General features: G+C 40.0%; 3 protein-coding genes and 1 long non-coding RNA gene across 4 annotated transcripts; 2 read left to right on the forward strand and 2 right to left on the reverse strand.

Moving 5' to 3' along the window:
• Positions 1-9,291: 9,291 nt before the first annotated feature.
• Positions 9,292-14,643, reverse strand: LOC116037466 (macrophage mannose receptor 1-like). The gene is made up of 5 exons (XM_031281366.2): positions 14,449-14,643; positions 13,200-13,416; positions 12,295-12,630; positions 11,902-11,993; positions 9,292-9,567 (listed from the first exon to the last, which is right to left on the reverse strand). Exons 1-5 carry the CDS (start codon positions 14,515-14,517, stop codon positions 9,433-9,435), a joined length of 849 nt encoding a protein of 282 aa, XP_031137226.2. The 5' UTR covers positions 14,518-14,643; the 3' UTR covers positions 9,292-9,432.
• An 18,458-nt stretch (positions 14,644-33,101) lies between these two features.
• LOC116035372 (CMRF35-like molecule 9) lies at positions 33,102-38,504 on the forward strand. The gene is made up of 7 exons (XM_031278411.2): positions 33,102-33,251; positions 34,642-34,992; positions 35,358-35,639; positions 36,146-36,183; positions 36,273-36,431; positions 37,084-37,583; positions 37,807-38,504. Exons 1-6 carry the CDS (start codon positions 33,212-33,214, stop codon positions 37,282-37,284), a joined length of 1,071 nt encoding a protein of 356 aa, XP_031134271.2. The 5' UTR covers positions 33,102-33,211; the 3' UTR covers positions 37,285-37,583; positions 37,807-38,504.
• A 218-nt stretch (positions 38,505-38,722) lies between these two features.
• LOC116035371 (CMRF35-like molecule 1) lies at positions 38,723-45,916 on the forward strand. Its single transcript, XM_031278410.2, has 6 exons — positions 38,723-38,840; positions 43,907-44,260; positions 44,626-44,784; positions 45,133-45,231; positions 45,363-45,400; positions 45,492-45,916. The coding sequence occupies exons 1-6, from the start codon at positions 38,801-38,803 to the stop codon at positions 45,576-45,578; spliced, it is 777 nt and encodes a 258-aa protein (XP_031134270.1). The 5' UTR covers positions 38,723-38,800; the 3' UTR covers positions 45,579-45,916.
• Positions 45,917-48,119: 2,203 nt separating this feature from the next.
• LOC116035374 lies at positions 48,120-57,095 on the reverse strand. Its single transcript, XR_004101342.2, has 3 exons — positions 56,796-57,095; positions 55,290-55,292; positions 48,120-48,133 (listed from the first exon to the last, which is right to left on the reverse strand). It is a non-coding gene; the product is annotated as an uncharacterized LOC116035374 (long non-coding RNA).
• Positions 57,096-72,089: the final 14,994 nt, after the last annotated feature.

Below are 72,089 nucleotides of genomic sequence, written 5' to 3' on the forward strand. Positions count from 1 at the left end.
GATGAAACAGCCTCCGTATACCAACTAGTCCCAGTTCCTCTGACATTACATCTATAGCGGCACAAGATGGATCATTAAATTGCCTAGGCCTGGAGGAGTTATCTAAGTAAAGGTCCCTAACTTGGTTAAAGTCCCCACCAATGATGATGTTATAATTTCCTATGCTCCTTATAACATCACAAACTTCATGGAAAAATTGTGGTTGTGAGGTGTTAGGAGCATATAAATTAACAAAAGTCAACCTCTGACCCTCCAATATTACCCATCTACCTTTCTGATGTGCATGTTGTTTAAGCACCTGAAAGTTTATGTTCTTCCTAATCAATATGACCACGCCCCTTTTCCTGCTGGAATATGTACTATAATAAAGTTGCCCCACGCAATCTCTTTTAAGTTTAAGTGATTCCTCCTCATTCAGATGGGTCTCTTGAATAAAAGCAACGTCCAGTCCAGACATCCCTCCCAGTTTGAGAGTCTGAGAGGGTCTGAGAGAGTCTGAGAGGGAGTCCACTCATCCCTCTCCCAGTCTGAGTCTGAGAGGGAGTCCAGACGACCCTCCCAGTTTGAGAGAGTCTAAGAGGGAGTCCAAACGTCTCTCTCCCCAACAACAGCAGACAGACAGCTCTTTGTGTTCCACATACTCGGCTTACAGTACTTCAGAATTATTTTTAACTTCATGGAAATGTGTCAGAAGCCACAATAATTTACATATCAGGCGAAGCGCAAAGGTTCTGCTTATTCAAAAACATGTTTGATGCCATGTTGTTGGACTGACACCAAAAACAAAGTGACCACAACCTTTAGAGAATGGTCCTGAGTAGTTTCAACACAGTGACAACACTGGGTCCAAACCTAGTATGTGGCTGGACTGTGTATAGAGACGGAGCATCATACTCTATGGGGGGGGGGGGGTTCTTGTATAGCCTGAAGGTTTCCTCCTCTTCTATTCTGTCTGCTAGCAAACAACAGAAACATGTCTAAAAGCTGCTGTGTGCTGATATTCACTACCATCAGGGTCAATTCAATTCAATTCAATTTCAATTCAATTTTATTTATAGTATCAAATCATAACAAGAGATATCTCGAGACACTTTACAGATAGAGTAGGTCTAGACCACACTCTGTACTTTACGAAGCCCCAACTATTACAGTGGTTGCCTCAAGAGCAAGCATTAGCAGTAGCTATTGCGACAGTGGCAAGGAAAAACTCCCTTTTTTTGTTAGGAAGAAACCTCGGACAGACCCAGACTCTTGGTAGGCGGTGTCTGACGGCACCAGTTGGGGGAGTGGTGAATGGTGGCAATAATAGTCAAGAACCCAGAAAAGTTTTTATAAGCTGCTGAATCAAAAAACTGAACTTTTATGAAGACCAAAGTTGAAACATGAACATGAAGAATCAGCAGAGAGAATGGAGAGACTGTGGGATCCTGACACGTAACGACATAACGTCAGCTTAGTGTGAGGATCCCACAGTCTTCCCTTCCTCCCTCCTGATTCCTGTCAATGACGTCATCATCGACTGGTCGACAGCGACTTGACTTTCATCACATCAGAGTCGACTTTAAAAGATCTGAAGTCATGTAACCCTACTGCTCATAGAGCAGGCACAGCCCGCCCAGTGGCTGGTTTTAATTTGCTTGACCAATCACAACAGAGTGGGCCAGCTGACCAATCAGAGCAGACTGGGCTTTTCAGGAAGGCGGGCCAAGTGCTCAGAGTGTTTCAGGTGAAGGAGCTGCAGCAACGGGCAGAATGAGAAATATTATAAGTTGTTTAAACATCAAAGCATGTAAACATATTCTAGTAGACCCCAACACAACAAATATGATGCTGAAATATAGTATAATAGGGGCTCTTTAAGGTTTAAGTTGAGTAGGAATCCGTAAAATAAGACTTGAATATACATGACTCAGCAAATTCTAAACAATATGGTGAATGCTGCTGAATCACAAAAAAATAAAAATAAATAAATATATATATATATAAATATAAGAAGCTTAATAAATACATAAAACTAATATATATACTATATATATATATATATAGTAGAAGAACAATAAAAAGACCAAACAGCTGTAAGATGAATAAAGTTATAATTGCAAAAGTTCACCAGCAACATACACTGTATAAAAACTACTTGTAAATATAGATATTATTGATATTATCGTATTATTATTGCACCTGAGATCTTTCACATTGTTATGGCACATAACTTTGGAATATTGGAAACATACGTTGTCATCATCGTACATCATGTCAGTTGTTTAGTATTACATTTGGTATTGCTGCTTGTTATGTAACGTTTCTCATTGGCTGCCCTCTCCCCTCCCTGGAGGATCTTTATGGTTCCTGCTGCCTCTAAAACAGCCTAAAACCTCCTCAAAGATCATCTCACCCCGACACCCTCCTCAAAGATCATCTCACCCCGACACCCTCCTCAAAGATCATCTCACCCCAACACCCTCCTCAAAGATCATCTCACCCCGACACCCTCCTCTGTTACGTATGAACCTAGTCACAGTTCAGTCCAGGGGGGTTCACGGTATGAGTCTAACTTTCATCGTCTCTTTTAAAGTTAACTGGGCCGAGCCCTCTGCTGTGTTTTGACAAGAAGTATTTCACAAGAAGGAGCTCATAACGTAACTAATGATTATCTAAGCTGTACAACATTTGTTTTGTGGATTTGATTTACAAATAAATTAATAAAAATGTGCTGTAATAAAAGACTATAAACATTTATAAAACCTAATAAACTCTCACCTGTTGCAGCCATGATGAGCAGAAGAAGTTTGTCCATCTTGTTTGCTCTCCGTCCTCCTCACTGTGTGACTTCAGACAGACCGCTGATCATATAACTCATTGTTCCACATGAACAGTCAACAACACCTCCCTATTGTTTGGCTGCAGGCAACAACTATTTACATGTTAGTCAAATAATGAGCATAACAGAGAAAAGAAAAGGTTCCTCTTTTTGTTGGCCTACAGCCATAAACAAATATGTTTTTATTTTAATTTAACCTTACTTGAGCCAGGCAAGTCATTAAGGGAGGGGGGGGGGGGCTGAAAGAGAAATGTCAAAGGTTAAAAAGACAGCAGAACATTTCCAACAAGCATTGCATTAATGATAACAGAGTGTAAATTGTAATTTCCCCATTGGGGATCAATAAAGAGTATACATTATTTAGTTATTAATTATTATTATATTAATGACATCCAGTCGAGAACACAAGCTTCAGCAGGTCTCTACCTCTGGAAGTAGCTTCAGTTTTGAGCTTTTTTAAAAACATGTGGCCTCCACCATGACCATGACATAGTTTAACCCTTAGATGCATGACCTACCAATACCTACCCTCTTCCATGAGGGGGTCAAACATGACCCCAATTAGAAAGAATGCGTTTTATGCAGTAAACTTAAGAAATTTCTTTCTAAAGTCAAAAAAACGACTTGCTACTTAACAATACAATATCACACACACACACACACACACACACACACACACACAGACACACACCTCATGATTGTGCTCAGGAGTATATTTACAGTGTGCATGTCTAAGGGCAACACGGTCTCACAGCAGTTCGTGAAATGGTCACGTTATTTTTAATCTATTGATACGTGTTCACAGGCATGTTTTTCTCGTTTTTTATGTGTAAATGTCACGTTATTTTTACGTGTTCACGGGCACGTTCTTTTACCGGGAGACGGCCGAAAAGGATGTGCCAAAGGCGGCCACTGGGGACGCATGCCGGAGACGACCGCAAAGGATGACCCACATGCTGGGAGGTGGCCGCAAGGCGGCCGCTGGGGACGCACCACAATAACGGGAAGGCGGAGGTTGGGTTTATGAAAAACACTACAGGGAAAGGGCGCCTCACACACCGGGAGACGGCCGCTGGGGCGTGTGACATTAACGGGACGGTTGGGGTTAGGAAGACTACGGGAAACAAAATGCCACACACGGGACGTGATCCCCTGTTGTTTGACCCATCCACCACCCCGACCAGCCTCCCTACGTAGATTTTCGGCTCTTTATACTACTCCCTACCATTTTCGTGCTGTGGCCACGAAATATGCTTCCCATTGAAATACATTACTTCACATTTTCGTGCCGGCCACCACGTAAAAAACGAGAAAAACGTGCCTGTGAACACGTATCAATAGATTAAAAATGACGTGACATTTACACGACCTGCCGTGAGACCGGGCTGGATCCCCGGTCTCTGGGACGCCGACGCGCCAGAACAACGGGACAGTTGGGGTTTACACCGGGACTCGAACTCCGGTCTCCGGGGTGAAAGTCCTGTGTTGTTTGACCCATCCACCCCCCCAACCAACCTTCCTACGTGGATTTTCGGCATTTCATACTACTAGCTACTGTAATCGTGCTGTGATCATGAAATATGCTTCCCATTAAAATTGGGTGAAAGTGCTGTAAATGCTAGCAGGTTGTGAGCCACTACTAAAAATAATAAATCATATTGAAATAATTTTTGCTCTACTGAAAGCGCATGAAATCTTGCAAAACGTGCTTGTTGTTGATAGGTTATAACTATTGTTACATTCCATAGACTAAACATTTAATTGATTAAAAATAACCATAAGTTGCAGCCATAATATTTACAGTCTGTGGTTCCACCCCAGCTACTGACAGGAAATGTAAACACGCCAATATTTAGTTTCATCAATGCTGGCTGTCATCGTGACACATTGTAATTGACTGACATAATGTTGAGCACTGAAATTAATTTTCAACTGGAAATGTCAAAGTGCCATCAGACCTTTCTGACATGTTGGTGGTTACCAGTTAGAAATTATATAACTAACCACATCACTGCCTCTTGAAAAAACTACCTACTACAATACTTCCAACTTAAACTTCAAAGTATTTGTATAACTTAACTCATGGTAAGGGAATTAAGGTAAAGTAAAGTAAAGTAAAGGGATTTTGGTAAGCACTGTTTAGAATAAGAATACACTAATGCACTGTTAGTAGCAGTGATCAGATCAGTGATTGGTGAGTATTATAAATAATGTTAACATTTAGTAAAAATAACCTTCAGGGTGGTGAGACTGCTGGCATTAGATGTGTAGATCAACAGTAAATGTATACCTGACAGTCACAGTTGATAAAAATCAAAGGCTCCTAGGGTAAACCTTTGAAATTCCATAAAAAATGGAAAATGTTTTGAGCCCATGTATGGAAAAGTGTGGTACTGATACAAGATATGAAATTACTTAAAAAATATAACAATTAGATACAAATCCAAATGGCCTCATGTCAAAGACAACCTATTTGAGGAACACATGGAAGATTAAACAATACAAATTTAAAATTACAAAGATATTGCAAAAAAACAACTGCTGGGGTAATGTTTGACCCACTTATGCATCTAAGGGTTAAAGAAAAGAAGAAGAAAGACAGGGCTTAATTGTCAAATGCAGTATGAAAATACTAGGGCTGGGTATCACCAATGATTCCTAAATGTATTCAGATTCTCAAGGTTCTGATTGGATCACATTTCTGAAATATCAGTTCCAACACCAGTTTATTTAGTTTGGATATAAAAGAGATTCAAGAAGAAGATTTAATGTGATCATATTTCCATACCGTGGTGAAGTTGGTTTCATACTGGACGTTGGCTGTTGGACTCATTAGAACAATCTATTGTGCAGCTTGACCTGTTGACCTGCCCATGTCAGAACCATCTGGTGAACTCAGCTAACTGACCCACACATAACACACAGCTGCTTCTCTCAACAACACACACTTTGTAAATTGGTATTTATAATTATCTATTGTAATTTATTTTCTTCTAATTTAAAAGTAGTTAAATTATTTAATTTGCAACTTCATGTCTTGTTCAAGGTTTCACAGGCGTATTTAATAAAAGACAAAGAAATTCCTGAACCTGTCCTCCAGTTGGTGTATACTAGTATTTTTAAGACCTAAGCCATAAGTATGTCTTTAGAATGTGTATCAAAACTGTTTATGCACTGAATAATGTTCTGGTTTAATAAAGACAAGTATACCACCTAATTAAGATGAATGAGGGGGATCATTAAAAATCATTTTAGTTATTTCAAAACAGCTGTATTGCTGTGAACTAAAGTATTTAAGAGGAATCAATTACTATATCTAAGTTTTTTAATAAAATAGCAAGAAAGCACAAGGACAATTTGCCTCTGACACAAGACCTATTCAGCAGTTTGGTTAACCACTGCTACTTACCTACTTCCCACTGTTACTTGAGATTTAATGGTATTAAAATGAACATATTCTGACAACAAGCTGCCTCTTTGTGTAACAGACTCAAAAATAAATCATTTTGATTTATTCAGTTAACTAAATGTATGAAACAATGAGTGGTTTCTGTGTCAAAAGAGGCCTTGTGCCATATGAAGGATATCTTTCTGTTAATCATAGTTTGTTTTTTATTTAAAGGTCTAAGATCCATGTGGCTGCGTAAAGGAATTGTATTTTTTATATTTTGAATCAAGCTATATTATATATTTATTAACATGATAAAAATTCTCTAAAATCAAAAGGTGGGTGTTTGGAGAAAAGAAGTTTGTGTCATGTGTAGGGCACCAACTTTACCACGATATTTAAACTGTATTCACTACTTCTCATGTAGACGTCTTCCCTTTTCTCATGAACCAATCAGCTGGCCCTTCATCCAGCCCATAATAACCTACCTGTAATGTTTCTCTGTCTCCTCTTCTGTTTGGAAGCAGCTCCACATCATCTGTCCTCTGATATGAAAACAGCTGAGTTATGATCATATTGAGTGGAACATTAAACTAGCAGCCAGAGAGTCTGTTTATCAGACATTGCTGACAGAAAACGCTGCGGTTTAAAGTCAACTCGTTTTCATAACACACACAATGTTCTCCATTAAATATTCAGCTGACGCTCTGAAGTTACCTAGCAACAGTGGATGTTACTGTCAGCTCAGTCAGCGTTAGCCTGACATCAACAGGTGTAGACAGAAAATATGATTATGAGCTCATTTACTGAATCAACCAACTCAGGTCTCCTTTCTTTTCTTTCTTTTCATCCACAACATTAAAGTCTTCTGCTGCTGCTGCTGGCGTTGTGCTGCAGACCGAGATACCTGCTCACTGGAACTTTCTATCCTTCTGTCAACTATTTTAGAGTGCACGCCATGTTCCTGGTCCACACAGGCACGCTCTCTGCTGCTCCTCCGTGGTGGTCAAACAATAATAACAAACCACTTTGAAAGTAGTGAAAGACGGGATTTACATGTACATGTACAAAAACTATTGAACTTTGACCAAAACAATGATAACTTGCTTTTATCTTGAGCACAAGTGACTCGAGAAATGTACCAAAGCGACTGAGAACAACTGTTAATGAGTTGAGCTGCTCTACAATCTGTCCCTATCTTCCCCTGGTTGGGAATCACTGCCCCGGTATAATGCAGAGAGGGAGAGAGCCCTCTGCTGGCAAGATCTGTGCTAACATCCTAGAGACACACCTGATAACAGAATACAGGTAAGAGACAGGAATACCACCATCACACATCCTAGAGACACACCTGATAACAGAATACAGGTAAGAGACAGGAATACCACCATCACACATCCTAGAGACACACCTGATAACAGAATACAGGTAAGAGACTAAGTCATCATGTGTTTGACCCTTTATGTTTCTCTGAATTAAAGAATGTTTCTGTCTCTTCTTGTTCAATGCAAGAACTCAACTAATAGAAACAGAAAATGCTGAGTCATGCTGTTAACCACCAACTCATGTTTTAAATAGTTAAAGAAAAGATTGAAACTCTTTTTGTTAGTTCATCATTTTCACAACTTTATTAAATTTATAAGAACAAAACAATTTGTATTCAAATTCACTCTTAAAAAACTCTTTTATTTCTTACTAAAATATATGAAGTTTATGACCAAATGTGACAAATAAAAATCCTCAAATCTTGATATTGAAGAAGCTGGAAGCTGTAAATATTTAGTATTTTAGTTTAGAAGATGTTACAGACACATAACAAGTCTCATGACTAACTTTAGGTAAATGTTTAAAGTTTGCATCTCTAATAAGGTGACAGAACAACAATCATACATATAATTACTTTATAATATTACTCTCACATGAAGAAAGATAGTTAGTCTGATGAAAATAGATTTTAAACATTCAACACTAAAGATAATTTATATTTTAAACAAATTAAATAATGTTAATGTTAAAACATCTCCACCACAACCTGAAAAACATCAACATCAAATATCAGAAATCAGTAAAACATGTCGGTTATATTTCCCCACAGACAATAAATCAGATAAATACTAAAGTCTTGTTTTATTCTAACAACAGTCTGAAGCCCAAATATATGAAGTTTATGATCAAATATAACAAAGAAAAGCATCAAATCTTCATGTTTGAGAAGCTGTGAATATATTTAGTGTTTCTGTCTGGAAGATGTTACAGTCACATCAAGTTTTAGGTAAATGTTTAAAGTTTGCATCTCTAATAACCAGAGCCACACAGAATCTTATTTTTAGATATATTTTCAGATTTTAAACAAATTAAAATAAAACTCTGAATGTTAAAACATCTCCACCTCCAACCTGATGAACAATCAGATCAATTCTGTTGCAGTTTGAGAAAAGATGAATTGATTATCAAAATAGTTGCGACTAATTGATCAAAAGGGTAATTTCAGTATTTTTCAACCTGGACCCTATTTAGTTAAAGAGTAAGATCCTTTTAGTTTAAAACAGCCCCGAAATCACCATCACCAAACTCACCAGACTCCATGTAAATAATCAGTACTTTTATCATCGTAAAACACACTTCATTCAAAGTGGACAGAAACTAAATAAAACTATCAAAAGCCGTCTTGGTTCATCTTTCCACTGTTCCAACAATCACCACTCTGGTTTGGTTGAAATCAACCCTTAATTCACCCATTTACATGTGGAGATATGCTGGCTCTATACACGCTAAAAGTCCTGATTATTTACATGGAGTCTGGTGGAAATATGCTGGCTCTGTACATGCTAAAAGTCCTGATTATTTACATGGAGTCTGGTGTAGTTTGGTGATGGTGATTTCCGGGCTGTTTCAGATTAAACTAAAAGGATCTTACTCTTTAACTAAAAGGTCTATCTCTGTAGGGATCCATCCCATAATGTAGTCAGAGAATAATAATCTGAGTCTGTCAGCCACTGATTATTATTATAATATTATTATTATAAACTGGACCAAATTCAAAGACTTTAGTTCATATTAATCACTTAGACACCAACGCATGGGAAAATAGGGTTCAGGTTGAAAAAGAAAATACAGAAATGTCTCTGAATCAGCTGATTGTTGCAGCTCTATTCTGCTCCGTCACATCTTTGAGGAAAGAAACAGACTTTTCTCTGATGAAAACAGACGCAGCAACTCAACATTACAGCTCATCCCTCTTCCTCCTCCTCTTGTTTGTCTTCTTGTCTTCCTTGTGGAAGACTTTTCCATCGGCCTGCTTCCTCCAGCTCAGTTTGATGTTGTCGTCCAGCCCCTGGTCCCTCAGCTTCTGTTTCAGCTGAGACACAAAACTCCTCCACATCATCACTCACAGAGAGACACATCACATTCTGCACTGGTAGTTAGATTGTACTCATCTGGAAGCTCTCTATATTTACTATATTTACTGGTGGCAAGTGTCTTTCTTGCCGAGGGCCCGGGTCGGGCCAGTCCTAGACTGATGGCAGCATTAAGGTTGGGCCCTGTAGTTTCTGTGATTACAGAATCATGGACAGAATCGAGAAATTGAGAACTTAAAAAAGCTAAACACAGATTCCATAGGGTCAGAATCCAGATCAGAAAGGATTTATTACCAGGTATGTAAGTAGCATTTACAAGGAATTTGCTTTGGTTTGGTGTATACTAGTCTCGCTTTGCCAGACCCTCCTCCACAGCTCTGTGGAGGAGGGTCTGACTAGTCCACACAGCATTCCTGGGTGGGAGAACAACCTGCTCTGGTTTATTGGTATTTCTTTAAACCAATCACAATCATCGCGGGCGGGGCTAAGCTCCGGACGGAGCCACGGTGCCTCTGCTAAATAGTCTCAGGAAGGAACTTGTTTTGGTGGAACATGTGGACGTTCAAAAGTAGTTTTAGTCGTGCGACTGGAAGTGGAACATCATGGATGTAGACATAGGTGCATACATATAAAGGTATTTAAAAATGTATATTAAATAAACAAACAAATGCAAAAGTGATGATGCAAGATGTGCAAAGTTCAGGATATATAGTTTGTTCAGAGGACAGGATGTAGGATTACAGTAGATTCAATAATTAAATGTCAGTGGGGGTCTGGGGCCTTGTAGATTAGGCTGATGGACCGAGATCCTTTACTGCAGTAAAAACTAATACTAATACCACACTGTAAAAATACTCTGTTACAGTAAAAGTCCTGCTTTGAAAATGTTACTTAAAGGTATGTAAATATCATCAGGAAAATGTACTTTAAGTATTAAAAGTAAAAGTACTCAATGCAAAACTAGTAACTAAAGCTGTAACAGATGAATGTAGTGGAGTAACTAAAGTAACTAGTAACTAAAGCTGTAACAGATGAATGTAGTGGAGTAACTAAAGTAACTAGTAACTAAAGCTGTAACAGGTGAATGTAGCGGAGTAACTAAAGTAACTAGTAACTAAAGCTGTAACAGATGAATGTAGTGGAGTAACTAAAGTAACTAGTAACTAAAGCTGTAACAGGTGAATGTAGTGGAGTAACTAAAGTAACTAGTAACTAAAGCTGTAACAGATGAATGTAGTGGAGTAACTAAAGTAACTAGTAACTAAAGCTGTAACAGATGAATGTAGTGGAGTAAAAAGTACAATATTTCTCTCTGAAATGTAGCGGAGTAAAAGTAGAAAGTGGCATGAAAAGAAAAGACTCAAGTAAAGTACAAGTACCTCAACATTTGGACTGAAGTACAGTACTGGAGTACATGTACTTAGTTACATTCCACCACTGGTGTTAAGTTTGTACAAATGTAAATAATTCTTTGTCTGAATGACGTAGAGCCCAAATTCTTTTTTCCCTGTATTGTATATACATGTGTGCCCTTAGGGAAATGTTGAATTACTTGATTCAACTGTTTTTCTATTTAAAAAAAAATAATTATCAAATAAATCTAACTTTTTCTCTTTTTGAAGTTTTATCATACCATAATAACTTTGTTATACAGCTCAAAAGACATTTAGGAGCTATTCCTCCTTCTGGCCATGGTTGTGATGTTAGTTTGAGACGCAAGACTTGCAGATAGAGTAAAAAATGAGCTCACAGTGAGTAAAAATGGAGATGGACTGTATTTATATAGTACTTTTCTAGTCTTTAAGACTACTCAAAGTGCTTTAACAGAGTACAGGAACCATTCACAGACATTCATACACTGGTGGCCGAGGCTGCCGTACACGGTGCCACCTGCTCATCAGATAAACATTCATACATTAAAAATGATTCCCAAGAGACTGAGGCCCGGTGGCCACCAGGCTCGCAATGCACTGGTGTCAGATAGAAGTTTCTGCTGAGTGGTGATTCAGAAAATCAAGTACAATTACTTTGCTACTATACTTACAGTAAGTAGAGTTTTCAACAATATGCGCAAAACTCATGTCATGTATGCGGCCAAGTATTGTAATTTGGATAACGTGTATATATATATATATATATATATATATATATGTTCTTATTTAGCTGTATTTATTATTTTAAATATCTCTATCTGTTTCCTCCTCACACGGTTTCTTAACTGCTGGAATGTGAATTTCCTCTCTGAGGGTCAATAAAGTTTATTTTATTTTAATTTGCTTTTAAGAGTCATTTGGTTGTTCTGTTTTAGCATAAAAGTATAAAACATGATTTACCTGCTTCAACATGGCCTCCATCACAGCAGGGTCATTCAGATCCAGATTCTTCTTGTTCTCAAACTTCACTTTCACCACTTTCTTTGACACCACTTTGTAAAAATCAAACAAACTTTATGAGTTCAAACATTTCTGTCTGGATAATAATCAGCATCCTGTTCATTCCTCATCATCAGTTTAAACAATAGATTCAACACTAACTTATCATCTGCAGCTGATCACCACTGCATGCTAACTTTACTAACTATTCCATGGAAATGATCCACATCATGATGTTCACATTTACTCTCCACAACTTGATGTATTCTCTTGTTTTTGTGTTATTCTCATGTGATGCTAAAGTAAACCTGAATCTAAATGTAAAAGCTGTCTGAATCCCGGGTTAGCACTCACCTGGACCGTAGCAAATGAACGCTCTCTCCATGTCACAGGGCCAGTCCTCCCAGGCTCCTGATTGGCTGAAGTCTGCAGCCACACAAGTCTCGTTCTTGTTATCAGGTTGCCCGTTCTTCCAGAAGCTGAATGAGGAGGTACTTCCATCTGACCACTTCCAGGAGTCTCTGAAAAGGCCGATCCAGACCCAGTTTCCTCCAGGTATCATCTCCTGTACCTTCTGGTTCTCTGTCATGTTTCTCACACTGGCCAGGTCTGTGTGGTGAGCTCTGCAGTAGTTCTGGGCTGCAGTCCATGTCATAGAGGTGGTGATGAAGACAAAAGTCACATCTGACCCTGAAAATGGAGCACAGAGAAGTGTAGAGGCAGCATAACATACAACCTCCATCCATCCACATCTGTGATTCATGTCTTTATAATATCTACAATAAATCCACTGAGATATAAAGAACCACATCAATAAAATAATGAATAACTTTATTTACCAACATTCTCCACATTAATAAGAAATGTCCTTAAATCTACAAAACAACAGAGTTTGGGCTTAATGTTTCTCAACATACTGTATGAATATTTTCTCAGGGTTATTAAACACACATGATCTGTTTATATTGTAAGATGTGTGCACGTGAACATGCACGAGTCCAATCTCTATAATATAATATAATATGATATGTCTTCCTCTGGTGGTGATGCTGATGAACCACTGAGCTGTTGTACTGCTCTCATTCCTGCCGTCTTATTATCTGCTGCTCAGTCAGCTGTAAAGCTCTTTGAATGGCACTAACCTGTGTGAAAGCTGCTTTTTGTCAGAGTGACTGACTGATACTACAGAGGCCTGAATAATGAAAACAAAGAGGCAAAGAGAAGCAGAGAAGGGAAACTTCACTAGTTAATATTCTCACCTCTGACATCTGCACAGACTGCATAACGGCTGTTGTCACAACTGAGGTTGTCGTACCAGAGTCCATCAGAAAACATCGCTATGCAGGCTTTTTCACTGTATCCAGCGTCTGGTTCTCCAGGCCCCCATCGTCTGAACTCCGTCTCCCCGGGTTTGTAGAAACTTGTGTCTGACAGTGACCACCTCCAGCTGCCACGGGACAGTCCTATCCAGGCTCTCTGATTGTGATATAAAGAATTAGACTCTGCTCTAGCTGTTTGTTGAAGACCAGATGTTTACCTAATCTTTCCATCTCCAGTCTTGATACTATCAGTCTGATCCTCTAGGACTCCTTCATTCTGTTACCCTCCTTTAATAACTCATTACCAGCCATAGTTTCTGATCACTCAAACTGATTTTCAATTAGCTTCTCCAGAACATAGATCTCTGTTGTTGTTAATACTGTTTTGTGATGTTTTAGTTTTGTCTAATGTTTTACTGCATTAGTTGTTTCTATGTTTTAATGTCTTGTATCAACTTGCTTCTATCGCTGCCTCTTGACCAGGTCGTCATGTAAATAAGAATTGATTATCGATTGACTTATCTGGTTAAATAAGGTACAATAATAAATTAATAAATAAAATAACGACTTCAAGAGATCTGTTATGTTCAAGTGATGGTGACCAACATCCACAGCCTTCGTTCTGAGTACAAATATATTCAAATGTTTATGTGAAGTTAATTTGAGGCTGGCCATCAATCGTACTACAGGCTGTAGTAGACCGTCGTTGCATGATAAGGAACATTTGGGTCGGTAACGTTACTCCCGGTAGTGCCCATTGGGCGCGCAGTCTTCACCACTTCTGACCTGTACAGGTGCGTCTGTTTAACCATAAAATGGCCTAAAACGTAATCGTAATTCATTATTTATTCAGCAAATTACGTTTCCATCAGCGTTTATCGCATACGCCGTTTACCAATTAACTTTAAACCAAACGTTTAGACTTTGAGTCGATATTCATGAAATTTAATCAAATTTGACTGTTAAATACATTTTTTATTCAATATCACTTAATTCACAAAAAAACGTGTGGATGGAAACTCAGCTACTGTCTGCTGAAGGTTAAACTCAAACACTTTAGACTTCTACTACATTTCAAAGATAAATATTCTACTTTTTCCTGCTCTACATTTAGTTATTAGTTCCTATGGAGGGTTTCAAACCTCCTGTCAGAAAGACTTTGAGATGAAAGAGAGAAAAGTGAACTCACGTAGCTGTTGTTGGAGTAGAACATGTTGTCTAAATTTGCCGTGTTGTTCAGGATCTTCATAACCTCCATGTTGTCTACAGTGGCCAGGTCTCCGTCTTTCTCTCTGCAGTATCTTTGGGCTTCAGTAAAGTTCTTCCTGTCATAAACAAAATAGTACTGACGTCCAGCAGCTGATGAGACAGCACTCAGCCCTGTAGGGACACACACATTTAATATCAACAACTTTTTAAAGACATTTCGTATCACTGTTATGCAGATAATACACAATTATATGTTCTAGTTACACCAACAGAACCTGCTCTCTGTTTCTTTACATGACTTAGGTTTTATGATAGAATAGAATAGATGTGTGTTTCCATTTGCACCGGTACAGGGCCGTACAGGTAGTCTGGCTATCATCAGACCAAGCTCAATCTTTTAAGACTGAACATTAGTCTGGGGAGTCTGCTCTGTATTTTCTCTGCACAAGAGTTGTGATCAACAGGCATAGTTCAAATGACTCTGTACGCCATTGGATAGTCCTTCAACCAATCAGATCAACCGGTTGCTGCGCTTCGGTGGCCGCCATGTTGAATGTAAACAAAAAGCTGCTTGGTCACTTCTCAATCGTCATCGTGTTAAACCCACCAATAGCGTGCCAGGTGGATAAGCCAGTTTTTGATTGGTTCCTGAAGATTTGTAATGGAAGCAGGATAGATAAACGTACAGGTTTCCAGCCTGAGCTGCAGGGAGGAATCAAACCCCCGGCAGATCGGCTGGTTGACCCAGTCTACCGTACAGGTACATTAAGTGGAATGTTTGTGCGCTGCTCGTAGAGTCAGCTTCACAAAACTAGAAAATGCATTTCAATCAATCAATCAATCAAACTTTATTTATATAGCACTTTACAGCAACCAGCAGGTATCCAAAGTGCTTAACATCAAAACCAAGAATAAAAACACATATCATACAATATAAAGAAAGAACATGTAAAATCAGAAATAGTTACAGAGAAACAGAAGAATGAAATCGTCACACCACTGCTACGTATTAAAAGCCTGACTAAACAGATGCGTTTTAAGTTTGGACCTAAAAAGAGCTCCATCTGTAATAGTGCGGATATCAGGGGGTAACTTGCTCCAGAGTCTCGGAGCAGCAACTGCAAAAGCCTGGTCACCCCACCGTTTATATCTAGACCTTGGCACTTCTAAAAGTTGCTGGTTTGAAGACCGCAATGACCGGTTGTGCTCCCGCAAAGTTAAAATTTCGGACAAATACTCCGGGGCCAGACCATTTAAGGCCTTGAAAGCAAACAATAAAATCTTAAAATCGATTCTAAAACGCACAGGGAGCCAATGAAGGGTGTAGAGAACGGGAGTGATATGTGCACGTCCAGATGTGTTTGTTAAAAAGCGAGCAGCTGCATTTTGCACAAGTTGAAGACGTGCGATGGAGGTCTGATTCAGACCAACGTAAAGAGCATTACAATAATCCAACCTAGAACTAATAAAGGCATGAATTGCCTTTTCTAGATCGTGTCTGTTGAGGAAGGGCTTAACTTTAGCCAGGAGACGAAGCTGGAAAAAGCTTTTTATCATGTGTAGTCTTAACAGACAAAATACTTATTGTAGGTGATTTTAATATCCATGTGGACGTTGACAGCAATAGCCTTAGTACTGCTTTCAACTCACTACTAGATTCAATTGGTTTCAGTCAGAGTGGAAGTATCAACTCAAGCTTTTTACTCAAGTAAAAGTGTAAAAGAACTGGTTTCAAAACTACTTAAAGTATAAAAGTAAAAGTAATGTAAGGGGGAAAAAAAATATGATTTTTTAAATTAGACGGCGAGTTTTGGAAACAATTAGCTCGTGGTACTTGGGTTAGCAGAGGTTGCAGCGCATTCGAAAGGAGTTGTTTTTGAATCCAACCATTTAGAAAAATTCTTCCAGGTTCGGCCAGGGATGTAGAAGGGTTGGCTGGTCTTCCTGGCTCCCAACCTCCTCGCTGGTGATTGGTCGGGACATTTCGCTCGAGTTCTCTGGAGTCTCCGCCACGGACATCTTCGTACTAGGCTACATCCGTCTGTTATTTCCTTGCTGGAGTGTGACGTGATTTGTGTCATGTGCAGGTGCGATGGATCGCGTCCAAACCAATAGGCTGTCAGAATGGTATAAGTTTATACTTCTTATCCAACAACAATCAAATTCACTCTATCTGGATGGTGCGATTTATCAGGATAGATTTTGGGGGGTTTTTTTGGTGGTTTTTTTTTTTAACGATGACAAGCCAGAATGAAAACAAGACAAACTGAAATAGGAGTAACAAGGCTATTTTAAAATGTAAGGAGTAGAAGTAACAGTCTGCTGTAAAAGAATTACTCCAGTAAAGTATAGATACCCAAAATTTCTCTCTTCTTATACAACATTTTGGACGGTGTCAGTTGGACACATTCACGCCCACAGTTACCTCATGTTTGTTACATCTTTAGATGGACCTGAACTGGTGATATTTTTACTTCTAACAGTCCTCCCATCTTCCTTTTCTTAAGTACACCTAGGTTGTTGTGACCCAGACAATAACTACTAACATACATGCTAGTCAACAGATGGTTTACTTCAAATAATTTCACTTTATTTCATCCTGGATGGTTCTCAGCATGTCCTGGTGTACCACACCGGTCATATCAAACCATTATATTTCTTTATTAGCTTTACCATGGCCTAATTAGTGGCATAGGAGACACTATACATGTCAAAAGACCTTAATCATGTTGGTGTCACTGATCATATTACTTTGGAACATAGCAATGCACAAGTGAGTTTTTATAGTTTTCTACAGATCATAATATGTCCATCTCAGCTTAGCTCCAAAGAGAAAACTCCTCCTCTCCCTGACAGGAAACACCTTGCTAGGATAACTTCCCTCTGCTACCTCCCTCACATCTCCCTTGTTTAAACTAAAGATAGCTTTCAACCTGCACTTCCTGTCTCCCTGACACAGACAGAAAAGTCTCCTCTCAGAGACTGCTGGGCCTAAATTGTGCTTAAACATGATACACAAAATCAAAACATGAACCCAATGTGTATTGAATGAACTCCCATATTGATACATGTACTTTTTCCTACCACACAATATAATGTCTTCTATCTAGATGTTGATACATAGAGATTTTTGTTTGATACTGGAGAAGTTTTGCTTGGACTTAAACGCACAAACGTTATTCCATGTCATCAGTCTCAGGATCAGAAGAATCTCCAGTCTGGTCTTCAGTCTCTGATTGTAAAAGTGGATGTGAGTTCCTGGCTGGTTCTGGTCCTCCACAGTCCTCTCCATCAGCTTCTGTTTCCATCTGTCTCAACATCTGGAGTCTTCATGGTGTCCTCGCATAGAAAAAATGGATAGAAAGGCCATTGGACTGTTAGCTGTGGTCATTTGATGGGTACACAACAAAATAGTGATTGTTGTTAGTTGTCCAATGACAATATGAGTCAGTGGGGCCTTTCGATTCATTTTGTCTGACACTTTCTTCTGTGTCAGCAAGTAAAGAACTTTACTTCTAATTGTACATATAGGCCCTAGTAGTTTAAATAACTAGTAAAGAGTGAAACGGCAACAAGAAAACACCACAACAATTGACAGCTTCTACATTGTACAACTTAACCAATAACCTAGCATTGTGTATCAGATCCCAACAATTTGTAGTTAGCTGGATCATCATTTTCCATAATAGACCATATACTGACCTACCTGGGTCAGCATCGTAGCTCTGTTCGGGTCCTGCAGGTTACACAATATGTACAGTAACGTACAGTAGGCTAACGTTACCTGGCTTGGGGTGATCATTAAAGATAGCAGCCAGCTAACGTTAAATGCTAACTTACACAGCTTTACTTAGGGACTGTTATTTTTATTTAAGGGGCCACCGGAGGAGTTCTGGGACCTTTAGGCTAAAAACTTGACCCTCCCCTCACCAGTAATAATTTTTCTATGACCCTCAAAATGATTTGAAAAAGAGGCATGACCCTCCCCTTATGTGCTAGTTTGCACTTAGCAAAGATGTACAAATGCCATTTGATTATTTTACAGCCATGACATTCATGAGTTAACCTCTGCATTCTCATCTTACACATCCCACTCCTCTGTTATGGTGTGGGGGCCATTTCAGTAGATTTACTCACTGACATTGTTGTGGAAACACAATAAGCATGGAAACTGAATGCACACTTCCTGCATTACTTCAAATACTAAGTTCCTCCTCTAGTAAACTAGTATTCACATAAAACAAAACATTGAGACCATTCAGCAAAGCACACTGGGAAATAACAAATTCAACACTGGTTGCTATGGACTTGTCACTAGGCTTCCTCAGTTGTATATTTAGCACATAGGTAAAGCTGCCGAAGCTGAACATTATAGTCCAAAACATATAGGTTTATTTTTAAAGCAGATTTTAAATTACATTCTAACAATTTAACAATTTGCCCTTATGAAATCCAATCGCAGCACGGCTGTCTTGGAACACAATAGACAGATGGTGGCTGAATGCCCCTGTATATGACCATTCTATAACTTTCTATAAACTTTGCTTAAAGGTTTGTTATAAGGGAGTCCTATGAACTTTACTCTACACTTACTGAGAACATCTGGAAATTGTTAACATGAGTAGGGGTCCCCCCAAGACAGAAGAGACCTTTTTTGGAGTTGTGCCAGATAACAGGCTTCGATTGGCCAGTTCATATACTCACACATACACCCTCCCACTTTAGGTCATACAATGCATAGGATATATATGTTGCTCACACAAAGGAAAGTCAGAGCGACAAAATTTGAAGATTGGGCTGGTCGTCTCTCCAGATATCCATGGGTCTGTAAAATTGATGCTGAATCTTTGCTTGTAATAAACCTTTTTATAATCAAGATCAGTGTCGGCGGATTCCTCTTCATACAGCATCACAGCATTACTATTTAAGACACCACAATTTTGGCGACGAGGATGGGATCGGTTGCATCTCCCAGGTCATCGTTTCATCATGGGCACTCAGGGACTGACTCCCGCTTCATTGGTCGACTATGAGGTGAGCTTTCTCACTATTTGGGCGCTGGTCAGTTCATGTGTGGCTCTGTGTGTGCGTTGAGGGATTGCACCGTGTCGAATCTGTGTGTGTTTTGTGTAGTGATTGCTGTGTGATGGGGTTCCGTTTTAAAAATATTTGTGTTAAAATCAACGCAGACAGAGGGAAGTGTGAGTTAACATATGAGAAATAAGAAGAAAACAAAGCAAAAGCTTAAGCAAGCTAGAGAAATAGAGAAAAAGGAATATGAGACAAATGAAGCAAAGGCTTAAGGAAGTTAGAGAAACAGAGGAAAAGGAAATTTAAGTGAAGAAATAGAGAAAAGGGAGAAAAAAGTAAGGGATTAAGGAATATTCACATAGACGATGTGAAAAGATTTTAAGGAATAGGCAAATTGGTTTAAAGAAAACAGTTTAACCCTGGCCAGGGCAATTTGGCTTAAACAACATAAAGAAAAAGGAAACAAGAGAAAATAAAAACAAGAAGTAATAAGGAGAAGATAAAAGGCAATAAGAGAAAATAAAAGAATACAGAAAAGAACAGGAACAATAAAGAGAAACCAACAAAAACAAAGAATAAAGGATAACGCCGTTAATCTGACATAAAAAGCCCTTTGAAAAAAGGCGATCATAGGATGGGCCGTAGTCTTGAACTTTTATTAGATGAAAAGTTTGAGCCAGTTCTGAGAACTGAGGTGTAGACTAACAGTTCAATGGTAGGTTTACCACTCGATGCATTGTTGACGAATAATGTTCGAAGTAGACCCCATTGGACGTCTATACCTAGGTAGCAAAATAACAAAAAAAAAAAAAAAGACAAAAAAAAAATAATACGGCGGAAAGCAAACTCTTTTTAGGAATTACATGCATGAATGATGTCGACTTTTGTGTGTATGAGAGAGAGTGTGTGTGAACAGCGGTGTGTGTGTGAACAGTGGTGTTTCTGCTGTGTGTGATAGGCTGTGCATGCGTCATAAGGATCCTATATTAGATATATATGAAATATTCTGTTCATTATGGCTAAAAATATGAGTCTCTTTTTGAAGAGAACATTTCTAAAGTGTTAAAATGTATGAGCCTTCTTTGGGAGGACTTTTGTTTAATAATCTTATGAGTCTTCTTCGAAGGAGAACGTTTTCAAAAACATATAAAAACTTATGAGCCCCTTTGGAGGACGTGAAAATAGATTAGGCTAACCTATAGTAAAAATAAGAAGCTTCAAACTAGTATTTGTGTTTTATGTTTTGTGTTGGTTTGTTTTGTCCTGTGTCATTGTTGTTTTAATGTGGTCTGTTGAAGGGAAAAATGGAGAGACAATAGGTCTGTCTGTTGAGAGAATTTGTAAGAATCATTAAGTTTTCTCTGATTTCTTTGAGATTGTTTAAACTGCTTTATGATAGCATATTGCTATTTGCATTATCTGCTGCTTTGAAACTAGTGAGATTAAGAAATTCTATGTTAAAGTAAGCTGAGTGATTCTTAGTTATTTTTTTGGTTGAGTGTGAGCCTAGGTTCCTTAACTCCAGTGGAGTTCCACTCACTGTGGAATCACACTGCTGACTGATCTGCGCATGCCCAGGAATGCTAGGAATTCAAGTTTTCACAGAAAGTTTAGGCCACTCCTTACTGCACTAAAGGGCAGAGACGGAGCGGCTAAAGGAGAAGGGGGGTTAAATGTAGCTTGGTAAAACATTAAAGTGGCTGTTGCTTGACTATGAAACTATGCGATTAAGATCCATTAAATTTATAAATGAGAGTTATGTTGATAAAAAAAAAGAGAGAGAAAATGTCATAAACACCTAGAGAAATGGCATTAGAATTTGAAATGTCCTTCTAATTAGGAAGCCTTAATTATGCTTGCTTCTGTAGCATGAAAAGAAAAATTGGGAGAAAGATTTGAGGATAAAAGTGGGATAATAAGGCTCAGGCCTGAAATAAAAAGGAAAAAATGAGAGATTAATAGTTGGCATAGGTGATTTGCTGGAACTCAAATCAGTGAATGATCACCCTGGATTAAGAAAAGTCCAGCCTCTATACCTCTATTGAAAGTAAGAGATGAGAGGACTGATTGATGGGCTTCAGGATTGTCACCGCTGCCATTTTAAAATGTTGGACCACTTGTTTTGAGTGGCGAGGCATCTAAAATGATTTTACTTTGAATAAAACAATTCAAAATTTGATAATTCTATAAGGTTTTTGATTTTGCTAAAGTTCTCCACTGTCACCTGTGGTTATGTCATTGCACCAAGGAAATGAGTGACATTTGTGAAGGTGGAAAACAGAATGAATGAATCCAATTCCTGTGAAGAAACAGCGAGTAATTCAATCCTAATAAAACAGACTGAGTTAATTCGTATACTTTGTATATTAAATGGGTAACTATGGTTACAAAAGATGGTCAGGAAAGCTGAGAGAAGATGTTAAGTGTATGCTGTAGAAAGGGAAAAGAAAGTTTTATGGGATAATGGAAAAAGGCATGACTTTAAGAGAAAGTTAAGGGTACAATAAGGTACTAAGGTGGTTAAAGACAGAAAGAGAGTGTTGTGAAAGTGATAGAAAGACAAAGAAAGAGATAAATGTACTTTTGAATTAGGATACTGGAGTTCATACTAATATTGTTGTTACAGAGACAACTGTAGCATTGGGGTTATAATCTACAGGAGGGTAAACATTTAGATGAAAATAGTAAAAACTGCTATACCACAAGCACCAACAACTTAGGGAAAAGAGATAAATTATGTACTTTTCAGGAATGACTAATGGCAATTTCCAAGACAAATTGCTTTTGGATATTATTGTAATCTGACATATCATAAGAAATGAATTAGGATTTGTGTAGAACAAACATATGTTTATAAATATGAAGTTTTATTGTTGTTAGACTGTTCAACAAATATATAGGTCTACAAGTTTGGTTGAAATGTTTAGCTGTTTAAATGCTTAGTTAGTTGACAGGACTGTTGGGATCATTTCTACTTTCAGAAATGTGAGGATTTTTCTGTGTTGTTACTTTTGATACTTTAAGTACATATTTTATGATACTTTTCTTACTTAGGTAATATTTTTGTAGCAACATTTTGAATCAATGATGTCATAAGTTAGAAGCAAGAAAACTAAAATGAGTATGATTAAAAGTACAAGTAATGCTTCTCGGAGGTGTTGTGTTTTGTGTTTATTCAGTGTGCCTCGATGGATGTCAGAGCAGACCTGTCTCACTCCTCTACAAGCTGATTTGTTTGGTCCCATCCCCCACATACTTGCACCAGAAACTGCATCTGGAGCAAGAGCAGCAGAGAAGGAGGGGCGACAGATTTACAACTGTCTATGGTTAAGTGACTGAATTGGACACCCAGATGGCTCTCAGGGCATGACCAGAGACTGACATTAAAGAAGTAACGTCACACATGCCTACAAAGTACTTTGGTGAAACATTCACAGATGAACTAATAATTGAGAAGCTGAAACAACCATAAAGATGAATCCAAGCTCCAAAAGTAAGAAGAAAATGAAACATCTGGAAACTAAGGGCAGACTGAGGTTTAGCAAGAAAAAGGATGATGAGGATGATGATGATCAGAGTGATTCAGAAGAGTGTTATGAAAGTGAAGATGGAGACAGCAATGAAGATTTGGAGAGCAGAGGAGCTACAGGACTTCATCCTGCAGCGTCTAGCATAGAAGAGATTGAGAGAGACATGGAGCGATGCATGTCATATTTGGAGAAGCTGAAGATACAGAGGGACAAATTGCTGAAAAAAGGGTCCCAAAAAGTGAAAGAACAGGACCGAGAAACTCTCAGAAAACTCAATCAAATGCAACTGGTGGAGAATAAGAGGAAGAAGAAGAAGCAGGTTTTGGTTGTGCTGAATCAATGCCCACCAAATCAACAATTACCGCCACAATTCCAGTCAAGCCAGTTGCCCCAACCACCATTCGTGGTTCCAGTTGTTTTATATCCACAGCCAGTTTTTGGACAGATACAGAACTGGAGAGGAAGAGGACGAGGAAGCTTAGGCAGAGGAAGAGGAAGAAGATTTGATTCATACTCTATGCAATCACCACAAGCGTGTTTTAATTGTGGACAGGATGGACACTTTGCCCGTGAGTGTAATAGACCAGGAAGAAACTCCAGAGGAAGTTACAGAGGACGATACAGGGTCCAGTCAAGGCCATATGGAGGACTGGTGAACCCTTACAGGAGTCTGGAACCAAGATTCTAGAGATGCCCAGAAGATCTGAAAGGGGTGTCAGCTGGTGTCATCAGGACCAGAAAGAGATCCAACAATTGAGCTCAAGGACAAGGACAGTCACAAGTTGGTACAGATCTGCACAGATGAGCGTCTGACCAGAGAAAGAGGGAGGAGTGAGAGAGATCGGATTTGCTCTGACGCATCGACGCATTGACGCATCGACGCATCAACGTACCAACACATAAAAAGGAGGTAATGCACCGACAAACACACAATTTGAAAATACAATTACTCTAAAGAAGTAATTAATAGTAGTAAAGTAATTTTTGCTTTTAAAATAGAGTTACTCCTATGTGAACACACCTATATGAATGGTTAAGACATCTAAATTAAGCAACTTGGTATGAAAATCTTACATTTTGTCAGTACCTGGTGAAATGTATTATGTTAGATTTGTAATGACTTTCCTGTGACAGCTTCTAACAAGACTAATGACAAATATGCTACTTTGGTTGCTGTGTCAGGAAATGTTAAAAGAACATTTCACTGTTTTATTTTTGTGCTCTAATGACATTTAGTTTACAACTTTTGAAGATGTTTCTATTATTTGAGTGTTGCCCAGATAATTTATTGAGAAGTAATCTCATGTATGAATTTGAATTGGATTGATGTAAAGTTGTTACAAACAGCAGATTGAGAGTGCTGCTCTCAGAATTTGGTTAAAAGTAAGCTAGAACAATTGTGCAACTATAAGTATAATAGGGATGCATAGAGAATGCATAAAAACATTAGCAGTGATAATGTGAGAAAAGATAAGACAACTCCCAATCACAGATATAGTCTACTCAAATTAAAAGTTGTTTGCATTGGTTAATTTGTTGTTTATAGTGTACCAGTCATTTGTTCATGACTTCTCTCTAAGATTTGCGAATGGAAATCAGTTATTATAGCCCAATGATGGATCAGCATCTTTTGTTATTGATACAGAGGTTTAGAAATCTGATTTGAATTTCACTATTCTGCATGAGTTGCAGTGGTGTTACTTAAGGCTGTAGAGTTAAAGGGTAAAAACCAAATAATAATAACTTACAAAAACTCCAGAGTGAAGCTCTGTAGTTTATTGAACTTTGATAGTGATTACAATTTGGTGGGAACGATGTACTGACATATTACATTAGCAAGCAGACTTGGTTTGTCTTGTGTCTAATTTAAACAGGAATGTCACATAGATGAGGTTGACAGAGTTGGACATGAGGAGATTTATTACACCCACTATTTGGTAACCAAACAGTGAAGAGAGACTTTGTGTGGTACTTTGTAAAAAGCGAGTAATTACATGCTAAAAAATGATTGGCTCTTAAAATAAATTTGGTCTTTCTCAATCCCCAATGCTACACCAAGACGTGTTAAAAAGGGATGTTTATGATTTGTTTGATTTAATTTGTTGAAGGTGTGATTGATGCATCAGGATAAGAGTTATTTTTTTTAGAAATGATACCTTTGTTGCTGACTATCAATGGTCGGCAAAGAGGGAATTGGAAATTTTGTTTAAACTGAGGGTTTGGTTTATTGTATGCTTTTTCACATTGCTTTGGATTTTGTAGTGGTATTTAGTGTTTTCTTATTAGTCGAAGGGGGGAAATGGAAAGTGATTCATATTATCATATATTATTTTTGATATTATTAATTTCTTATTCTTATTTGATGTTTTTAATTTTCATGTGTTGTTTTGCAAACGATACTGGTCAGTGTTTTCTTTTCTTCCAGAGCATATGGGGTAATGTGCAGAGGGAGATTCAGATACAAATATGGACAATATGAAGGAACTAGGAGACTTCTGAACCAGGATGGTGTGGATCTGTTCAGATTTCACCACATCAACATTGCTGAGAAGCTGCAATGTAGTGGACTACATTCCTGTGTTTGTCTGATATATACATGTTTGCAGAGTAATACATACTTTGTATAATATTCTTGCATTAATCTGTCATGAAGTGAATATGTGGAGATCTCAGATGTTTTTCTTTTTTTGTTGACGCTTAGGGAAATGGGGTCTAGGAAATAGAAGTCCTTTTTTCAGATCCGAAGGGTCGACCTGCCTGAATTTGGACATTGTTTTGATTTTATTTCATTTTCTGAGGTTTTTACATGTATTTGCTTATACCATAATTCTACATAAATTGATAAAGATTTATTTTCTAATTGATCTGGAGTACTAAGGTGGTCGCCTAGGCAGAGGGACCGTGAGAGAATTTTCCTATCTTGATTGATTGATGGCTACTTGAAAAGACAGCTGCCAGATGGGTTTTTCGCTCTCACACTCCAACAATTAAATTTTGTTACACTCTATAAATTTGTTTACACTCCGAAAGTTATATTATAAGGAACATGTTATAATGAGAAATGTTATTCCTACTCTTCTTGTTTTTCGAGACTTTATTAAGTCTCGAAGGGGGGAAATATGTAGTATATGACCATTCTATAACTTTCTATAAACTTTGCTTAAAGGTTTGTTATAAGGGAGTCCTATGAACTTTACTCTACACTTACTGAGAACATCTGGAAACTGTTAACATGAGTAGGGGTTTCCCCCAAGACAGAAGAGACCTTTTTTGGAGTTGTGCCAGATAACAGGCATTGATTGGCTAAGTTCTGTGTCGAACCATGTACTCACACATATCACGCCCTATGTTGATACAATGCATAGGATATATACGTTGCTCACACAAAGGAAAGGCAGAGCGACAGAATTTGAAGATTGGGCTGGTCGTCTCTCCAGATATCCATGGGTCTGTTAAATTGATGCTGAATCTTTGCTTGTAATAAACCTTTTTATAATCAAGATCAGTGTCGGCGGATTCCTCTTCATACAGCATCACAGCATTACTATTTAAGACACCACAGAAATAAGATAGTTTAAGAAAAAGTTCTTGACTACAGAAAGGTTTTTGTCTGCAGGGCTGTACCGGGTTTTTACGAGGTTTGCCGAAAGAAAAACCGAGCTTTGTGGTGACGATCACACCGTACGGGAATAGTATACTAGCTTCTGTTATTATGGGTAATGAAAGCTCAAAGCCGTGCAAGGTACCAGGGCCCATTGAGGGCGAGATGGTTGGAAAATATGGACCGGATTGCATGAGATGTCTGTCATATTGGTCAAAAGAATTTGGATTTCCAGCAGGGGGTTCTCTAAGTACAAATAAGCTAAGAATGTTAAAGCTAGATTTGGGAGGTGAGGAGAAAAAACAAAGGTCGAAGAAAAATATTAAAACAAAGGTTTTAAAACAGATTGAGGATAACAAGGAGTGTTTCAATGTATGGATGAAAGAAGCTGAGATCAGAGAGAGAAAACAATTGCAGAAACATTTAACTCTGTTAAGCTTGACTGAATCCAAGAATAAAGATAGCAAAATAGAGAAAAAGGAAAAGAAAGAAAAAACTGTTACTGATACATTTTCTCCTCTCTATCTGAGTTTAAAAACAGTGGACCCAGATCTCGATGTTCCACCACCATATCAACCCCCGCAGACGGCAAAAAAAGAACGAGGGAAGCACCGGTGCCGAGCGACAGACGGACAAGAAGCAAGACGGGACAAGAACACCGCAGCCAAGGTGCATTTGCCTACGATGAATTCCCCGCGTTCCGGGACCCCGGAGAAGAAGCAACAGAGGGAGATAGTGAAGGCAAAGCTGATGCATTCCCAATGATTCAGGTTGCAACACCCGTGGGAGTGGGTGTGGTGTACAGACCCTGGACTGAAATGGACATTAGAAATGCTACAAGTCATCTCCCCCCCTGCAAAAATTCTGGTGCACACTTCGCCAAACAGCTCAGAGTGTTCATTGAGACTTTTCTGCCAACCTTTAATGAGGTACGACGCCTCTTGATGCAAAATCTGGGGCCTATGGAATATGCAAAGATCAGACATTTTCTTAACCCTGGAGATCAGCAGCAGGATCCAACCATCCAACACCCAACTCTCACCAACAGACAAAACGACGATTACAATGATCTGATGGAGACACTCTTCACTGGCTTGGAAACCACGTTTCCCGATAAGATCGACATGACACGTGTGACAAACACCAAGCAGATGAAAGGAGAGGGGGTGGAAGATTTCAAATACAGAATGGCTGCAATTTTCGACCAGCACAGTGGAATTGCACGCACTGACGCAACCGGAGCGGTTGTTGAACTTTGGGAAGCCCATTTCAAAAACACATTTATGGATGGACTGCTCCCAGAGATCAGAGCTCAAGTAAAGAAAACCTGTATTGGCTGGCAAGATTCAAGTCTGACTGAAATTTACAGACACGCCAGACACGCTGAGGCAGTCTTAAATGACACCAATGAAAAAGCAGAAAGAAAAAGAAAACAAGACAATGACAATGCACAGCTGACTCTCCTGAAAACAGTGACGACACTGTCACGGACGGGGAGAGGAGATTCCAGAAGTGACAGCAAAGACGGATTCCGGGGCAGGAACAGAGGAAGAGGCAGAGGCAGAGGCCGAGACAACCTTCCGGCAGTGGATAAAGACGCATGCTACAAATGCGGAGATAAAGGACATTGGGCCTATGACTGTCCATATGCAAGAAAGAATTCGTCCAAAGGACAGCACGGTGACCCTCATCGGTATGCAGATTGACGGGAGGCGGGGGAGGAACATGGTGGTGGATCTGAAGGACTGGGACCCACGACTGCACCATTTGAGGAGGGTAACATGCACATACACACAAACGTTAAAGCCTGCAATGAAGACTCGCTTTTTTGCACGCCACAAACACCTCCCCCATATGATAGGCAAACCATATTAGACGCAATACAGCAAATTGAAAAGAAACAATTAGTAGAGAGTGTGCCTACTTATTCAATGTATCAGTCTGATGTGTATAAAAAACTGCCTACAACAGTGTTAAAAGTACAAGGACGAGATATAGAATTTCTCGTTGATTCGGGGGCTACAAATTCGGTTTTGAAAAAATCATTGTTTCCAAATCAAAAGCTTTCTGGTAGGCTCGTTCTCTCTAGGAGTGCTAGTGGAATGGTGCTGCCAGAAAAATTCACAGTCCCTATGACTTGTGTACACACAGATCCTGAAGATCCAGAACCAGAGAGGAGAGTAAAATGCGCATTTTTGCTCTCACCTGTGTGTCCTGTGAATTTGTTGGGCAGAGATCTGATGTGTCTTTTAGGAATAGGAGTAATTCCTACTCCCACTGGCCTCAAAATTGTGCGTTTTGATAAAAATCATCCTTTGGATGACATGTTTCTGTTGAAATCAAAAAGTAATTTCTCGTTCACATTTCTTTGGGACATTGATCTTTGTCAGGCCATAAATCTCCTGGCTGAAGTAAAACAGATTGTGTCACCTTCGGTTAAGCTGAAGGAGCCACAAGAAATACATTGTGTTGCTTTTGTCTCGGGGGATCCGGACGAAGAATATGTTGACAAGTTTTTGGAGCAGTTCAGAGATGAGCTTGAGTTATCTTATGCCTACTGGCACACACACACATGTGCAGTGGCTGTTATCTTGACTGATAAACAGAAAAAGTTTTTCAGAATTTCAAACTCTACAGCTCACATTCTTTTCTCTTTGTCTCCCACTGGCCAGGGAACAGACCACAGACACTTTGTGACGAATTGTGAAAAACTGACTGACTGGACTGACACGACTGATAACTGTGTTTCATTTTCTCCCTCAACAGGATGTTATAGGAAACTTTTATCCCGACGTTTGTCTTGTGTTCGCAGTGTTCTCATTTTGAATGAACCTGTGCCTCCGTTTGTGTTGATGGGGAGAGGATACTTGGCGTACAGGTTGTAGAACCTACCCAGGCTCAAAGCTATAGCCTCGCCACATATCCTAATCAGGTTAGCGTGAGCCAAGCCTGACACCTGCATCGTCTGTCCGCACAGCTCTGGGTTGCTAGTCCACAAGGACAGCGCCACGCGTAGGTTCTGCTGCCTGAGGTAGCGGAACTTGATGTCTTCAGAGAGCCGATCCACGTAGACCAGTCGCCCGTCCGCGGTCAACCAGAATGCTTTCATGTCTTGCTGGTCGGCTATCTCGACGGAACACACCTGGCTGCACAACTCGGCGTTTTCCTGTGTCATCAGTGTTCGGTTTACGTGGCGCAATTCTCATTCGGTTAACCGCCCCGTTCTGTGTCCCAAGCGCATGGTGTTGCGCCAGAGCACCCCGGAGTAAAGCCAACAGTATCTAAAGTGAATCTTCAGCGGTAACACAAACTCAATTACTGTACTCTCTCGCTCCTTGTCCGTAAGACACATGGAACCGTCTGTGATGCATTCTCTGGGGCATAATATGACGCTCTCGTCGCCCGCGCAGCTCCAGGTGATCTCTGCCATGTACCGATTCGAACGGCTGATTTACAGGGTGTTTGAATATTTCCAAGTCAAGGGCATGAGGATGGAACCCTTTCAGCTAGAGCTCTTCAGGGGTGTGGTGTTGGGTGTCACTAGGAGCCAGTTTGGCGATTCCCTGTTCAAGTATAAGCACGCAAGCAGGCTCAGAATAAACACATGTGCACCACCTTGAGATTGGGCATGGAGAGCGCCATGGAGGAGCTGCAGCAACTGCCGTCCTTCAGACACACGGAGAAGCCCACAACCATTTGCGGTAACCCAGAGAACAGGACCTACAAATTCGACACGGGTTACAAGGGATGGTCTTTTGCCCACTTTTTGTCTTCCAGTAACGATGTGAGTATGACAGTGTGATTATGACTGTAAGTGTCTTATTTGGGCACATACACGTACACCTCTCTTTCTATGTCTATTACTTTTCTATCCTATATTCTGCACTTCCACTGGGTCTGTCCCCGGTACGAGTAAGGTTCCCCTGACCGGTACGTGAGTCTCATCGTGGCCAAAACCGAACACGGGATGACAGTCCGAGCACTTCTCACCAGTGGTGTGAAACATCCGAGTGCAGGTGACACTTCCGACCGTGACTAAGTGTAGACCCTAAGTGAGAGGACTGCTGACTCTTTCTCTTTACCGGCCCCCTATATATCTTGCTTACTTTTGCACACTAGTGTGCCCTAGTAAGCCATGGCGTCTGCCTCAAAAGCACGCCAGCTAAAGGGAAGCAAAGCCCTGGCCATGGGAGACAACCGTTCGCCAAGGCCTCCTGCTACATGCTACGTGACCCGAGGGAGCGTCGAGAACGAATGGTACGTTTGGAACACCTCGGCCGTAGCTCTTGTCTTGCACGAGGGTGACTCGCTGTGCATCCGCGTGGTTGCCTCTAGCTTTGAAACTACAACCTGTCACCCTGCACGAGTGCTTCAGAACTTCACTATCGGCGGAATGCAGAGCTCGGTCTGTAAACTGGAGCGGGAGATACATTTCCAGGAGCCGATCGGGGACCTGCAACCGGTGGCTACCCAGGCTGCTCTTGAGGACATGTGCGTGTCTAAGGGTGTCAAGTGTGCAAGCTTTTTAGAGCATTACACACAGAACGCCCAGGACGCGGAACTGAAGCTCGGCGCGCAATTGTGCTCACTGTTTATCGACACGGTAGGTGAGATGCTCGCCAGAAAGTACGAGATCATGCACCACTACCCTTTATTTACCGAGCCTTGGGCCTGCACTACTCCGATCGGGGTAACTCGGAACTCCCAGACACGAGAGACATGACGAGCACAGGAGGGCTACTCGACAGGAGTGTCGAGGCTCATCGGTCTCTCCATGGGATCCCCTTGACGGGGGCCGATCACATCGTGTTCTCTCAGTGGAACTACCCCGACAACAAAGAGGACCAGCCTGTGATGGCACACGAATGCCAAGGGCAGACTGGAGGAGAGGAACCCTCGTCGACTCGTCACGATGAGACGCCACACAATGTCGACGATGTGGACGATTCGGAAAGTCAATCCGCACTGGCTGAGCTGAGCACCAGGCAACCGAGATGTCTTGTGCCCCCTTGTCCCAGGGAAGAAATGGTCACCGTGAACACGTTCAACAACCTCGCGGGGACCCTGACCGATGGACCGAGGGCTTTCCCTTACATCTCTAGTGTGCACACGGGCCGCGATCTGAACTTCAACGACTTGGTCAAGTATTGTCTAACGCGCACCCGTGAGCCCTTGCGCGAGCTACCGTCACGTGAAATGTGGGGCTCTGTCAACCCCGTGCTGCTAATGGAAGACCCCGTAGACCCTGCTACGGGTAAGACGGTGCACCGGTACGCCGTAACATCCAGAGGACACCTGAGCACTATTGTTGCGAACCGAGATGCCAGGCGTTCTCTGTGCTACAACGAGGTGTTTCTACCCGGAAGGCCTGTCAGCAGACTGAACCTGGACGTGGACCTCAAGTGTTGTCGGAAGTGCAACGAGAGATATGCTACCCACGCGGAGCGCTCTGTCAAGCGCAAGGTCTCTGAGGCCTTGAGTACGAGTCTGATCTTAGTGATAGTTGAGTCTCTGCTTAGAATTGCAAAAGTGAAAGGGACCGAGTTGGAGAGCGACCCGCGTCTCAGGAAGCTGGCGAGCGCTGTGGGTAAGATAGCCGTTTACCTCAGGGCTTCCTCAGCCAAGTTGAAACTCAGTCTGAGGATGCTCTGGTATCTGCCGGTAGAACTGTGCGCCTGTGAGGGCATAGAAGAGTACAGACCTTTGCTCGACGAGATGGAGAAGGTCTCTCTCAACTACGTGCTGCTGTCCTACCCGGAGGGCGCAGGATTGTGTGGACTCTGCGACCTCGGTGATGCTATGGTAAGAGGAGGTGGAACTCCTCGGGGTCCAGGTATCTGAGACTCGACTCGAATTCTGCGAAAAACAGGCGCTCGTCTATCGACAAGGCCCCGTACTCGTTTAGGAAGTGCGTGCGGCTCCCCAACTGCTATAAGGAGGACTCTCATACCAGTGTGATCAACATCCACATATGGAAACAAGAAGCAACATTAGAGGTACGGGACTCATGGACTACTGACCAATCAGAGCAGACTGGGCTTTTTCAGGAGGGAGGGGCTTAAAGAGACAGGCACTCCTACAGAGCATGTCAGACAGAGGGGGAATACAGGAGCAGCATTGGCATTATGAGAAAAATAAAGTGTTTTTTGATCATTAAAGCATGCAAACATGTTCTAGTGAACCACAAAATACAAGAATGAACTGAAAATGCTATACAATAGGTCCACTTTAAAAACATCTTGAAACGAGTAGATTTTTTTGGAAATAGGTTAAACTTGCAGAAAAATTACAAAATAACAAAACATATTTAAAAAGATGGAGATTTTTTTTGGTGTAGACAGAAATATTTAACTATAAATCGAGGAATCTCTGTGCGTTTTAGCAGTGTAGACAGAAATATGACATTAATGCCTCTTTAAGTTCCAACCAGGAACCAGAAAGACTTAAAGAAGGGAGGAGAGTAGAGGGGGGGAGGGGGTGGGTGTTTGGAGGAGGGACTCCATCATTTAGAGAAGTGAACAGTTCCTGGTTTACCAGTGAAGAAGAAAGAGAGGCAGCGTTAAACCATCAGATCCTCCAACATGAACGTCTGTCAGTCTCTGATCTGCTTCTTCTTCCTCAGTGAGTAAACTCAGCTTCTGGTTCTATCATTCTGTCACTTTTTACTGCATTCTGTTTCTTTATCTTCTTTCTTTATCTACAGTCGCTCACTTCATCTTTGCAGCAGAAGGGAAACAGTTTCTCATGAGTGGACTCTGTCACAACACATCTTTTGTTAACCCAAAACCATGTTGGTTTCTATGGTTAAACAGGATGTGATGAGTGGTGACAGTCATACTTAGACCTTTTACTCTGAATAACAGTAGAAATACAGAGTGAAAAAAAATAGTATTACCATCAAAATGTACTTAAGGTACCAGAAGTTTGTAATTTTATTTTGATTAGGACAATGCACATTAATCAACATTTCTGTAAGTGCACCAGTGTAATGTTTAACTGTAGTCCTAGTATGCATGTCTTTATGGTGGGAAGAAACTGGAGAACCCAGACAAAACCCATGCAAACACAGGGAAAATATGCAAACTCCACACACACGGAACAACCTGGATTCGAACCAAGAACCTTCTTGCTGTGAGGAAGAACTGCTAACCTCTGAGCCACCGTGTTTCCTGTGAAAGTTCTCACTATGCAGAATGGCCAATTTCATAATAATGCAGATTATAATATTATAATTGATGCATTTATGTGTTCATCACGTTAATATTGCAGCTGGGAAAAGGTGGAGCTCAATTTAAATACTTTACATACTGCTGGGTATTAGTTCCCTTTTTATTTTTTATTAATCTAATTCACGTTTGACCTGTGCCTGTTGTTCTGCTGTACTTGCTTTCTAAGCAACCCAATGCCCTGCAGTTATTAATGTTGTATTATGACAGTAACAGAGGAAATAGTTCTGCTGTTTCACCATGACTACAGTTTGTTGTAGCTTCACATCACAGGAAACTACAGATCTAAACATAGAGGTTCACAGAGAGAAAGGAAGGGAGGAAAGAGGAAGGAAGGTGATCAACTCACCAGTAAAGGCTCTGACTTTATGTTTTCTTTTAATAATGAGATGAGATGACACTCATTGATTTTCTGTGAGGCTCAACAAACTTGTAACCCGTGCTGCCTCTAGAACTGACCTCCCATTCTGTCTAAACACAGTAATGTTTCCATGTTTCATTATTGTTGACTGAATCTCTTCATTGCTTTTTGAGTTGTTTTTATTCTCTGGGGAACATAAAATCAGATTCAGACTGTGAGATTATTTTAATGCTTGAAATCTGAAAGAATCCAGATCTCTGTTGTTTTAAACTGTTACCCCTCAGTCACAGACTGGTTGAACTGGGCAGCGCCCAGTATGACTGTGGGGATCTATGTATGATTTATGGAAATGTGAAACAAATCAGACTGCAACATCTTACAGGAAGTACAGATAGTAACTATTGATTGTTATTCTTTTCAACAGCACTGCAGGATGGAAACATTGGTCTCATCAATGCAGAAATCATCAAGAGTACAGGAACTGAAGGAGGAAACATCACAGTTAGATGCTCCTTCACTTTCTCTGGAAAGAGGAGGATCTTCTGTAAGGATGAATGTAAAGAAGGAGAAATTCTCATTGAGACAGAAGAGGACACAGCTCAGAGAGGCAGATACAGCATCAGATATGATGGAGGAATTTTTCCATTGTTTGAGACAGTTCTGTATGTGAGCATCAGAAACCTAACTCATTCTGACTCAGGACGGTACAGATGTGGTTTGGACAGATCTTTCTTCCCATCATCATACCAGGAGATTGAGATCCGAGTTACAGATGGTGAGTTTCTACTGAGAGTCATGTTATTAACTGTTCACTGACAGCTGCTGATGTTTCTAATAACTCAACATGTTTAGTCTAACAGTTGTATTAAGAGCTGCATATTTTCATCATTGAGAACTCTGATAAATGCTCCTTTAACAGTTGATGTGTAAAATATGTGATAAACTCAGACGGTCCCACACTGCAGCTGATTGGAATCTTGTTGCACCAAACCCATTGATGACCTTCTGCATTTAGCTGTGTGATTAAAACACATGGATGTTAGCACAGAGTTCTCTGCAGGGAGCATCTGATCATCACCACTTCTTTGGATCTCTACAATCACTATCTGACTGTTTCATTGTGTTTTTAATGTTTCACAGCTCCAACCTCTCCTCTCAGACCTTCTTCACCATCAGTCCCAACAGCCTCCACACTGATGACATCACAGAGTTTAAGCTCCACACCTTCATCAGCCTCCACACTGATGACATCACAGAGTTTAAGCTCCACACCTTCATCAGCCTCCCCTGAAGCCAGTAAGCAGCCTCGACAGAAACACACAAGTACTCTGCTGTATGTGGGTCTGACTCTGGTCGTCTTCTTCATCATGTTATCAGTAGCTTTGCTGATTTTCTGCAGGATGAGAGCCAGGAAACCCAAAGGTGAGACTACAGGAAACACACACACACACACACACACACACACACACACACACACACACACACACACACACACACACACACACACACACACACACACACATTGGGCATTGTGGATGTTCATATTGCGCACTGCGGCCTGGGCGACAGAAGGGTCTTTTGTAACAACGTAGACGGGGTCTCCTAGACTGCACTGCAATGATTGGCTACAGTCCCTCGAAGTGCTTATACTCCGGTTCAGGAGATGTTTCCAAAGATTAGACTAATCTACAACAACAGAGTGAGACAGAAGAGAGGAGGTCCATTCTTGGAGACGCTTTAACCGCAATCAGTATGAATGACCAGAGGTCCCTGGGGACAGTCCACACCGTCCAGACCACAGAAAGCATGAAACACATTTAAATCTCTTTAATACCAAGGGGAGGGCCAACAGTCTCAAAGGGAGGGACTCACATGCACTAACATCTGTCATCTCTTTATTCTAATTCTCCGAATTGCATGTCTTTCAGAACCTCCTCTGGAAACTGAGTACTCTAATGTCACAAAGGTGAGTTTGGGTTCATCTGGACATCTCAGCATCATTAGTGTTTGAGAAACCAGCTGATATTAATACAAAGCCCTGTTCTCTTCCTGCAGGCCAACAGAGTGTATGAGGAGATCAGAGAGGACAGACAGAGCACATCTCCTCCTGTAGAAGTGTCTACAGTTTACACTTACGCCAAATACACCAAACCAGATGGAGTGGAAACCACAGAGGAGTACAGCTTAGTCACTGCACCCACTTCTCAGAAGAAAGTAAGTCAAAAGTCTGGTAGGGTTTTAGGTTTTAGTAAACACCTTCAGGCTGCAGGTGATAGGTACTAGTTTTTATTTACACAGCTGTTTCTCTATCCCTAGCACCTACCTATCTTTGGTGATCATAAGTCATGTAATAATGTTCATTTGCCTTTTCATGTTTGGATGCAGGCTTTGAGACGTGGCCTGAGACAAATGAAAGTGTTATTGTACAGCAAAGGACTTTGTTTTTTTGTAGTGTCAGAATAGAGAGAAGATTGTGGACGGTTTTAAATGAACTTAATGTTTTCAAAATTAAAAGGAAATCCAGTTATTTACTCAGAGAATGTTACGATAAATCAATATAGTTGGAGGACTTCCATCTGTCTATTTTGTTCATCGAGAGAGAAAAGCAACCTATTGAGGAACAGGAACCAGGCCAGTTTGTGATTATACTGTACTGTATCTAAAGCCATTGAGGAAGAGGAAGTGTGAACAGAGAGAGGGAGGAAAAGGTGTGGCACTGATACAGATATTTATGGTAAACAATAGATTCAGAGATAAAACCCTGTGAACAGTTTACATGAAGCAGCTCACGCTGAAATGATGCTCTTGTGAAGAAACAGGCGAGTAAAGTCAGGAGATAAAGTTTGAGCTTTGTGTTTTCTTGCAGACTGAAGACGACCGGAGTGACCTCACCTACTCTGAGCTGGATGTTCCCAACGGTACAGCTGCCTCGCTGCACAGCGCCCCCTGTGGTGACGCAGATAACGTGGTCTACTCTGTTCCTCGGGTAGAAGCCAGCTCGGCCGGCAGCCACGCCCAAGACGCTTCACCTCCTCTGTACTCTACTGTTACTTTACATCAGCTGTAGCTTCAACACTGTCAGCGCCACATTTACTCTCTCAGGAGCCAACAGGGGACACAAAGTGATTTGAATGAGTCACATTCACTCAAAGAAATCTGAAAACTATGTCAGTTACAGCTCACATTATGTGAAGATGAAATGTTTTTTATTAGCTCTATGTGTTTATTGTTTTTGCACAAATGTATCTGTTCTTATAGCAGTTATATATTATATTATTATATATTGTATTTATTCTGTATTTTTCAAACTATAGTGGATGTGTTTAGGTGCTGAATCCAGTCATCATGAGAACAATGGCCTGTACAGTTATAAGTTCCTGATCTTCTGATACCAAATAGTCAATGGTAATTTACTTATTTATAAACTTTGTATGATTTGAATATTGGTAGTTTTCTGGCAGTAACCATTATTGTTGCGTCAGCACGACTCATTAAAATAATAATAATCTTTGCAATTCAAAAGGTTGAACTAAATCACATTATACAATAATTAAGATAATCTAATCTCTTGGCTCTAGCAGACAAGAAGCAGCTAGCCACCTGTAAGGTCACCCACCTGTCACTCAACGCAGCCACACCCTAATTATGCAGAACTTTGAAGCTGTGATAGGCAGTAATTTTTGGGCATTATTGGGCAAACATTCCATATATCCATTCCAATATTCCAATCATCTTTCAGCATATTGTAATTCAAGTGCTCTGACAGAAAACTAGACTTCTGCACCTCCTCTAGAAAATCTAGCCTGTGACGGGAGACTTTGGCCAATCACAGGTCATTTCAGAGAGAGAGAGAGAGAGAGAGTTCCCATTGGCTGTTCTGTTGCATGCATTGCCCAGGTGACAGAGAGGGGAGACAGAGAGCTGCAGGAAGAGGTCTCACTCTACTTCAAATTCTGGCATTTTTTCTTTTCTTTCTACCCCCTGCAGCTTTAAGCTCTCATATAATTTAAAGAGTTATGAAAGAAGGATTACACTGTACCAATTGTTACTGCATACTTTCTATAGACACAAAACTGTAACAACTTTTTAAATAATAATAAATCATATTCTTCATGTTGCATAAAGTATCAGTTTTCTACAGAAAAATGAAAATAAAAAAATGAAAAAAATCAGCCGCCATTTAGGTTTTTTCTATTAAAACACAATGCCTAAACGGATTTCTGAAAAAAAGTTGATCATTTGAAGCTGGTTAAACTGGTAGATAAAAATAAAGAATAAACATAAAAGACTCAATATAAGACTCAAAAATGTGTTAACAAGATATATATATATATATAGTCATACAATGATTGAAAAAAATATGACTTCCCAGTTAAAGATACAAGCAAGTCTAGTTTTAATGTAAAATCAGACATAAACTCGCAGATTAAAGAAAACACTTAATAAAGAATAAAGAACGGAGGAGAGTAGAGGAGGGTGTGATGTGTTTGGAGGAGGAACTCCATCATTTAGAGAAGTGAACAGTTCCTGGTTTACCAGTGAAGAAGAAAGAGAGGCAGCGTTAAACCATCAGATCCTCCAACATGAACGTCTGTCAGTCTCTGATCTGCTTCTTCTTCCTCAGTGAGTAAACTCAGCTTCTACTGTCTCTTAATTATGTCATTTTTATTTATTATTTTTTTATCTACAGTGGGTTAGTTCAACTTTGCAGCAGAAGGGAAACAGTTTGTTATTGGTGGACTGTGTTTCATCACCTCTTGTCTCAGTCTAACAACATGTTGGTTTGTGGTCAAACAGGATGTTCAGAGTTGGTATGAGTCTCTTTAAAATGTAGTTCTTTAAAAGTTATCTACTCAAATTAGCCTGACAATCTGCAGTCAACTCTTAATCTCCTGCACATGTAGTTTTAGAGTAGATTTATATTGTTTAGACTGTTTAGTAGTTGTTGGGTACTCGTAGGGGTACAGATTCAATTATTGGCATATTATCAAAGATGTTTATCAATATCAATAAAGTTATGAATATGGTTATTAATAACTTTATCAAATCAACAAACAATCAAAACGGGGCACCACCCTGAAACTTCAGGGGTCAATATTGAACTGTGGAATAGTCTCATTTGTCAGTGGAAGGGTGAAATCCGAGCACTGACCTGTGTTTAACCAGCAATTAATACAATAAGTATACAAATAATCACAAACAACTGCTAATTAAAGTATAGTAGAATTTATTAACTTCAAAATTATCAATGGCCAATCAATAATCCTTTAATCAATTAAAACCAATATACATTTCTTTTAAGTACAACAAAACAAAGCAAAAACAAAACAGCATGTGGAGAGATCCTCTCTGTGTGTGTGTGTGTGTGTGTGTGTGTGTGTGTGTGGGTGTGAAAGATTAGGGGGGGTTGACCAGGTGTAGTCTAGCCAAAGACTACAAAAATGGCTACTCCTCTGAGCTGTACAAAACTGTATAACCCCAAGAGGGCGATATTGCTAGGCTAGGCCCAAGATTAGCCGTTAGCTCATTCAGGCTAAGCTATGTGCTACCAACAATAGGCTAGCTGCAAAGCTAACGTGTCTGCACACGTGTGGTTGACAAGAGAGAGACACCGGAGCGCAGAACTGTGGAGCGGTGCACGCTCTGCAGTTTATGTGACTCGCTGTTTGGCCAGCTGTTCACCTTAGCGCGTGTGTGTAACTAGCTATGTGTTCATATATGTGTGTGTGAGAGAAAGGTTAGAGAATTAGGAAAGAAAGATATATATATATATATACTTGGATCTAACAGTACCTAAAACTCCTCAGCAGTGGGAGAAGCAGAAAGTAGCATTTACAGCCTGAACAAGCTAGCTACATATTCAACACAACATATCAACAATGCACCGTGATCAGAGTACATTCACAGAATAGATTTGACTCAGCGGTCACAATCCTAGATTAATACATTACATGCACAGCAGTAGCGCTGTATTAATCAGATCACATTAATGGTAACACAAAGTAGCAGCAATAGCAAATTACTCATTAATAAAACACACTATTTATCTCTGCCCAGACGTAAGCCTTCTTACTGTGTGTTCAGTCCGTTTGTCCGTAGGTTTCCACAAAAGAAACGGGGGTCCGTGTCTGCTCGTCAGCAGATCAGAGGAAGCTTTCCTTCCAAAAAGAGCAGAAGGAAGGGAGCTAGAGTCGACTTGAGAAGAAAAACGTTGTTTCCTTCTCCTGCAGAAATGAAAACACTGGCGAGTGGTTTCAGAGGATAGACGGTGCTCCCAGCACCGAAATTAAATCCACTTTGTTTCAAAAATGGAAGTTTTAGCACAAACTTGTCGTGCTGACCTGTCGTCAACTGGAGTTGAGGTGGAAAGCATTTGTTTCTGTGTGTCATGCTGTAGTGACCAAAGTCACAAGGCAAAAGACCAGAAGTGGGGGGTGACATGGAGTTTTATAGTTCAGGCCACCAGACCTGGCTCCATGCTGGTTTTATGGTACCTCTGAACCAATGGTAGAGTCAAAGTGAAGCTGAAGGTGTCAAACCTTGCAGGCCCCTCCCTGACGCCATTTTACTCTTCTTAGCTCCTTTCCTTCATTTAGGAGTTTGGAGCAAGGGATGTGGACTTTACCGTAGGCCGAGATCCTTTGTCTGAAAGACCACATGGTCTCTGGGTCTTTTGTCTTTGAGTCACATGTTGACTGAAAACCCTTTGCTTGAAAAAGATTATGTTTAACCTCCTCGACGGTCCCAACAGTAGTTATATAATAGTGTTCACCTTTTTAGAGCGGTAGAGAGAAAATAATGATTTTAAATGATTTTATTTGAACCAGCTCCAAAAGAAGAAGTGCAACAATAAACATGCACACCAAAACCTCACACACACACACACACACACACACACACACACACACACACACACACACACATGTAATATATATATATATATACAGACGTGCTCAAATTTGTTGGTACCCTTACAGCTCATTGAAATAATGCTTCATTCCTCCTGAAAAGTGATGAAATTGAAAGCTATTTTATCATGTATACTTGCATGCCTTTGGTATGTCATAGAATAAAGCAAAGAAGCTGTGAAAAGAGATGAATTATTGCTTATTCTACAAAGATATTCTAAAATGGCCTGGACACATTTGTTGGTACCCCTTAGAAAAGATAATAAATAACTGGATCATAGTGATATTTCAAACTAATTAGTTTCTTTAATTAGTATCACACATGTCTCCAATCTTGTAATCAGTCATTCAGCCTATTTAAATGGAGAAAAGTAGTCACTGTGCTGTTTGGTATCATTGTGTGCACCACACTGAACATGGACCAGAGAAAGCAAAGGAGAGAGTTGTCTGAGGAGATCAGAAAGAAAATAATAGACAAGCATGGTAAAGGTAAAGGCTACAAGACCATCTCCAAGCAGCTTGATGTTCCTGTGACAACAGTTGCAAATATTATTAAGAAGTTTAAGGTCCATGGATCTGTAGCCACCCTCCCTGGGCGCGGCCGCAAGAGGAAAATCGACCCCAGATTGAACAGAAGGATAGTGCAAATGGTAGAAAAAGAACCAAGGATAACTGCCAAAGAGATGCAAGCTGAACTCCAAAGTGAAGGTACGTCAGTTTCTGATCGCACCATCCGTCGCTTTTTGAGTGAAAGTGGGCTCCATGGAAGAAGACCCAGGAGGACTCCACTTTTGAAAGAAAAACATAAAAAAGCCAGACTGGAATTTGCTAAAATGCATATTGACAAGCCACAATCCTTCTGGGAGAATGTCCTTTGGACAGATGAGTCAAAACTGGAGCTTTTTGGCAAGTCACATCAGCTCTATGTTCACAGACGAAAAAATGAAGCTTTCAAAGAAAAGAACACCATACCTACAGTGAAACATGGAGGAGGCTCGGTTATGATTTGGGGCTGCTTTGCTGCGCCTGGCACAGGGTGCCTTGAATCGGTGCAGGGCACAATGAAATCTCAAGACTATCAAGGCATTCTGGAGCGAAACGTACTGCCCAGTGTCAGAAAGCTCGGTCTCAGTCGCAGGTCATGGGTCCTCCAACAGGATAATGACCCAAAAGACACAGCTAAAAGCACCCAAGAATGGATAAGAACAAAACATTGGACTATTCTGAAGTGGCCTTCTATGAGTCCTGATCTGAATCCTATCGAACATCTATGGAAAGAGCTGAAACTTGCAGTCTGGAGAAGGCACCCATCAAACCTGAGACAGCTGGAGCAGTTTGCTCAGGAAGAGTGGGCCAAACTACCTGTTAACAGGTGCAGAAGTCTCATTGAGAGCTACAGAAAACGTTTGATTGCAGTGATTGCCTCTAAAGGTTGTGCAACACAATATTAGGTTAGCAGTCCCATCATTTTTGTCCATGCCATTTTCATTTGTTTTGTTATTTACAATATTATGTTGAATAAAAAATCAAAAGCAAAGTCTGATTTCTATTAAATATGTAATAAACAATGGTGGATGCCAATTACTTTTGTCAGTTTCAAGTTATTTCAGAGAAAATTGAGCATTCTTCATTTTTTGTTGAGGGGTACCAACAAATTTGAGCACGTCTGTATATATACATATATTGAGGTGCTCAAGTCCATCAGCACCTCAATATATTTTAGCCAGAATAAATGACATGTAATCATGGGGTGAGTAAAAGATAAGACACCCTCCTCTGTTCTCCTAAATAATATAGACTACACTCCCCAAGCAGAAATGAACATATACCCCTCCTCGTTTCCTGACCCCTCTCCCCCATGATTATTATGGGACAGTCTGATTTTATATATTGGTGTGTTGAAGAATGTTTTCCACTCTAGTGTAGTCTGGTTGGAGACATATTTAAACCTCTGCCTACAACTCCAGTTTGTTCAGTAATTCCAATATGTCTGGTGGAGATGTGAACATTGACGGTTCTCACCCCGGTTTAGTTAAGTTTCAGTGTTTCACAGAGGAAAATAAAATGACAACAGATAAAACAAAAAGGTGTGTTTGTTTGAACTCTGTAGCTCCATCTGCCCCGAGTGGAGCTGCTATCTGACTACAGCTGCAGATAGTTGAGAAGAAAATCAATCTTTTGAAAACAATCAGACAAGTTATGATCAATCAAAATCAATCGGCATAAAGAATTTCTTTTCATTAACATAACTCTCACTCAATAATGTTTATGCTTATCATCATATGTATTATTCGTACCGGTTTGATAGTTTGTGTTGATTTGCTACAAACAAACAAACAAACAAACAAACAAACTTTCTGTCCTTCTGACTGTGTCTGATGTGTTTTGAGGCAGATTCATAAAGCCCAGGATAAACTCAAACTTTAACTTTGTATGTAATCGTGCTGCCTCTAAAACTGACCTCCCATTCTGTCTGAACACAGTAATGTTTCCATGTGTTGTTGATTGAATCACTTCATTGCTTTTTGAGTTGTTTTTATTCTCTGGGGAACATTAAATCAGAGTCAGACTGTGAGATTATTTTAATGCTTGAAATCTGAAAGAATCCAGATCTCTGTTGTTTTAAACTGTTACCCCTCAGTCACAGACTGGTTGAACTGGGCAGCTCCCAGTATGACTGTGGGGATCTATGTATGATTTATGGAAATGTGAAACAAATCAGACTGCAACATCTTACAGGAAGTACAGCTAGTAACTATTGATTGTTATTCTTTTCAACAGCACTGCAGGATGGAAACATTGGTCTCATCAATGCAGAAATCATCGAGGGTACAGGAACTGAAGGAGGAAACATCACAGTTAGATGCTCCTTCACTTTATCTGGAAAAAGGAGGATCTTCTGTAAGGATGAATGTAAAGATGGAGACATTCTCATTGAGACAGAAGAGGACACAGCCCAGAGAGGCAGATACAGCATCAGATATATAGAAGGAAGTTTTCTTCTATCTGGTACAGTTCTGTATGTGAGCATCACAAACCTGACTCATTCTGACTCAGGACGGTACAGATGTGGTTTGGTCAGATCTTTCCCATTCTCACCATCATACCAGGAGTTTGAGATCCGAGTTACAGATGGTGAGTTTCTACTGAGAGTCATGTTATTAACTGTTCACTGACAGCTGCTGGTGTTTCTAATAACTCAACATGTTTAGTCTAACAGTTGTATTAAGAGCTGCATATTTTCATCATTGAGAACTCTGATAAATGCTCCTTTAACAGTTGATGTGTAAAATATGTGATAAACTCAGACAGTCCCACACTGCAGCTGATTGGAATCTTGTTGCACCAAACCCATTGATGACCTTCTGCATTTAGCTGTGTGATTAAAACACATGGATGTTAGCACAGAGTTCTCTGCAGGGAGCATCTGATCATCACCACTTCTTTGGATCTCTACAATCACTATCTGACTGTTTCATTGTGTTTTTAATGTTTCACAGCTCCAACCTCTCCTCTCAGACCTTCTTCACCATCAGTCCCATCGGCCTCCACACTGATGACATCACAGAGTTTAAGCTCCACACCTTCATCAGCCTCCCCTGAAGCCAGCAAGCAGCCTCGACAGAAACACACAACACCAGCTGCACCTGAAGCTCCAGGTACATTTAGTTTATGTAGCCTAATAATACTTGTTGCACCCGCCATGGTGTCCACAGCTCTTTTTTATTTATTGTCTGAGTTTTGTCTCTTTTCTTAATTCTAATAAAGCTACCCTGTGGAAGATGGTTGTGTATTTAGAGTTGATAATCAGTTGTATGTGCAGGCTGCAAAGTGCATCTATAAAAAAAGAATTTATTGTTGGTTTGGACATCAGGGCTCCTGTTGCTGATGTTGTTCTGTGAGTGTGTATGTCGGAGCCAGAAGATGTTCTTTAATTAACAGTAGTAACGTATACCATCATATTCCAGAGAAGTGTAAAAAAACTTCTTCTGCTGAAACAACCACAGGGCTGGTGCTGTATGTGCGTCTCCCTCTGGTCGTCTTGGTCATCGTATTATCAGTGGCTGCTCTGATTTTCTACAGGAAGAGGGCCAGGAAACCCAACGGTGAGACTACAGGAAACACACACACATAACAGAAGCACCTGAACATCTAAAACTCAGAGAAACTCCAATACAACACACTTTACAACGTATGTTTGAGCTGTGACTAATCCTCTGAACTGCATGTTTTTCAGAACCTCATCTGGAAACTGAGTACTCTAATGTCACAGAGATGAGTTTGGGTTCATCTGGACATCTCAGCATCATTAGTGTCAGTAGCAACCAGCTGATATTAATACAAGAGCCCTGTTCTCTTCTTGCAGGCCAACCGAGTGAATGAGGAGATCAGAGAGGACAGTCAGAGCACATCTCCTCCTGTAGAAGTGTCTACAGTTTACATTTTCCACTGAAGCCAGTTCTCAGAAGAAAGTAAGTTAAAACTGTGGTAGGATTTTAGCTTTGTGTTCATGAAACTGTATCTTCAGACTTTAACTTGACTGGGTAACAACTTCATTGTACAGCAGAGGAAACGTTTTTGCAGTGGCAGAATACAGAGAAGGGTGTAGTCACGTTCTTTAAATGTGGTTTTAAACTAACTATGTTTCTGAGAAGCGTGCTGCCTTCTTAAGAAACAGGAACCAGGTCAGTTTGAGATAACTTCTCGTGCCTCAAACTTCTGTTGTTTTTAGGAGGAAGTCATCACACTGAACGTGTGAACAGAGACAAATATAGATATTCAGTTCAATAAAAAAATAAATAGACTTTGGAGATAAAACCCTGTGAACGGTTTACATGAAGCAGCACATGCTGAAATGATGCTGATGTGACGAAAAAGGTGAGTCAACATTAAAAAAATCGTAAGAACTGAACTTTTCTTTGTTTCCTTGCACACTGAAGAGGACTCGAGGAAACTAACTACTATGAGGTGGATTTTTTTTGCTCCTCTTAAGTGTAAAGAGTGTTCGAGGTTTAAAGTGAAGGAAAATAACTGAATGAATCAGAACAAAACCAGTAATCTATATATATATATATATATATATATATATATATATATATATATATATATATATATATATAAATAAAATACTTTTTATAAATATTTTTCATCCATTCATCTCCAAGCAGCTGTTGGCAGTGTAGTACGATGTCAGAAACAATACAACTTTATTATCAGTCTACACTGAAATTCACTTTGCGTTCCCAAGCAGCTGCTCTGGAAAAAAAAAAGGAAAGGCACACACAAAGTTAAACAATTACACATATAGCACAAAAGATGAAAACATATCAACAGCCATGACAAAGAGACACGTTCCATGATATCCTTGGATCCAGATCTGAATTGGCAGAAGGCTGATTTTGGTTTAGCAACAGTACAGGTCACTGCAAATAGGCTGATAGACTTCACATTACAAAATATATTGTCTGGCATTGCTGCAGAGGATCAGATAGTCTAGCTAGCTGTCTGGATTTACCCTGCAGAGATCTGAGGAGCAGTTAACCATAGTCCTCACAAATCCACCGGAGTTTAACCCTCTGAAACCCAAGCCATTTTTGAGTGTTTTTTTGCTCTTGTCACATTATTACTCACTGTGAGATCATTTTTCACTCTATCTGCAAGTCTCATATTAACAAGCACAACCATGGCCAGAAGTAGGAATCTCTCCTAAATGTCTTATGAGCAGCATAACACAGTTATAATGGCATAAACGTTAATTTATAAAAAAAAAAAAAAGAAAAAGAAAAAGAAAAAAAAACATATTTCCATATTTTCCCATTTCCCAGAGGGAACACATATATATACAATACAGGAAGAAAATTATTTTAGCTGTAAATTATTCACACAAAGAATTAGTTACTTTTTTTAACAAAGGTAACACCAGTGGTGGAATGTAACAACTTTAGTTACTAGTTTTGCATTGAGTACTTTTACTTTTAATACTTAAAATACATTTTCCTGATGATACTTATATACTTTTAATGAAGTCACATTTTCAATGCAGGACTTGTACTGTAACAGAGTGTAGTATAGTACTTTTACTTAAGTAAAGGATCTGAATACTTCTTCTACCACTGTTCACCACTAGGCTGCGCTGTGTTTTGGTGCTGGAATCAGTCAGTTTGGATGAATTTTCATCACGTGGCTGTACATGGCTGTGCAGCTGCCTACGCGTAGCTGAAAAGCTGTAGAATTTTATGCATTTTACAGCTCAACACCTCAACGAGGCGCATTCAGATGACCTTCGGAAGTTTGAGAATCCGACGAACAATTCGTTTTTTTCAGTTTCTTTCTAGGGTAGTGGTTTTTCTTTGGCAATCTTACGGTGGCCGACAGGGGCAAACGCACTGCAACTTAATGAAACACACACAAATAGACAAAACACAAGCAAATTAAGAAAACATCTTCATTAATTTGACAACACATTAATTATTCCACTCATTTTTTAAACAATGCAATTACCCGTTTCAGCCACCAGGGGAGCAGTGCTCCCTCTGCCCCCCAGCAAACTCATGGGTCAGACCCACCTGGTAGCGAAGGAGGGCAGAGACTACAGCTACATAAAAAAATATGCACCAAACAAGCCTCTTTGAAATGTTGCTTTTTTCATGAATACAAAAGTTGGGTGACCCCCCCTCCTAGACTAAAAAATGTTGGGTGACTCTCCCCTCAACAAAGAATAAAAAGACATGACCCTCCCCTATTTTCCTCCGGTGGTCCATTCCATAAATACCGAACGGTCCCTAAGTGTAAAGAGTGTTCGAGGTTTAAAGTGAAGGAAAATATATATATATATATTTATTTATTTTTATGCATATATATATATATATATATATATATATATATATATATATATATATATATATTTTTTTTTTTTTTTTTTTTTTTTTTTTTTTTTTAATTAAGAAAATGAACTCATGCATGAATTGGCAGTTTAAACAGTATAGGGTCTTCATCTTTTACAAAATACTTTTTATAAATATTTTCATCCACTCATCTCCAAGCAGCTGTTGGCAGTGTAGTACTATGTCAGAAAGAATACAACTTTATTATCAGTCTAAAATCAGCACAAAAGATGAAGACATATCAACAACCATGACAAAGAAACACGTTCCATGATATCCTCGGATCCAGATGTAAATTGGCAGCAGGCTGATTGGACTAAACTGAACTTAAAATGTATAGTATATCATCAAAAATGTCAGAAACATTTCATAATATAGTATGTCATCAAATATAATAGTTTTGTATGTTAAAGAATGCCATAGCATGTCATAAACAATCATATGTCATAGATATATGATAGATTACACAGCTTTGTTGAATACTTGATTCTGATTGGTCAATTGCAGCGTTCTGAATAACAGACTGTTGCCATAGTTGCAGTTCTGATAAACATTTTTAATATAATTATTATTAAATTCATATTTTGTATCACATTATTGATTTCTTTGGTAAGAAACCGAGATAATGTAGAGCGAGCAGGTCATTTTTGCGAATTAAAACAAAATTAAATGAAAAATCAATTTGCAATATTAATGACCCACTCGCTCTACAGTATCCCTTACGTAGTATGTCATAAAAAGTGTTTAGTTTAGTTTAGTTTAGTTTATTATTTCAGGACAATGCACATTTGATGAACATATACAGAAGTACACGTAAAAAGTGCCAGATTATAGCCCAAAGGCTAATTTCCATCTGTAGTCCATTACAATAAAAAGAACAATAAATACACAGCAGCAACATTTGCTATATCAAACTAGGTAAAGCAGGACAAAAAAGAAGAAAAACAGGATAACACATTAATAGATGTTAAAACAGAAAGAAAACTAAACAATTCATTAGTAAGTGTTAAAACGGAGACACGATTCACCAATACGCTCTACTGGGCTGATACGGTACAGCATGCAGTCAGAGGTGATTGCACGTTTGATTAGCTCTGAGCCACACCTTTACCTGGCTCTTAAAGGTGGCCAGAGTGGGACATTCCCTTATAGTTCGGGGTAGTGTGTTCCATAATGCACTACCTTTAATAGATAGTGCATTATGGCTAAAAGAGGTTTTTTTAAAAGGAACCTCACAGTCCTTGTTTACAACAGCTCTAGTAATCCGAGTCTGTCTGTATTTAATAAACTCTTGAAGTGGTGGTGGCCCCAAGCCATGTAGTACTTTATAAATTAAGCATATTGAGGAAAATTTACAGAAATTATCAAAACTTAATAAGTTGTATTTTTCTAAGATCTTGCAATGATGATAAGAATAAGGTTTTTTATCTAGAGTTTTGAGTGCCTTTTTATACAAAAGCTCAATTGGTTTTAGGATAGTAGAACCCGTCATAGACCAGCTGGTGATGCAATAGTTCATGTGTGAAAATATCATCGAGTGAAGGAACATCAGAGCAGCTGCATCTGACAGAGATCTTCTAATTTGCTTAAAATTAAAAAGATTGAATTTAATTCTTTTGGATATCATTTTAACATGATTTTTAAAAGAGAGTTTGGAGTCTATAATCACCCCCAAATATTTAAACTCATTAACAACTTCCAACTCCTCTGTGCCTAAAAACACCCCCGATCGAGATGGTGTAATAGTATAAGGTTGCTTCGACAAATATAAACAGTCTTTTTTGCATTTAAAATAAGACAAGATCTATTGAGCCATGTTTGTATATGTGTAAGAGCTGTTGAAAGGACGCGTGCTGCCTCCTCAGGATTTTTTGCTTTTGTAAAAATTACAGCATCGTCGGCGTAAAGCTGGACATCAACATGTAAACAGTATTTAGGTAAATCATTAATATATAATAAAAATAAAATGGGCCCCAGTATGGACCCTTGAGGGACTCCTACTGGACAACCCATATAAGCAGAACTAACCCCGCCCACCACAGTACATTGCTCTCTATGAGACAGGTACGAATGAAACCAATTAATAGCTTGAACCGAAAAATCTAAATGGGACAATTTAGATAGCAGGACGTTGTGATTGACGGTATCAAAAGCTCTTTTTAAATCTAGGAATACGGCACCAACACATCCATTTTTATCTAAGTAACATTTGATTTTTTCCATAAGCATAGTCAATGCAGTCTCGGTTGAATGTCGCGGCCGAAATCCAAACTGCATAGGATGTAAAGGTGTTTGGCTATTGCTAAGGAATTCAATAATTTGTTTAGTAACCCATTTTTCAATGACTTTAGAAATTATAGGTAGAATGCTAATTGGTCTGTAATTATTTATGTCAGATTTATCCCCAGCTTTGAATACTGGGGTAACTGAGGCCAATTTCCACGCCTTAGGGACAACTGAATTTTTGATAGACAAATTAACCAAATGCATGATTGGATGTGCTAACGCCTCCTTATTTGATTTTATAAATCTAGTATCGAGCCCATAAATATCCTTGGCTTTGGAATTGTTCAGAGTCCTAATGATATCAATAACTTCTAGTTCTCTGATTTCTCGAATGTAAAATTTAGACTGCACATTTTCAGAAAGAATAGGAACGTGTTGATCAGGACCCTCAGAAGATACAAATTGTTTCACTAAATCTTCTACTGATTTAATGAAGAAGAAGTTAAACTCTTGTGCCAGGACAACAGGGTTTCTGACCAGCTGATTGTTCATTTTTAATTCAATGCCTTTAGTTTCTTGCTTGGGTTGTTTCCCTGTCAATTTATTTATATTCTGCCATATTTTTTTACTGTTACCTCTAGCGTTTTCAATAATTTGAATAAAAAAGTTTGCTTTGGCCTTGCGTAATTCAGACGTCACTTTATTTCTAGCTCCTGTGAAGTTAAGTCTGTCTATGTTAAGTCCAGACTTAATAGATTTTCTAAGTAACTGATCCCTATGCTTCATTAACTTTAAGCAGGCAGAGTTAAGCCAGGGGAGAGAGTTGGACCTCTTTCTCCCATGGCGCCCCCTCCTGGAAAAAGAGAGGATAACCTCTTTAACTTTTGAGAGAAATAAATCACTGCCAGCATCAGCATCTCTGCAATCCATGAGGCCAATCCAGTCAATATCTTTCAAAGCTCTATCCACGTTTTGTAATTGGTTCTTGGGGATTGTCATATTGATCGTGCGGTTAATTGAAGTATGGCAACATTTAATCTTCCTAGAGAAAAAAATTGCATTATGGTCTGAGATACCTGTTAACAGGTTGTGGGTGTTTGTGATTCTTTCCGGTTTATTGGTAACCACTAAGTCAATTCTAGAGTGAGTGCGGTGTGTGATTCTGGTTGGTTGTTCTATTAGCTGAGTGAGGTTGAAATAATCAGTTAAATGCTTGAGGGTTTTTCTGTCTTTTTTATTATCCCAATTGACGTTAAAATCCCCAAAGAGGAGGATTTCTTTTTTGTGATTACATAACATAAGGAGTGCTTTGAGCTGGTCATAGAAATCCAGATTAGCAGTAGGTTTGCGATAGATGCAGATAACTGTCAGAGACATCTCTCTCGAAAGAGAGATGTTTACACCAATGCATTCTAGTGTGATGTTACTGGGCCATTTAATCGGATTGCATTTCAAATTATTCTTAACATACATGAGAACCCCCCCACCCCTCCCCTGACCCCTATCTTTCCTAAAAGTTGTATATTCTGGTAGTGACACAGCAGCTTCGGATGAGGAGCTGGTGAGCCACGTTTCAGATAAACCCATAAAATCAATGTTAGAATTACATAACAAATGTTCAATCTGTTCACGTTTTGGCACCAAACTACGAACATTTAAATGACCCCCAAACAAACCCCCCTTTTTACATACTGGATCCCAAACAGTCCTAGCCTGATTAAGTGTCCTGAATAATTTGATTCGTTTATGTTTACTGAATACTGGGTTACGAATCTTACATGTACTAATGTGTGAAAACTGTTCTTTTGTACCGGGCGTTATGGTGGTGACCTCCTGCTGCATCACTGGTTCCCGGCTCCGATCTGCAGAGAGGCCTGCAGTCCGGCCAACGCCAGCTGGGCATGGAGCGACTCGGACCGAGGGTAGCGGCACGTAGACAAAAACAGTATTGGGCAACGGCAGACGGCCCTCAGCCCCCCGCTGCCGTATCACCAGCCCACAGCTCAATATTGTAGCTGACGCGCTGGATGCCTCTGTCTCGCTGATGGCAGCTAGGCGCTGCCCCGCTGTTGTAATGTTGGTCAGGGGTGGTGGAGAGAGGTATTCCCTAGGCTCCCGCTGTTGCATAGCTGTTTCTGTAGTTGTTGCAGAAGGGCAGCTACTGGAGACCCGGCTCTGTGACATGAGCCCTCGGCCCAGCGGCTCTGTAGGATGGAACGCTGCAGCTCGCCATGTCAGCTGGGTGGGGTAAGTTGCCAAAGGCAGCACACTTGCTGCTGGAAACACTGTGGTGATGATAGGACTTAACCAACCAATGTTGGCCACAGGAGCCCAGGGCCATGTAGGAAATGACCACTGCTGATGGATAGTCGCTGCTACAGGCCACGTCGGCCGCGGCTGCGTTAGCCAGTAAGAATGTGCCAACTGGGCCTGTTGTGAGGCTAAATTAGCCTGGAAGTTAATATTCGTGAAATGAGGGCCAGGGTTAATCTCCACATCGCCTGCCAGTAATACCATAAATACCAAATGTAAAAGTCTCACAGTTTCACTGGCTGGTTTGATGTTTCCTTGTAGCGTGGATGGCACTTTGGCTCGCCCATTGTTTAAAAGTGTGTAATGGAAGTTTTTCTTGTTAGCAGCAGGAGTGCGTATTAAAAACACCAGATGAAACAAATAAGGACGATTTGAGGATTAAACCAAAGTTTGGTCTTTGAGTATTTATTTACATTTACAAATGCAGGAAGCACACGGTTCACAAAAGACACGCAGCTCTGGTGTGAAAGGTCCCTTCAACGAATAACAAAAAGCACACAGTATATATGCATCTCCAGTGAGATAAAAAAGAGCATGCCCCTCTTTCTAAACATGACTCACACATTTCTTACAATCAAACATAGTCACACATTCAGGAGCCACCTCACTTCTTCCCCTCTGTACCACTTTCTACCCCAAAGTTTAGACATCCCGTTTATCTCAACTATGTGAGAAGTCTCGACTATCCAGGCAGAAATAACAGATAGTTTAGGGTGACCTTGTAGTCCCTATCTGTTCAGCGTACATATTACGTTCCCAGACATGGTGACTCTTACTTTCAATATGTGAGAATAAGAGAAGAAAAAAACCTTCATCATTGTGAGACAAATTAAAACAGAAATAAGACAAAAATATAAAGAATCATGCTTAAACATAATTTTTTCCACTACAACTCCACCCTTTTGATTACAAAATAATCACAATAAACAAAATTACTGTTATGAATGGGAATATATATTCTTATAGCTTCTTCCATGTTTCTTCGTGTTGTCAGAGGTTCGTCCTCTAGCACTTGACAAACCGTAGGAAACAAGTCTTTACCACTGTTTCATGTGTGTGTGTGTGTGTGTGTGTGTGTGTGTGTGTGTGTGTGTGTGTGTGTGTGTGTGTGTGTGTGTGTGTGTGTGTGTGTGTGTGTGTGTGTGTGTGTGTGTGTGTGTGTGTGTGTGTGTGTGTGTGTGTGTGTGTGTGTGTGTGTGTGTGTGTAGTCCTTTTCTCCATTTTGCATTCAAACACACTGCTTTCCAAAGTCTGATCAATGTCATCATTGATTCAAAAAAAATGTTGTTACTTTAGGGTTAGTCAATTCAACAAGGTTCATACAGATAGTTATAGTGGACAAAGTAAGTACTGATTCCAAACTGTAAACATTTTCTGTTACCAGCAATATTTCATTAAGGATATTACCTAAGTAAGAAAGGTATCATAAAGATATGTACTTAAGGTATTAAAAAGCAACAATATAGAAAAGTCCTCACATTTTGAAACCTGGAAATGATCAAAGCAGTTTTCTGTCAATCTACTAATTGATTAAATTAGTCATTAGTAAATCATTCAGCTGGACTTGTAGGCCTATATATTTGTCGGGCAGTTTGATGACAATAAAACATTATATTTCATACACATATGTTTTATGTACAAAAATCCTAGTTCTTCCTAACCCAAATATGTCAGATCACAATAGCATCTGTAAGCATTTGACTAAACGCTGCTACTGACTCTTTTGTCTTTGAAATCCAGATTAGTTATTCCTACAAATTACATAATTTGTCTTTGAAATCAAAAAATCAACTTTTTGTTTATCACCTATATGATATAAGAAATATTTTATTTAGCCCCCACTGGGGAAATTCCCTAGTTACAGTAGCTCAACATTTCAATCACAAAAATATATATATATATATATAGTCTTTCTCAGCTTTATTTTTTAAAACTTCTAATCAACAGCATTTTAGATCTTTTGCACTTCACTTTTGTATGTTCACAATTTTCATCAGCTTTTGGCATTTTGGAAAAAAGCATATTTTCTCCATTAATAAAAAAAACTATCATTTAAATATCCCTCAGATAAAGGCAAGAAGTAGGACAACTATAATTAACTTCTGAGTGAAAGTGACTGTTAAATTTAACTCCTATACAATCCATCAATAGGAAACCCATTATCCTAATTCAAAAGTACATTTAGCTCTCTGGTACCAGCAGGAACTGACCTGGAAGGCAACCTCTTGGTTTTTCTAAACTTTTTCCTAAGATGCATTTGAGTCAATTCAAGTTTTTTTATGTTGGTGTGCTGAAAGCTCAGAGACAGAAGGTCTTGTGGCCGACTCCTCCTCTCTGGAAAGGCCTGCTGGTAACCTGAGCCAGTCTCTCATAGACTGTCACACAGTGGACTTCTCTATCTCTCTAAAGCTCTTGTTTCCTCTAAGCTTTTCCTGTCTGAATTGTTATCCCTTTTATATACAAAAGTATATTAGTATATTATATATTATTATCTTTATAGTATAAAAGTATTATCTTTTACTGTTTATAAGATTTATCTTTAACTTATATTATATCTTACTTTTCATGTAAACATATAAATATGAGTAAATATTAAATGAATATGTGCATACCATTGTCTCAGTACATTACTCATAATGCATTCACATCAACATTAAACATTTTCATTTAGATGTTAGTCTTAATCATAATCTCTGTGTTAAAGTTGTTGATACATGGTTTTAATCATCATGGTTTCAAACCATCTCAGCACTAAACCTCAAACAACTTCCACAGTTCACCAGAAAAGATGCAGCGACTGAAAAAGACTAGAAAAATACAAATTAAGGTATTCCCCTTTTCAAACCAGGTTTCTAGGAAGTTTTTGAATGGAACAGGCTTTACCTAAGCCAAAGTTATTTTTATCAACTTTTCATCAATCCAGTTCAAATTTGAACAGGGAAATGTACTTTAAACATTTCCTGACACACCAACTGAATACTTATCTTAAAAGTAAAAATAAGTACTTCTAATTATCTCCTCCTAATAGTGTGTGTATTTTCAGAATGTGAGTCTGTGTGCAAGTTAACTTCTCAATGCGTCAGACGTGTCAGATCAGGACGGTCTCTCGCTTCCCCCCCTCCTTCTCTCAGTCCATCTGCTGGTGGGGGGGTGAGATGGACCCGACTGACACACACGAGGCTCTGTGTGGCACAAAACAGAACTCCAAAAAGCATTATTTGTTCTTTTATCAATATTATCACTTGGAAAAACTTCTACTCATTTTAGTCAATATCAATAATTGTAAAACAGCATTTCTTTCCCTTCTATGCTGATTTAACTCTATAAAATCCATACAAATTGTGCTGAAAAGGAAACACAAGGACAAGGAAACTGTTCTCTTTTACGCCTTAGATTACTAAATTACTAAATTTTCTTTAGAGTAGTTTTAAAATCAAAATGATGTGAACACTTTATTTATTATTGCTACTATATCCCTCCTATTTGAGTCATGAAAAACTCATGACTCAATAAGCAGCATATATAAATAATCTGTTTAATGGTTTAGCCATTAACACTGTCCTGTGTTACACAGCAAAAACCTGTGTAAAAGCAACAAAAAGTTCAATAAATAATAATAATTCTTTTTTTTTTTTTTAAAGAAAAAGAAATCATCAAAATCAATTAATAATTTAGTTTTAAACAATTTGTGATATAGCAACTCAAAATACAATCAAGTCTTTAGTGCAGCTTTACTGAAAAACTCACTAGAGTACAATATTAAATGAACTGCTTTTAGGATGAAATCTCATATCAACCTGTATTGGTTTCAATATAACCAATACCCTAAGACAAATTAAACAAAAATATGTTGTTTATTATATTTTTGGGTTTGGTTTGTATCACAAAGTAATACTAATTGCTGTCTGGTATTTCTAAAAATCATTATGAATTCAAGTTTTTAGGCCTATAGAGCAAACCTACTTCTACATGTAAATATTTATTCAATTTGTTACCTGATATGGGAACATATCACATTATATCATTTATGTCAAACACTGTACCTCAAAATCATTGCTGAACCTAAATTCCACATGCACAACTCCTGTTTTTTCTCTTATCTCTGGGTGTGTGTGTGTGGGGCCTTGCTGCTCTGTAAGTCATGTCTACAGTGAGAGGTTACCATTCACCTCACTGAGTGTCTCTGCTGCTCTCATTGTGGTTAATAGATGTCATCAGGAATTGGTGCCTTTTTTGCAGTGAGATACAATACATTACCAGTTGGTCCTCACACAATGGTGTGTCTGGTGGGTGTCCTCCTCGCCCAAGTCCAATGTGTGGAGGTGCTGTAAACAAAATCTCAAAAGATGACAGATTAAGTTGCTTGCGCGTGCACATTTTCATAACCCTCAGTACAATAGGCAGAGCTCTTGTCAGGGGTAGGCATGTTGCATTTTGAATGCAAACCACTATACTTGAGATTTTGGTTGGAATTCTCCATTTTGGAATTATTTCAGTGAGTAGGGCTTTGGCTACTACACTAGCTGTCTGTTTTGACATGACACATGCCTGACTGCTCTATTAAAAATAAAAAATCATTTTATCATCATTATGAAACAACTGTTTTTCCCTCAATTGTTTTTCGGAGTGTTTATTTGCACCCCCTTTTACACATGAGCTCTACTGCTTGTGCCGAGAGATGAGATGGCAGAGGTCCAAATCAGATAGCATCAGAATCAGGTACAACAGAGAAGCCCACACGGTTCAGGCCAGTGCTAGAGTCTCTGGGAGAAGAAATGTCAAAAAATGAAATCAGGGTTAACAACAGTTCATCTGTTAGAGTGACATTTGGCAGTCTAGCAGAGTAGTAATATCTAAGGTACCTGGCCACAGATAAATAGAGTTTTTCCATTTTGTTCCCACAAAATGTGTAACACAGAATGTGGAACAGGATGTATTTAATGCTTCCTCAGCGACAGAATCGAGTTTAGCAGAGAAATTTGCAACCGGACGGAGTTTGTCGCCGTGGTGTTGCAGCAACACAGAGGTCACGCAGCTCTTGTGCTTGTCAACGGTCTGCACAAACAGTTTTTAGGGATCTGGCAGTCCCAGCGTCGGGGAAGACTGCAGAGCCAGTTTCATACTCACAAACTCTTCATCAGCTTCGGGCATCCAAGAGTTTGTTTGATGTGAACTGAGACCCTTACCATGGATCAGGGAGCTCAATGGAGCGCCCATAATTGCATAAATAAAAATAAACATATGTAATAGGCGCATATTCCCAGTAGGACAATCATTTTTCTAAATTATATGTTTGGGAAAGTTCCAGTTAGTTACTTGTGTTTGGGTGAGATCATAGACTGTATATTATTAGTCTATGGATGAGATGGATCTACCATCAACTGTGATCACATGACCCAGAAAAAACTTCCAGTTGAACAAACTGGAGTTTTAAAAAAAACAGCTTCATAGCCTTCTGCGGCAAAACACAGTTTTACAGTGACATCAGGAACGTGCACAGACATTTTAGGTGACAGGCTCAAGTAAAAATCCTAATTGTTAACATTACACTGAAAAAACTGCTATTCTGTTAATTTGACATGAAACAGCACTGTACCAATAAAAAAACTTTCTCCCGAAGGAGAAAAGAGCAGGTGCTCAACCTTGAGAGATGTAAAAAACACACAAGGAGTTGGGCACTTCAAAAAATGATATTGGTTGTCAGTCAAGCATCTGCAGCTACAACACAGTCAGTATCAGTCCAAATCACATGTGAGTTTGTCAAACTGTCATTATGTCTCTGAAGAACCGTTCTGAGCATTCTTCATCAGGCCCTGTAGTAACATGAGCTGTGCAATGCAAGTTGTCAGGCTTCATACAGTCAGAGGCAGGGCTGATTACAGACGCCGCCTCAGTGAGGACATTTTAGCCACACTGTAATTAACAAATATTGTTATGTCAGATGCATCATTACGAGAAATTCTCAATCCGTCAGGTGTTGAGGTTAAAACAATGTTAAAAGTGCACATTAAATCACGACCAAGCAAAATAAGTGGGCATAAATCAGACACCAAAAAAGACTGAACTGTCTTCAGTTTCCCATGTACATGAGAAAGGAACAGAGAAATGTTCTTTTACTGCTTGACCTGTAACCCCAATTGACCAAATAGAATGACCACTAAGCTTCAGTGTCTAATCTTTAGCTCTAATAATCAAGTTTGTAGCACCAGAGTCAACTAAATAAGTGAGTGGAACCCCTTTAACTTTACACTCAATAGTAGGCTTGTTCTTGTAGGCTTCAGAAGATAACATACTATAAGTTGGTTTCACTTTTTAGATTCTTTTTCAGAACTTTCTAACCTATCAATGGTCCCTAATAGCAAAGAAAACAGTGTATCAGTGCCAAGCATTTCTTCATTGCATGAAGCGAGTGTGTGTGTGGTTGCAGTAGCCTACCTCATCAGTGTTTGGACTCAGTCAATCAGAGAGACAAGTGCTGTTCTCCGTCTGAGGTGGTTTTTGCTTTTTCTTCGGGCAGTTACGTACCCAATGTCCACAGTCCTTGCAGTACCAACACTGGTCTGGGTTGTAGGGCTCATCATTTTGTCCACGGTACCCGCCTTGACCTCCTCTGTCTCGACCATGTCCTTCGTGGCCGCGGCCTTTTCGGGTCCACGCTCCATGGGTTAGGCAGACAAACTCCACTTCAGCTGTGGCAAAGGGGCATAGTCAATAATGTTGGAATGCATAACCCTAGTATGAATGGTGTTTATGACATAGACAGTGACTTTGCTATTGATGACAGACCACTCTCACAGTTGCAGACAAACAATGTTGTTGTTGTTCCATCAATGAACATTACTATCAGTGACACAACAATGGAGACACTTCAGCAGACCTTTGATCCATTTGAAGATTATGGAAATCATGGTATAGATTTATTTTTGCAACCTTGTGCATATTCTTGAGAGGCATTCCTAATATTCTGACCATAATGCGGTCTTAAAAAAGAAACCAAACCTGTCCAGGAGCTATACTGCATAAGTTGAAAAAGGCTAAGATTATGTTCACATCAATAGTAGAAGCACACAGGATATTTACTTACTATAGTTGTGTAATATAAAGCAAAACTGCCTTTCACTGCCTATGTGACAGTACAGCACTTTACTTAAAGATATTGTTATAGTTTTAAGGTCATGGTATTATTGTATCATATTTATTTGTTCAAAAAATTGTTAACGAAAAGGTGAAACATGAAACACTGAAAACCAAATTTGTTCATGCTTTTGGATCTAGAGATCTCAATAAATTGAATTAAAATCTGACTTGTTTTAACATATGTCCTTTGTTGAACAGGATAAAAACATCTAACAACATTAATACATTGGTAATCTAACAACATTAATACATTGGTAATCTAACAACATTAATACATTGGTAATCTAACAACATTAATACATTGGTAATCTGCAGAAATGGATATCAAGAGAAAAAAGCACACGACAGCAGAAGAGACAGAAGATGACAAAAGCAGAATTTTTTTGCATTGCACATACAGCAATCAAATACCAAATAAATAATGAAATAGTTAATGAAATAGTTAACAAGAACAATAAGTTACATTATACAATGTAGTTGTAGGAGTGCATCATGTGTATTGTTCATTGACAAATTTAAACTTCAGTAAAATTGTCAGGTATGTTAGCAAGTATCAATAACAGTACAAAATCGTAAGATTCTAAATCTTAAAACATTTACATTTGTAGGCCTACTAACCTTTCACTATGCAGGCTTGCTAGTATAGCCTGGTTCAGTTCCTCCTCATCAGAGGAAAGGGCAGACAGTACAGACATTATTGAAAGGTAGTTATCATAGTTTGCTGCTTGATGGTGTGTTGAGGTAGAGGGTAACTCAGAGGAATGACTTGCTGGAGTGCTGCTTTGGTAGGGTGAGCTTGTACCGTTTGGCCAAGTCAGGACCAGGGTTGGATCAACTGAAGGTGTTCCTCCAAATGGTAGGGTAGAAGGCTGACTGGTGGAAGGACATACTGGCAGTTTATTAGAAGAAGCGCTTGCAGAAATGGTGGTGTCAGATGAGATATTGCTGTGATAGGTCGAGGCTGGAGTATGAGTGGATAAGACTTCACGTCCAAGTGATGAGGCAAAAGACTGAACTGCAGAAGTTTGATGGGGAGGCAGTTGTTGGACTGGTCAAACTGTCTGAAGATGCTTAAGAGTGTCTAGCTTATGTTAGAGATGAGGACCGCGGTTGGCGAGTTGAACTCAAATTGTTGTCATCGCTGCTATCATCATTAAAACATTCATCCTCCAGTACCTGGAAACATCAAGATTTGTCTTTATATTTCCAAGAGTTACTTCTACCATCCATCTTTTAGAGTGACATATCCCAAAGAGTACCAGTATCCCCTCCTAATTATAAACTATGTTACTCCAACAAAGAAGAAGACAATTTAGTCCATTTCTGGTCTTAAATTGAACATTGTAAACATTCAAATTATTTTTATAGTTCCACAAAATGTTTATAGTTACTAAACTGAAATTAAAGTTTAAGAAGAAACTATTAAACTAAACTAAACTATCTATAAACTATTACTACCCCCAAAAAACTAAACCCCTGGAAATGTATTATAATTGTAATTTATTATGTATTCACAACATGGAAGATTCAATTCCTAAAGCCTCTTTTTTACATTTCTTATTGAGGCCATTGTCCACTCAGGACGGAGTTTTCTAAAACATAAACATTCATTTTTAGATTATAAAAATGTTCAGTATGATCAGTTCAGCGTAAATCAGTTAAGCAAAAATCGGTTTTGTGTAAACTAGATAGCATTTTATTGACGGTCACTATGGCGGTTACGTGCGATGAAGCGAAGGAACAACAGTCATTGTGTGGACCGTGGTGAAGATAGTTTAAGGTTGGATATTCTAAATACATTCTTTAGTGACGTCTTCTTAATAGTTTCAGTGGCAGAAGCAGCAGGAGTCCACCGGAGGACGGTTAGCCGATTGTATGTTGAATATTCAACCTAAAACTAACTTCAACCTGGTCCGCACAACGGCTGTTGTTCCTTCTCTTCATATTTACAGTAACGTAATTAACATATTTACATCTGAGGAAGCCAGGACATAAACTTAGCGTGACAAAGAGCATGTTTGTGTGATGGTTGGGGTCAGCTGGCTGTGAGTTTTTGTTTTGTTTTCTATTTTGCTAGTTCCTATTTAATTTTCCACTGTCAGTTTCTCTGTTGGCCCTGCCTCTCTCTGTGTCTCCTGTGTTTCCCCCCCTCCTACCTGCTCCTGCCAGCTGACTACACACACCTGCTCGTCATTCCACCATCACCTCTCCCGCCGTGCACACCTGCCAGCCATCTACAATCAAGCCCAGTATTTGAACTCCGGATCCACTCATCATCTTCGCTTGATCGTTGCTTCAGTCATCCTGGTGACACGCAATACAAGCGCTCTGAAAATTCTTGTACTTACCTGTTGCTGACCCTCTTTGTGTTTCTCCCCTGCAGCCATTCTCTCCATACCTCTGCGTTACCTCCAGTCAGCTGGCTTCACCATTCGGTCCCCTCCTCACGGCTCCCTGTTCCACCCTGCCTCTGCTTCTGCTCCGTCCTACCTCCGCTCCTGCTTCCAGCCATCCCCTCTTCGACTCCCCTGTTCCCCGGACTCCAGTGCCTCCTCCTCGGTTCCCTCAGCTCCGGTTTCCCCGCGCGTCATCCTATCCCAGTGAGCTCCCTCGCCATCCTATCCCAGTGAGTCCCTCGCCATCCTATCCCAGCCCCAGGGCCCTCACTCCTGCCCTTGGCGTCTGCCTCCCCACTCCTCCTTCCCTCTTGTCATTCTAATTCTAATAAACCTGTTTTTGCTGAGCCTGGCGTTTGGGTCCGTTCTGTCTCCCACACAACAGATTGAAGCCTTATAATATGTCAGTGCAGTGAGGGCATGAGATTGGACACGATTGCACGCTAAATCTAGGCTAGACAGGTGGGGGCGGTCACTTGCCAGTATACAATCAAATCAGTTATACAGCTTATTTATTCTTCCCTTTTCCCCATTTGCCAGTGTTGCTGCGTTTGATATCGCAAAGACTGCTGTGATCCTCCGGTTTGGCCTTGTGTTGCGTGAGCTGCGTGGCCTGTAGCAGGGACTTGTGAGTTGCCGCCTGGCTGGTCTGAAAATTTGTCTCCTTTCACTTTCTGCCGTGCTGTGAACATTAGGTGCAGATGAGCATGTCCTTTGCCGCTCGATGGCAGAAATAGTATCAGAAGATGTTAAAATAGTTCTTAAAACTCCAATGTCTTGTTGCAAAGCGTTCGTCTCCTCTCCGTCCATGCTGATCGCGACCTGAACATGACCCTGCTCGAGTTTCTCAGCCAATCACAGCATGAGGTTGACAGCCAATCACAGTGCGAGAAATTAGCTGCCATCCGTTTCTACTATACTCCTTCCATTTCTACTACTTTCTCTCACACACACACATTCTTCTCTCACATTTTCTTCACACATGCATACATTTTCTTCTTATATACATATATGATTTAAAATTTTGACTGCATGAGATCAAAAATATATGAATATGTATGTCAAATATAGAAATATGAGAGAAACATATTACTGTGTGTGAGTTAAAATATAAAAATATGAGAGTAAAATGTATGAATGTGTGAGTTAAAAATATATTCTTATGAGAGAAAAAATGTGAAAGCAGAATGTATGTATGTGAGAGTACCAGAATGAATAATGTCTTATACGGCCCCTCATAGATTCATAGATCCATTATCTTTATTGTGACTATTATTGCCACTGTTCATCAGGGGCAACTTGGGGTTCAGGGTCTTGCCCAAGGACACTTTGACATGGGACTGCAGGGACAGGGATCGAACCACAAACCTTCTGATTCAACAACCATCACTAGAAAGTGGCTGAAACCAGTAGATTGACATTATTTATGATATTTTTTAGGATGGAAAGAATGACTTTTTCTATTAGAAAGGACACATTTTTGAAAAGATGGGAAAGGTGGACTGAGTACATCCCACCTGTACGACCATCATTTGTTTGAGTTGTGGTCTTTATTAATTTATTTGATTTGAATCTGTTGTGTCAGTAATTTGAGTATCTTGAAGGCACACCCCAATATTCTGGTTCCTCTAAGTTTGGTTTGATTTAATAGTTAATTTTCCATATTTAAACTTGTTTTTTATTGAAGATACTTTATTGGTCATATGTTTCTGTAATATTTATTATATTTGGGTTTTACTGTATTTTACAGAATGCTTGATAGAAGAGGATTACATTGTTCTGATCTTGCTTTAACTCAATAAAAAGAGAATTTCAAAAAAATAAAAGATTATTTCAAATGGATTGTACAAATTCTGTTGTCGTGTAGCACAAACATAAATAAGTACAGTGTGAATGTAAGTAGCAGAGGATAAATACCACCTTGGTACATGTAGCTGATAAATTATTGTTGATATTATATTTGATGTGATGTGTAGATACGTGCTGTGAGTCCAGGTTTGAGACTACGTGTGTAACACTCAGAGGGAGGAGTTCTATATTAAACTATATAACTGAGGCATATCACACATTTCAGCTGGCTGGGACTGATATGTTGATAAATGGTGATATGGTGATAAATGTTCTGTGTGTGTGTGTGTGTGTGTGTGTGTGTGTGTGTGTGTGTGTGTGTGTTTTCCTCAGTAGGTTTTACTCACCACAGTTGTACTAAATGCTCTTGGGGAAATTGTTGGATCTTGTGTTCAGGTTGTCTCATGTTTAAAGTTTCCTTTGAATTTCACAGGTTGTGTCGCAGATTTTTCGTTGGAGTTTTTTGGAGGATTCAGGATATGCTGCTGCTGTGTGATAGGTGTCTCTCATCATGTGATTCCAGAGAAACTACTCAGAGTTGGTACTTAAAGCTGATTGGACAGAGAGAGAGGACAGACAGACAGAGGACAGACAGAGAGAGGACAGACAGAAAGAGGACAGACAGACAGACAGAACAGACAGACAGAGGACAGACAGAGAGGACAGACAGACAGAGGACAGACAGACAGAGGACAGACAGAGAGAGGACAGACAGAAAGAGGACAGACAGACAGAGAACAGACAGACAGAGAACAGACAGACAGAGGACAGACAGAGAGAGGACAGACAGAGAGAGGACAGACAGAGAGAGGACAGACAGAGGACAGAGGAGACTGAGAGCTCAGAGCTGCTTCACCTGCATCTCCTCTCCAACAGGTAAGAACCACTAAACCTCTTCATCACACAGAGAATCATCTAATACTGCTAAATACTGTCTAATCTACAGCAGTTTACAGTGTAGTACAAGGTAGTTAAGGTAGTTGAGGTTGAAATGTTGTTTATTGATATTTTAAAGTCATCTAAATCAGAATCTGATTACTTTATTAATCTCCTCAGAGAAGTTATTTAGTTACAGTTACTCACAGTCAGACTCCAGGTAACAATAAGAGACAATACGTGTATAAAATATAAAGTAACATAGTTAAAATAAGACATAAATAAAACGTGTATAAAGTAACATAGTTACAATAAGACATAAATAAAACATGAAGTAGAAAGTAAGATTAGGTTAAAAATATATCTTCATGTGTTGGACCTGACAAGCCAGATCACTGGCGAGGAGGTGCCCCTTAGCTCTAAATTATGCTTATTAAATATCTACCCAGATGGCTTTATAACCTCTAACAAAGTTAGATCTCTACTGAATATTAGTTTTTTAGAAGCCAAACGATGCATTGCTTGATCATGGAAATCAGACACACCTTGTGGCACATCGCAATGGTTGAGTGGAATGACTTTTTACTTAGCTTTAGAAAAGATAAGTTACACAACATTTTCTTAAATTTCCTTGAGAATAACAATATGGATGTGGATGGTTGGAGTGGGTCCGTGTATCATCCGATCATTTGTTTTTGTTTTCACATATGAAAACAAAAAAAATGAGAAAACAACTCCTTTTTCCATTTTTCCATTTTTTTAGAAAAACGAAATTATGACTTGATTTTTAGTTTTCCCGTTCTTGCACGGAAATCAGAAAAACCACTTGATATTCCGATTTTCCCCTGTGGGTGGTGCTAAATCTGATTGGCAGGATATGCATTCATTGTTTTTTAAATTAAGAGTTTACCCACACTGTATTTGTTAGCCTGTAAAATTAATAGTCTATATGTAAAATTAATAGTCTATATGCATGCTTTTTGTCACCCAATTATTTGGCTTAACTCACTGAAAAAATCTATTGAAATAGCCCAAATGTAAACATGTTCACGCATTGACAGACAAAAGGCACGATCTGTTTTTGTAGGAGAGGGGAAGACCCATCTCATCCTTTAATCCTGTTGTGTTCAAAGTCATGTTAAACCATTTTTTGTTCACAGTCAAAAATAGATAGATAGATACTAAATAAATTAAAAAATAATAATATTAAATAAATTAAAAAAATAAAAAATCCAATAAAAACTCCACATGAATGTACTAAGGGATGTATAAGCATGAGACGCTTGCAGTGAGAGGGCAGGGACTGACCCTGTGATTCAGTATGAGATTGTGCGTCATGGTGGTAGTGCAAATAGGTCCAATAGTGCAAGGATAAAGTCTAGAGACCAGCATTAAATATGGACAATATAAGAGATCAAAAGTCAATATTAGAGGTTTGAAGTAATAGTGTTACAGCCATTGTTCAAGTATTAAGTTATGTTAGACCTCAGTCCAGGCTGGCGGGTGGAGGGAGGGAGGGATTGTGCATATATGGGCTAATATAGCCAGTTAACAGTGTAAACAGTGTAAACAGTATACAGTGGGCCAGTGGACAGTCAGTACATAACTGTTATTATAGGAGGTAGTGGAAGTGGTGGAGAGGGAGGAGAGGCAGACAGATTATGCAAAGAAGTCTCTCTCTCCTCTTCTCTTTAGTGAAGCATTGTAGAGTTGTATGGCCCTGGGGACAAATTACTTTCTCAGTCTGTCATGACTGACAAAATGACTGTTCCATTAATACTCATCATACAAATTTAAATAATACATTAATTCTTTGTTTTAGGTGTTTTTATTAACTTAAATTCTTATGAATAATACATTTTTTTGTCTATTTGTTATTTATGGCCTGTATGCCTCATTGATCTGAGCTTATACATCTTGAATTCGATCGAGTACTAAAAAACATAAATGCTGGATTATTTTGACGATAATAAATAATCAGATGAAACATAGTATACTGTTTATCACAGATTACTTTGGGCCAAAGTTACCATGGACATTTTTAAGAAACTATTTAAAAATGTATACATTCACATAAAGTAACACCTGTTTGGGTCAAAAGTAAGAGATTTTATCTGTCACTTTGGAAAAAGAGAGAGACTCTGAGAAAAGGTTAGAGTAGTAGGCGTGAAAAAAGCAGGGAAATATTTAAAAAAATATAAAATGATCTATGGAAAGGAGTGCCATGTCTTTTTGGTACATGATAAAGTATCTGCATTCAGGAAAAAGTTGGACTGTGTTGGGCTGGCGTGGAACAGGGCTCAGTCCCTGTGTGATTTGTACCACGCATGCGTTGAAACACTTAACGACCAACAGCAACCAAACATCACAACTTTTTTTTTTGTATTAAATCTTTATTATACAATAGTCATACAAACAATCAAGACTAATAACCATAGACTGTATATTATTACTGCGATGAAGTGTAAACGTACATAAGTGTCCTTTTGACGGGATGACAGCTCTTCCAGCCACCACTGCTGTATACCACTATAGTAGCTACATGCTAACGGCAGTAAACACTATAGTAGCTACATGCTAACGGCAGTAAACACTATAGTAGCTACATGCTAACGGCAGTAAACACTATAGTAGCTACATGCTAACGGCAGTAAACATGTCATCTTAGCTGGCAGTGTTGTTAAATTCTCCCCAATTCCGGGTCACATTCCTGCTGAAACATGTCCGATTGTGTAGTGTTTGGTTCAGAACCCTCTATCTGCGATTTTTGACCTTAGAAAGTGCTGCTTCGTTCCACTACAATCTAACGTTAGCATACTCTATTATAACTATTATGCAGCTGTATGCTAACGCAATATAGCGGAGTATATATAGCTATATACTGTATATCTATATCTCTCTCTCTCTCTCTCTCTATATATATATATATCTATGCTGTCTATCTATATATCTATCTAGGCTATCTATATATATGTATTTATCTATAATCTGCACTATCTACTGCTGAACACTCTCTTACTCGTCTCTTGTTATCTCTCTCTCCTCACTCTGAAGGGTCTCTCTAGGCGGGCTAGTCTGTCGTCTCCCCAACATGACGTCATGCAATGCATTGTGGGGGAAAGGCAAACCGCTGTAAAATAGTACCTACTTTTTCGTGTTATATTCTGTTTTGTGATACCTAACAACATCAAATACATGAATAACAGTTTAAAGGTTTATTACCAACAAGCAATTACCACAAATTTGTTGGAAAATTAACCCTGCAACATGGGCTTTAAATCTTTAGGACTGCAGTAACTTCAAGGCTGGCAACGTTCTGAGGTCCCAACAACAAGCAAAGAAACTTGATGTTACAGGAGTGTTTGGAGCTTCCTGTCGTCATGAAATGCCGCTAATGTTTGTCAACATGAGCCAACGAGAAAGGCAAGTAGTGACATTTATGACTGTTGACTCAATATTCAATGCTTAGGAATTCATGAACCTAACATAAGCCATTCGGTCTACAGTTGCAGCCTTCCAAGGCTGCAGACCCTGGGAAACAGCTTATACATTTTTTTTTCCATTTTTGTCCATTTCATTACTTTATATTCATGTAATAATTATAGAAATTAGATGTTAATCTGCATAAAAATAAACAAAAATAAAACAAATTTGCTTATAACAATCATCCACTTGTAGTTATTAACAATTTCCTGCGGCACCAGTGCATGTTAAAGTTTTGTCTTGGCCCAGAACGCAGAGATATCACACAGACACAGTAATAGTCTTAAAAGGTTTATTAGAGCAACAGGTACTCAAGGAGACAGACGATGGTTCCTAAACCGGGAAGCTCCAGACTGGTCCGGGCAGTTTCGGAGCACGAGAGGAGACCGGCTGAGGCGAGATCACTGGTGGGTTCCTGAAGTGAAGACGGAGGCTGGCAGGTGAGACTGGAGCATGCAGACGCCGTGGAGATGCAGCAGGACTGAGTGGAAACTAGAGTGAGAACACAGGACAAGGTATCAGCAAGGAATCACAGGAACAACTAGAATTCGTCAGGGTTAGAGCCAAGTTACCACATGGGTTGAGGTTAACGAACTGGCGCCGACAGGAAGATCAGCCCGGGTTAAATATTGCAGATGATGAGGAATGAATGAGCTGCAGCTGCGGAGATCGGCTGAGCAGAGTTGATGCGGCCACGCCCCTTGACCCAGATCATGGACCACGCCTCCAGTACTCCACACAGAAACAAACACAGACAAGACACAACACAGACAGACACACAGGAAAAGACATCCAGGCAGGACAGGGGAAGGCTGCCCATAACAGGACCCCCCCCTCAACGGACGCCTCCTGGCGTCCCCCTAGGCCTCACTTTGTCAGGGTGAGCGCGATGGAAATCCGTCACCAATTGCGGGTCCAAAATGAAACTCCTAGGAATCCAGGAACGCTCTTCTGGTCCGTACCCCTCCCAGTCAACCAAATACTGGAGGCCCCGTCCCCGCCAACGAACGTCCAGCAGTCTCTGGACGGTATAGGCTGGATGGTCATCGATAATGCGAACAGGAGGGGGAGGATCAGCAGGTGGACACAGGGGACTGGACGAGACTGGTTTCAGCTGAGACACGTGGAAGGTGGGATGACACCTCATGGTCCGCGGCAACTTTAGCCGCACAGCAGAGGGATTGATTATGGCATCTATGACGAAAGGGCCCAGAAACCGTGGCGCCAGCTTGCGAGACTCGACCCGTAGAGGAATGTTTCTGGAGGATAGCCATACCTGTTGACCAGGTTGGTACTGGGGAGCTGGGACCCTGTGCCGATCTGCCGAGTTCTTATTCCGCTCCGTGGTCTTCAGCAACGCCTCCCGAGCGTCGCGCCAAACCTGCTGACAGCGTCGTAAGTTCTCCTGAACAGAGGGGACAGCCAGATCCTTTTCCTGATCGGGAAACAGCGGAGGTTGATACCCCAGCGAAGCCTCGAAGGGGGACAGACCGGTAGCAGAGGTGGTCAGGGAATTGTGGGCGTACTCAATCCAAGGCAGGTGTTTCGCCCACGAAGACGGATGCTGAGCCGCCACGCATCGAAGAGATGCCTCCAGATCCTGGTTGGCTCTCTCAGTCTGGCCGTTCGTCTGGGGATGGAATCCTGAGGAGAGACTTACGGAAGCACCGAGAGCAGAACAAAAGTCTTTCCAGACTTGTGAAATAAACTGTGGGCCTCTGTCAGAAACAATGTCTACAGGTATTCCATGGGGACGGAATACATGTACGACCAAGAGGTCCGCTGCCTCACTGGCAGTCGGTAATTTCGGTAATGCTATATAGTGGACAGACTTAGAGAATCTGTCCACAATGGTGAGTATAGTATCATTACCTTCAGATACTGGCAGGCCGGTGACAAAGTCCAGGGCGATGTGGGACCAGGGACGACTTGGGACCGGTAGGGGCTGCAGTAACCCCGAGGGAGACTGGTGGGAGACTTTACCTCGGGCGCAGATGGAGCATGCTGCCACATAAGCCCGGACATCAGCTTCAGCCGCCGGCCACCAGAAATGCCTCTTGAGCAACGTGAGCGTGCGTTGCCTCCCTGGATGGCAGGCGAAACGGGACGAATGGACCCACTGCAGCACCTCAGGACGCACCGCCGCAGGAACATATAGTCGGCCGGGTGGTCCATCTGCTGGTCCAGGGTCGGATTCTTGGGCTGACCTGATGCGGGATTCGATCTCCCAGCGGACCGAGGCCACAACGCAGGTAGGCGGCAAGATGGGGTCAGGCTCACCGGACTCCTCAGAGACAGAAAACTGGCGGGACAGAGCATCAGGTTTTACATTTCGTGAGCCAGGACGGTAAGTAAGGGTAAAATTGAACCTACTGAAGAAGATGGCCCATCTTGCTTGGCGGGAGTTTAGTCTTTTGGCTGACTGGATAAACGCCAGGTTTTTGTGGTCGGTCCACACCACAAACGGCTGCTCGGCTCCGTCCAGCCAATGTCTCCACTCTTCTAGGGCCAACTTCACGGCCAACAGCTCACGGTTCCCCACGTCATAGTGTCTCTCCGCCGGAGACAGCTTCTTAGAGAAGAAGGCGCACGGATGGAGTTTTTGGTCCGAGGAGGAGCGCTGTGAGAGGACGGCCCCAACTCCTGAATCCGACGCATCCACTTCAACGATAAAAGGCAGAGAAGTATCTGGGTGAACGAGCACTGGGGAGGTGGAGAACAGCTCCTTCAGGGTTTTCATGGCCTGGTCTGCCTCAGGGGACCACTCGAATGGGATCTTAGGGGAAGCGAGTTTGGTAAGGGGCGCTACTACTCTGCTAAAACCCTTGATAAACCTCCTGTAAAAATTAGCAAACCCCAAGAAACGCTGTAACTGTTTGCGAGACAGAGGTATGGGCCATTCAGTTACAGCTTTAATTTTGTCGGGATCAGCGGATACCTGCCCCCTAGAAATAATGAACCCCAGGAATGGCACTGACTCACGGTGGAATTCACATTTTTCTGCTTTTACAAAAAGCTTGTTCTCCAGGAGGCGTTTAAGGACCTGTCGGACATGAGATGCATGTTCCTGAAGAGACTTGGAAAAAATCAAAATGTCATCCAGGTAGACGAACACGAACCGGTTCAACATATCTCTCAAAACATCATTGACCATTGACTGGAATACTGCTGGTGCATTAGTTAGTCCAAAGGGCATTACCAGGTATTCGAAGTGTCCGAGTGGAGTATTGAAAGCTGTTTTCCACTCATCTCCTTGCCGGATCCGGACGAGGTGGTAAGCATTGCGGAGGTCCAGTTTCGAGAAAACCGTGGCTCCCTGAAGGGGTTCAAAAGCAGAGTTTATGAGTGGCAATGGGTATTTGTTCTTTACCGTGATATTGTTTAATCCGCGGAAATCTATACAGGGCCGTAATGTTTTGTCTTTTTTGTCCACGAAGAAGAAACCCGCCCCCACAGGAGACGTGGAGGGGCGGATAATACCTGCAGCCAGTGAATCCCCGATATACCTCTCCATCGCCTCTCTTTCGGGTCTGGACAGGTTGTAGAGACGACTTGAAGGCAAGGGGGCTCCTGGAAACAACTCAATTGCACAATCATAGGGTCTGTGGGGAGGCAATGATAGTGCTCTTGTCTTACTAAAAACTTCTGCTAAGTCCAGATATTCTTTGGGCACACCGGACACATCAGGCGGTTTTACAGGAGCAGGGGTGTCTTCAAGCTTGGGGGGAATAGCTGAACCGAGACACATAGAATGACAGAAGCTACTCCAGTTGTTTATTGTCTTGTGTTTCCAGTCAATTT

Source organism: Sander lucioperca, chromosome 12 (genome assembly GCF_008315115.2).
Source record: "Sander lucioperca isolate FBNREF2018 chromosome 12, SLUC_FBN_1.2, whole genome shotgun sequence".
In the NCBI taxonomy this organism is placed as follows: Eukaryota; Metazoa; Chordata; class Actinopteri; order Perciformes; family Percidae; genus Sander; species Sander lucioperca.

Bases quoted from the DNA above. Each gene is read 5' to 3' on its own strand.
- LOC116037466 (XM_031281366.2), bottom strand. From the start codon at position 14,517: ATGGAGGTTATGAAGATCCTGAACAACACGGCAAATTTAGACAACATG. The intron at 13,417-14,448 runs GTGAGTTCACTT...TATCACAATCAG, and splicing joins TCTACTCCAACAACAGCTAC to AGAGCCTGGATAGGACTGTC. The intron at 11,994-12,294 runs GTGAGTGCTAAC...ATTTTTACAAAG, and splicing joins GTTCATTTGCTACGGTCCAG to TGGTGTCAAAGAAAGTGGTG.
- LOC116035371 (XM_031278410.2), top strand. From the start codon at position 38,801: ATGAACGTCTGTCAGTCTCTGATCTGCTTCTTCTTCCTCA. The intron at 44,785-45,132 runs GTACATTTAGTT...AAACAACCACAG, and splicing joins AGCTGCACCTGAAGCTCCAG to GGCTGGTGCTGTATGTGCGT. The intron at 45,232-45,362 runs GTGAGACTACAG...CATGTTTTTCAG, and splicing joins GAGGGCCAGGAAACCCAACG to AACCTCATCTGGAAACTGAG.
- LOC116035372 (XM_031278411.2), top strand. From the start codon at position 33,212: ATGAACGTCTGTCAGTCTCTGATCTGCTTCTTCTTCCTCA. The intron at 33,252-34,641 runs GTGAGTAAACTC...TCTTTTCAACAG, and splicing joins GATCTGCTTCTTCTTCCTCA to CACTGCAGGATGGAAACATT. The intron at 36,432-37,083 runs GTAAGTCAAAAG...GTTTTCTTGCAG, and splicing joins CACCCACTTCTCAGAAGAAA to ACTGAAGACGACCGGAGTGA.